We start from the raw sequence: 51,613 nt of genomic DNA, 5'->3' as shown, positions 1-51,613 counted from the left end.
ATGGACAGTTACATCTTGCCATCTTAGATGCCGTTAATATCCTTCCGTTACCGTTTTGTTCAAAATGAATTTACACGACCAATAATCGGATCAGACCCGAAATCCGATCTGATCAAATACCTTGGAGTTTGGATCAAGTATTTGGAGTCCAATAATGTTTCCATCCGATAAACTATCAGATCGGATCAGATCAAACATAACCCATTCCGATAAAATGTGAGAAAACATATAAATTATGTCATATATTTTAATTAAATATATGATTTTATATATTTAAACCGGATTTAATTCTGATACAATTGTTATTGGATTGGGTTTGAATCCTTTATTGAGATCAGATAAGAGTCCAGTTCATTATATATGAGATGTTTTGGATTCGATTCGATCAATTCATAGTCTTATTGTGCCCTGAAAGTACTTTTCATCCTCATTGGCCCACTAAATTAGGTTTTCTCTTTCGTGTTTTTTTTTAAATCACGTGCTCAAAAAATTTGAAGATGACATTGCGGCTTGAATTGGGTCTTTTTCTATAGACTAATTGAAAATGATCTAAATACTTTTTTCTTCAACCTCTCTACCAAAAACCTTCAAATTTCCTCACCAAATTCACTCATCTCCAAGTTTTTCAACCTTAGCACTAAGTATAGTTTGTCCCCACCAAACAAAAATCCTAGCTTGATCCTGCAATAAACATTAAATTAGCGAGTTCACCTAGATGAAGAAAATATAGTTATTTGCTTGTAGGAAAATTAATAGAAGGTATGTGTGATGTTAGAACAAAATATTAGAAGCTTCAATGATCTCTAATTATTTGATTGGAGTGCAAAACTCAATGTTGTCGATCAGATCAATGAACAAAGGCGCGAACGATGATGGTGGTGAAAAAAGAGTAGGGCATGATCAATCACCACGAGAAGCAAAGGATAACCATTTTACCAAAATGGTAAAAATGTTGTTATAGTATATATAAAAAAATTAAAGGGTATTTTAGTCAAAATGATTTTTTAGATTTTAATTTTGAATCATTTTTATAAATAAATAAAAAATAATTTTGAAAACAGTAAATTACCAGTTTTGGAATTAAAATGAATAATACACCAGTTTAATAATTTTAAATTTTGTGTGCATTGATTTCGTAACGCTCACTTTAAAATATTCATAGTTTTAAATGATAATTTTCTCCTTTATTTGAATGACTCAAGACTAAAATATATTTGGCATTGTATCCGTGACACGTCTCAATCGATCTCTTAGAAGAGAATTTCTTGGTCCTAGAGGTTTCCTAATTTTGATCATCAAAATTATTATTTCTTTTTTCTTCTCTATAACATATTTTTTAAACTTCTACAAATACTTTTCCTAAAACTATAAATTTTGTTACTCATATGAGTTGTAATTTACTAACTTCCTCCCCCCTCCCCCCCATTTTCCCCCATTTTCATGTATAGAACCGTAAATTTTTTTCTTCAAGATACAAAAAACACATATTTATGAAGATGTTTAATTGTGTATCTCAAGAAAATATATGGTTCTATACACCTACCACCTCAGGAGAGGTGAGGGAGAGTCATAAAATCATTATACTATTTATATTTCAATGATTCTTGAGTTGCAAGAGACCTTTGTGGTTTGAAAATTAATCATTAAGTCTAATTGTTATTTATTTTAAAATCAAGTGTATTTTTTTCTTTCTTTATGTATTTTTATATGCATATTTAAGGGTTTTTTTTTTTTCAATTGATTTCAGTCTTTAAGAAAACAAATGACATAAACAAGACAGGTGTGTAGATTTAATTAGTTGGAAAATAATATTATTAGAGCACGATGTGCATGCCGCATCTCAATGCTTGTTGGTACTTGCTTCAACGACATGACAGCTGTTAGGCACGTGAATGTGATGGTTGGTTGCGTCAGATACTTTCCCTCCAAAACAATGGATGACATGGAGTTTTAGTATATTCCATAGACCTTTACTGAAGAGTCCTTGGGTTCACTCTTGGCATCTGAAACATTATCCGAGTTGTAGAAAATAAAATTCTATGAATTTTGTGAAAAAAAAGTTATTTTTCATTTTTAAGTTTGGGAGTTATGTCGAAGTTCTATAGTCTATTTCCAAAACTTTGGATTCAAACAAAATTATTTTTTGAAAAAAAAAAATTATTTAAGATTTTTTATGAAACTTAGAGGGTTGTGATGTTGGATTTCTAATGTGATAATTCATTTGAGCAAAATGACTCTTAGTAAGATGCGAAATCTTACTATGTTATTAAAAGGGAAGGGTTTTGCCTAATAAAAATCTCTGAAACTATCCCTATTTTCAATCTCTTGTTAAGATAATTTTATTTATTTATTTTTAAAACAGAGATACCCAGACCTCTTTTGTGCACCCAATAAATCCTCTAAAGTGAAATCCCCTCCCCCAACACTCATCAGTAAATTTTTAAGATAAATCCGAAAGGTAGCCCTAAAAGGGGTTTCAAACTCAAAACCTTTCACTGGACATGGCTTTTTTTTTGGGTTATCTTTTCATAAAATCTTATTATTTTATGTGGCAAAAATAATTTAGAGTAAAGAATTCATTTATTTTCTTGTAAAGAAAATTAAGTAACCAAAATATGGGAAGAACAGGTGGAGATCTCACATTCTTTTCATTGAAACCTAATTAGCATAACATTTAGACAAAAAGATTTTGAGAAATAAATAAATGATTTTAGCTAGGATTTGATGATTATGGCATTTAATTTGATATCATTTCTTGAGTCTCTCACAGAGGACATGATCAAAAGGTATGTTAAAAAAACAAAGGCCTGTCATATGTTGTTCTAATTTCTAAATCATCATTTTACGTAGGGAAAAGATTGTGAGACTTAGACAGGATGTACATCTTTCCAATATTCATCTAAATCTTAAGATTATATATGTGACGAGTTCTCGTTGGGATATTTTAAGGTTTGAACATATAGTACAAGATAGAATTATAAAATAGAAATTCGTGAGGTCCATCCAAGTATTTGAATATTAATGAAAGTAGTTGGGATATAACAGCGCAGCCCTCTTGTAATCTGATTTCTTCAAAATGCAGAGCTACTGAACCCCCAATTTTTTAAGGTTGGGATGTTATTGTATCGTTGATGTGGCACTTTTTTAACCGTGAAATCCATGCAACAGGGAGATACAGATCTGCTTCCCACTGGACCCCCATTAGAAAGTAATGTTCCATCCCACTCATTCAAGACATGACATTGATGGGAGGTTGATGAGCCAATAAAAATATCTTTGAATCTACTATCAATGCTACCTATCTATCAGGAAAAGAATTTCTATTGTTAAATGATGACTGACCGATATCGGTCGCCATCCATCCATCTTATTATTGGATTAATCCTCCACATAAAAACAAGAAATTGTACATATTTCAATCAATTGAAGGTGAAAAATGGGATTGCAATCTCAGTGAAACTGAGATAAAGTCGAGCCAAAAGAACCTTATCCAACTTGAATTAAATGTGGTAGTTGTCTAGTGGATGACTTCAGGATTTGCTCCAGCATGTAGACATGGGGGACCTGGAATGAAAGATGTTTCCCCACTAACAATGGAGTAATCATTTTCTAGTTTCAACAAAGAATAATGATGAATGCAAGTGGTAGATGATACATGGTCTGTACGCGCTTGCCACAGAACCACAGATTTTTTTTTTCCTTGTGTATCCCGAAGAAAAAGATCTATGGTTCTATGTCCTTGTCACGTCAACGGTGTACAGACCGCGTATGATTTACCACGTGCATTCATCACGACTCTTCAACAAAAGACCCTTTTTAATCGGATGGGACGAGTAGGTGAAGATGGGATTTGAATCCATCCATGTGGCATTGCTCCAGACTTATCCATAATATGAGATTTTTGTCAGTTTTCCAAAAGGGAACTACCCACAGATAGCTCAGTGATCATGAGAAATACATTTACTTTGTGCTTGATATGTCCAAAATTGAATCTTCATGCAACTTGTTAGCCAATTTTAAGTGGCTCCATGCACATGTTTGAAGCTCTGGCTCTGTGTTCTTGAATGCCTCCCAAAAAAGTTAGCCTATCAGAAAGCTCACATTTGAACATGGGATAAGCTTGTCCATCCGAAATTGGAGTTATCTCTAGAAAGATTATACATGATGTAGTATGAAACAAAGAAAGGATATGACCAACGTTAATATTCAAATAAAACTGGAATCCACCAAAAAAATAGAGAACTCTCAAAGAGGAATTTTATCAATTAAAAGATAATTGGCCTTTCACTTTTACATCATTATTATATATAAAAAAAAGAAGAGTATTAAAACACGAACATAAGAAAATTAGCAAAATTGAGCCAAGAATGAACAATAATAATAATAACTCCTTTGGAGAATTGACGGTGAGTAATTCTAATTTCCATAATTAGAGTTATTAATTACCAAGTTGAAATTGCTAAGAAAGAAGTCTAAGCTAAGGAATTTGGCCCAAAAGTGGAAAGTCCATAATGAAGCATGGATTCTGATGATTCCATTTAGGAATGGACTTCATGATTTCCATTGGCGCATTTCGGTGTTCCACTTGGACTTCTGAGGATCCAATTACTCCACGAAGTCTTCTGCGACTTGTCGTACAATAATTCAGCTTTCCTTATGTTTTCGAAACACTATGGACATTGTGATCCATCCCCTCAAGATTGATAAGATCAGCTCCGCTATTATCATATTTCCTCCTCAACTTCAACAAACAATAATTACGATCATTATTGCAAATAGCTAGCACTTGAAAAGCTATGGTCTCAATGTTTTCTATGAACTTCAAACCAGGTCTGCCTTTTTGAACTTCAATGACAATTTATACTTCCCTTAAAGTTAAAGATGGATATTGGTCCCTAGAAGTACTACTCTGTAGCGCAAGATTGCAGGTCTAAACCCATCCATCTATCCATACGAAATGATGAAGCAGTTAGGTAACAACACTCACAGGGCATACAATCAAGACCACATGAACCTCATTCCCTATCTCCTTGAAGATGCTGATCATGTTTGCTTCCCTACAAGTCTTGGAAGCTATAACATTTGATTCTGCTTCAAACAGACAACCATTTTTTCATGCTAGATGTGATTCTTGTGGAGCATACAACTTCCTATCCAAATGATTATAAGAAGCCAGTCTTGTAAAACACATTTTCACTTGAACTCTTGGATTTTGAGTAACAAACAGAAAATAAAGTTCAATCCTTCCTTATGTTTTCATCACATAAGCCCCTTTACATCCCTTGAACAATGGTGAGAAAAGAGGAAAGTAAAATTGAAGTTCTATTACCATTACCATCACCAACAAGAAACACGAAATGAATCACCACTGACTTAAAAACCACATTTCAACGTCACATCTAGCCAACTTCATATAAACAAAATTACACCAAAATTGTTATTCTCATGAATTAAAACAATTAAAATCATAATTCATACGAGTGAGAAGGAATAGAAAAATCAGATAGAGCATTGATTATTGAAAATTTGAGCTTCCAAAACTTATCAGCCAGAAACAACTATCACAAAAGTAATTCTTTGGGTTATTTTGTAACCCAAAAAGGCTTTAGCAATGGATAAAATTTATTGATAGTATAAGAAAATAGGGTTTGACATTTTTATCCTCTATTTTAAACATCCCTCAAGATTCCTTCCAATGGTAATAAGTAAAACAGATACAGTCATTCGTTAGTGCAGGGTTATCAGAGTAACCCTCACAAGCAAGCTCACCTTAATTGTTAGAAATTTTTTGATATATGACTCCGATTTTTCATTTAACACCAACAATACAATTAAAGAACTCTCAAAAGATCGATTAAAAAAAATATAATTAGAATGCATATTAAATTTAGAACAAAGTATTTTCTCAAGCACAACTTGACAAAACGGCAAGGAAAAATTAAAATTGACTAATACAGTAAGGGACAATCCATATGGGTGGTGGATGTTTTAGCCTAAATTTCTCCATGTAGCGTCGAAATGGTTCAACACTAATGTCCACAAAGTTGAACATGCCCATATCATGATCCCTGTGATGTATAAGTCACTCTCAAAATAATCGTCAGTAAGGTAGATGCAATTTGCTTTACATCAAGGAAAATCCTTAGTATAGAGCGACAAGGAAGAGTTACGACCAAGGAACAACATGGAATCACCTAAGCTTTTCACCTTAACCCACTTTTGACTGTCATGATTCAGCCTAAAAACTTTGGAAAATAATGTTTGTAGAAATCACAGATACCTCGCCATTTTCATATTTAATCACAGATTCTTTTCCATGCTTAAAGACCAGCAAGAGCTCCCCGAATAAATCTACCAAATACATTTGCTCAAAATCATGACATATATTTATCGGCTGTTTAATATATCACGTTTATGGAGAATGTCCCGTGATGTCACAAACAACAACCCTTCCCAAGCAATTTAATGCATAGAATAATTGCCCCTTGAAATATGTGGTGTCAACATTAGATTCATTGCTCATAGCATCTTCTTCTATGACAGTCCACTTTTTATACCTTATGAACGCCTGACTTATTAAGATTTCAAATCTTACGGCAGATTGTGGGGCCCACATGGATTATCACTTTCATCGAAAAAACTTAAATTCAAAAAAAAAAAAAAATGGGGGGGGGGGGAGGGGGGAGGGGGGCTCGCTACAAGGTGTTATCAATAGACAGCTATCAAATCCCAAATTTAATGATGAATTTTATTATATTTTTATAATAAAAAAAAGTCCTAGAATATGTTCCCTTACAATCCTATGCCAAGAGATCATGTTTTTGGACGCCACATATTGATGCCATAAAGAAATCTTTTTTTACTTAGTATGGAAAGCATTTTTCTTACTTAACAAACCTTGGAGTGGCTTCCACATTGTTGTAAATGTTTAAATGCTTATAATACCATCAATTTTTTTAAAGAACCGTGGGTATTAACTTAAAAAACTAAGGGTGCATGGAAAGTGACTTTCCATGGAATTTGAAATCCTTGGAAAATAGGTAGGGTTGGAAAATCAAATTGCATTGTTTGATTTTACTTGGATAAAATCATGGAAAAAATAAGAGAAAAAAGAAGAAGAGGAAGGAGAGGAGGAGAAGGAGGAAGAAGATGAGAGGAGGGGGAGAGGAAGAAAAAGATGAGGAGGAAGAGGGAGGGAGGAGGATGTGGTGGTGGCAACAATGGTGGCGACGGTGGCAACAATGACGACGGAGGTAAGTGAGGAAGAAGGAGGGAGAACGTGGTGGCGATAGCGAAAGAGGTAAATGAGGAAGATGAGGGGAAAACGTCGTGATGGTGGCGGCGGAGGTGAGGGATAGAGAAGGAGAAGAAGAGAGAGAGAGAGAGAGAAGATGACCGGAGATGGTGATGATGGAGATAGCGACGACGATGGTGATGACGAAGAGGTTAGTGTGATGGTGGTAATGGTGGTGGTGGTAGGGAAGAATACAATATAAGTGAAATTCATGTTTTGGTGGACTTTTTGATTGGGATGGAAAATGAATTTTCATTTCCATATACAATCAAACACTTGAAAAATGTCATTTTCCATGAAAATTGATTTTCCACCCTATTTTCCATGTGCAATCAAACATACCCTAAAGATAATTATAGATATTTAATTTTTTGAAGATATGGGTCTCACTTTGATAAAAATAATGAAGTTTTGTAATATAAATGCAAAAGATTGGTTTGTAAGATAAATCTCACCTATAAAAATTAAAATAAGGAAAATAGTATTATACTATTTCATACCAAGTTCAAAATATTGTGAAGTCTCACTTTTTTAACATTCTGAAAAGATCCATCTATGTAATAAAACATGGTGATTGTCTTTCCCTTGTGTTAACAATTTAGCATGCATCTTAATCAATGTTATCTCCTTTTCTCTCCTCCCATTTTCCAACAATATTCCTTCAACTTTATTTTCTTTTGTCTTTTCATATTTTTTTAATGATACCCTCCAACTTTCTTACTTCTTTAAACAATACCCTAACAATTTTATTATCTTTCCTATTTCAAAGCCCTTAACACCAAAGAGGATGATCATGTTATAAACATGGGCAAACTCCAATGTATACATAGAACAAATAAAATTTTGATTTTGATTTTGATTTTGGTGAGATTCACACACATAAAGAGAGATGCACTTGAATCATCATAGTTGCCTCGAAGTTTTAAGGTAAGTCCCTTTTCGTCTTCTCACTCACACCCTCTTTTTTGCATTCTTCCTCACTCGTAGAGGCAATTTCTTCTCTCTCAAATATTCGAGATACCACCATCCATGTTTTCAAACCACTAATATGCCCTTGAGTTTGGTATTCTCTTGAATAATCACCCTTTAAGAGAAGCCCCTCCAAATTTTATGTAAATATTTGAAATACCTTGTATTTCCAAATTGGTGACATGCCCCTCACTTTGTTCTCTTTTGAAATATTATGTTTAGATGTTGATATGAAAACATCGGAAAGCATCGAATGTTTCAATCGTGTCTCAACAATATTTCGGTATAAATTTTTTAGAAAATCAAAACATTGAAATGAAACAAGCTTCTTAAAATATGGATATTTCCATATTTTCTACACCATCATATAGAGTATCACCACTGTATATAGGATAACTATATACCCAAACTTGTAATACCATTAGGGATCTTGTTAACGTGTCCCCAAGTGTGATGAATACACTTTGGAAAATAAAATTTGAGGGTATACTGGCTAAAAATAATTTTTTTAAGGCATTTTCAATACAAAATCCAATTTCCAAAGTGTATTTATTGCATTTTAACGTGTGCCTTAGGGCACACACTTACAAAATCCTATCATAAGTGAGATTATAATTGTTAATAGCTTCAATACCTATAGTTAGTAAATTCACGATTGATTCACGAATTAGATGTATATTACTCTTTCCAATCAAAACTGCCGTTGGATTCAAAGATTCAGATTAATTCGCAGATCTTTGAATTTCCCAACGACTAAATCATGATTTGTACGTATATTCCATAAGTATTTTATTAAAATAGGTTGTATTTCCCAATTCTCACTTCAAAACTACTCAAGAGAAGGGGAAAAAAATACTAAGTTGAAAATAGCCCCCACTGACCCACCGTGGAATTTACTCGTTAGCCATCTGTCGCCCAGTGAAATTTCGTCTACATCGCATTAATAACTTTTTAGAAACAACAATAAATTTTATTTTATTTTATTTAATAAAATCATGGGACATGATGATTTTAACATTAATTAGTATATCATATTTTATACTTTTTATTTACATTGATTATTAGATGGATTAAAACTAAATCTTTAATTGTGAATATATATTTTATTGGATGAATGTGATTGTAAATTGTTTATTTGTTTACTTAAGATATTTTTAATTTTAATATTGATAATTTGATTAGTAGATTAAAATTGTTAGGTCATATCATATGTTATATATATCCGAATTTTTAAAAATTTTAAAAATTGTTAGATCTGAATCATTCTCGAACTATTTCCGTATCATATTTTTACCTTCCTATGTTTTTTTCACCAAATTTTCGAACGAATCGATGCATCACTATTTCGAATAGTACCCAATTTATTTTTGTACCATTTTTTCCCCATCCACCGAATTGCTAATTATGTCTCTAACCACACCACTTGCCTAATTTCGAACAACCCTTCCCCATTTTAATGAAATTAGAGATACTCCTGTAATTTGTTTTGAATTTGACGACAGCTCCCTTGACTTTGGCTTGCGTTTTGGCACCCCAGAAAACCTAGAATATTATAGCAATTAACAAAGAACTAAAAGAGAAAAACGTTTAACTGCCCAAAATTACCTGGCCCGACTTAAGCAATTCAAGTAGGATCAGATCCGGTTTAAATGAATAAGAACTGATTCGGATATGATTTTATGTAAGTAGAATATGATTCAGATATTTGTTACAATGTGTTTTACAACACCGCTTGGATGTCGTCCCATCTTTTTAGTCAAAATATCATTTAATTGCGTGCAATTATATTACAGATTACCAATATTACAATTTTTTTCCATCAATATAATCACCAATCTAAAAATAACAAAAGAAGAAAAATAAATCTAAGATTCAAACATCACAGTGGTTTAACACCCATACCATTTAATTGAAGAGGCCTAGGTGGAGCCATGGTTCTTCTTTTCCACAAATTTACTTCTTTTCTTTGCTCCAAACCCATACCTCCCCCTACCATTAATGGTGCAGAATGAGGAATAAGGATCTCATCTTCTTCATCACTCTCTCCTCTCTCCTCATCTGAATAATAATTTCGATGATCCGTTGGACCATTGGCCTTCCAATCAAAGTCGGCAAATGAATCTCGATGGCTTGCAAATCTCTTCATCTGACCCAAAGATGGTGCTCGATCTGGGATTAATGGAGGTTTCTTAGCTAATGAATCAGATTTTCTGCCTGGTTTGGCACCACGAAACATGTTACGTATCGATGATGAACGTTTTGGTTTCTTTTCTTTTCGAGGAGGATGAATCTTATTCTTCTTGTGCTTAATTTGTCCCATGCAAGAAACTTTTGGTGAAGTGGGTTCTTGATCTTCTTCATCGGCAAATCTACTACTCTTTGAAATCCTTCTAACTTCTATTGGAACTATCGATATGATAGGACCTGAGAATCCTTTGCCAACATGGGTCTTGAATCTGTTTAAATTCTCTGATCTCTTATCTCTACCAGGGCTGAAGGGAGGATTTTGAAATGAAAAGCTAGCTGCTTTTGGTAGAAATGCCAAAATCTTATTTCTCAATCTTGCTGGTTTCTCCATTGATCACTAAATTCAATCCTTCTCTTCCTTCTGTACGATCTCTTTATACGTATATATATATATATATCAAACCAAACCGTCAAAACTTGGATTAAAAAGGATAAGAAAGAAATTGAAGATATCTAAGGGTTGTCTTGTAGACTTTGTCAACATTTTTTTTTTTGGTCAAAACTCAATAGTTTGACTGGCAAACTTTGTCAGCCCACCAAGATTTAATATTTGGCCGTTTTCTTAGATGCTAGTTTTCATCTTGTTGTTGTCATAATAACTTAATTTATTTTGTTGAGAAATTAAAATGATAAATGCATACGTACTAGTGGTATTTAATTTACTTGAGGACAGTACTATTTTCAAAATAATTACAAAACTAGTTTTTACAGACCTAACATACAACTAAATATTGGTATATATTAAGAGTTCATCATTAATTTAACCTTACAAAACTATGTAAGTGTATTTATTTCTTAATGGTAGTATATCTATAAGCAAACCTAATTAATTAACCTAAGAAAATTGAGTAAAAATATAATCTCATCTTACCCTTATGGACCGCCTTGTACGAAATGTGAATTGCAAACTGAAATTCGAAATGAAGGAACCGAAAAATCAGATATATTGATAAATTAATCTTATATTATATTAGAGCAACCATTAAAAAACAAGAAGAAAATTGGTAGAGCTGTTAGATATGACTTTAGTTGAATACATATTTCTTTGTTTTCTCACCTACGTATTATTGCAGCTGTATTTGCTGGTTTTTTCCTGGTGCAGTTGTTGTGGACTTATGTCAATATGACATGTAAACTTTATCATCACTAAATCTGATCCAAGGAAGCACTAAATGCATTCACTTTTTTATTTACTTAATTAAGAGGTTCCATTGTCACACCAACTCTTACTTAGAGCACCCAATACATATTACACCAGGAAATTGACCCATCTTAGGGCGCTTAAGTAGAAGTTAGTGTGGCAATATAGATTCTCTCTTTATTCATTTATTTATTTATATTGTTCTAATTGGATCGATCAACAAGACCCGATCTGCCCCAAATATGATTATGCAATACATGATCCATATCCAACCTGAATTTTGGCCAAAATATGATCCATTTCATAACTATTTTAGTACTGAACCGAACTGGTCATCCAACAAGTTGGGATCAAATTTTAAAATCAAATCGGTATAGTTTGTAAATGGCAATTTTGGATCGATAAGCGGTAATGCCCGTAGGTCATGACTCGTGAGTTCGATACCCAGTATGAGTATTAATTCCTAGGGGTCACATGCGAGGGCGCACCCTCACTTACCTAGTGCATGTTATGTGCAACCGTTGAACGTGCCCTAGGACTGGTCCTTGGACAAGACCATGAACTATAATAGATATGGTTATCAAAAATTAAAAATAAATGAGCTAATATAAGAAATATATATATATTTTTTAACTTTTCAATAACAGCACCAATGGGATGAATTTTCGGTTCAATCATCCACCTAATAACCATGGTGGGACCAATTTGACAAATTTTTGGTCCAATTAAATCATTGGTTTGATTTTTAAAACATTGCTTTTCTCAGAATTCCGCATCCAACTAAGCTTAATAGGGGTAAGTTTGTCATCCCAAAATCTAGCAGAATTTTGATTTAGACATAACCCCCCTCTTTTTAGGTGAATATTTGAATACCCTTATGTTTTTAAATGATGACATGACCCTAAACCTCGCTCGGTCTCCTCTGGTAGACTAGAGGAAAAATTGGCCTAAGAATGTCATCATTTTCAACTTCAAGCCAAAATCCCATGGTATTTTTTATTTCTTTTTCCAAAATCAATTGATTCTTAACTCCCTAGGTAAATTTTTTATACTCACCTATATTGTTAAGGTTTTATCTACTTCAACCTTCAAGCCCTAAGAAAAAGGATAATTTTTAGAGAAATATCTAACCACGTAATTTTGGGTAGAAAAATCAAGGGTTTTCAAGGGGTTAAGGCAAAGATGAGGTTGAAAAGAATAAAAACAATTAACTATAAAGGTTAAAGAACTTAAAGATGACTAATTTTAGGAAGAAAAATCATAGGATTTTTTGCTAAAGATTAAATATAAGACATCTATCCATATAATGAAATACAACAATGGAACTCAATCCCTTTATCCCGCATATAAAGAGAGATTAGGATTTAATCTTTCTATGAATCTCAATGATAACATTTAATTGTTGTCTTTAATTTCCTCTTTTCTTCTTTTCAAAATGTCCTTTCAATTTTATTGTCTATTCTCTTTCTCTCCTTTTTTCGAGAATACCTCTTCAAATTTATTGTCTTTCGTTTACTACCTTTCTTTTAATAATACATCTTCAACTTTATCATCTTTCTTCTTCTAGTCCATTAACAAGAATGATTGTATCGACAAACATAAGAAAACTCTGTTAGTGTATACTAAAAGGTGGCATGTATGTCCAAATGCACAAATATCAAAATGATTTATTTGTAATTTAAAATAGTAATTAAAGGGGGTTTTGAAGATTAAATGGTATAAAGGATATTTTTCATAATTTTGAGAACTAACCTAGTCATTATAACATCATGGAATTTTTATTTTCTTATTTTTTTATCAAATTGAGCTTAATTACATTAAGTTAAAGGTTAATGTAGAGGCATTCCTAACCACTCAAATTTTGGGGTCAAACCATTCTACTCTATCTTTTCTCATTATATAAAAATTAAGAAAAGAGAGTGAGATAAAAGTAATTATAAGGGCATCTCAAATATATGGAGGGGTACAACTAACTCACCGACTAGAATTTTGGTGTCGCCATCGAAATCAATAAATGTCAGATCTGATGCATAGAATGCATTCCATGTGCTAATTCGTGGATAGAATTCAGTTGCATAAACAAACAAAAAGTCTACAATAACGGCCCTGTCATGTTATTACTAAAAATTCAAACATCATTAACTGCAACCTTTCAACTAATAATAATCATTTTAATTCATTATTGGGTTTTATTAACACGTGCCCAATGGATTTAACGATGTTTGAAAAAAATTGTTTTTGGCATAACATGACAGGGTTGAAAATGCATTTTCCTACCCAAAATGCTCTCCAAAGAATTTTTTTTTTTTTTTTTTTTTCAAATGCTTATTTTCTAAGTGTATTTAATGCCCTTAATCATGCCACCTTAAGTCAAAGATTAATACAATTCTTCATTATTTTATGAGGAAATTATTTAGAGGACCTTAATGAAAGAATTTCTTTCTAACTAGTCCCTGAGTTTTGCATAATAAACTTTTCTTTTGTTTAATCTCCCTCAACCTCATCTCACGTTATACTATTTTTGAAATATCTAAATTATCTTTTTCCATCTTCTTCACATATTTAGGTTTTTTAATTGGGATTGAGATTAATTCCGATGAGCTTTGATCGTGAATAACGAATGATTCACTTCTAATTTTGAATGTTTAGATGTATTTTATTTATTTATTTAAATAATTTATAATAAGATTCTAAAATTTTTGAAGATTTCATTGTAATTTTTTTTATCTGATTGGTCATTTCACAACTATACTATATGCATTTTAGATATTTTAGGAAGATCCATCCAGTATCAAAATTGAAAAAAAAAAAAAAAAAAAAATTGGATCACATTTACAATGTCAAGTTCAATATTTTTTTTAAATTGTAAAATTCAACAATAAAAAATGTCGAACTAGATGATAAAAAGTGGTGAGCTCGATACCATATGAAAATTTTAGAATCTCAAAGTTGTTCTTCATTTTTTGTTATAAATTGTAAAAGTAAATTGAAAAATATATTTAAATGCTAAAAATTAAAAGTATATCATTCTCATTCGTCATTCACGATAAAAAATCGTAGTAAATGTTTATAATCGGCGTTGAAAAACCTAAGTATGTGAAGAAGATAAAAAATAAGGTAGTTTTGGTATTTCAAAAATATTATAACCTAGGATGTGGTTGAGGGGCCATTAAGAAATAAAAAGTTTACTATTAGGGTTGTTTGATTGTATAGAAAGTAATTTTTCATGGAATTTGAAATCTAGGAAAAAATAGTGATGAAAAATGGGTACGGTTGAAAAATCAAATTTCATTATTTGATTTCATCTAAATAAAAGCAAGAGAAAAATATGACGAAGTAAAAAAAGAAGAGGAGAGTGCGGGTTTTGGGGCAGAGGGAGGTGGGAGTTGGGAAGTGGAGGAAAAAGAAGAATAAGAAGAAGAGTAAAAAATAAGAAAGGGAGAGGGTTGGAGAAAAGGGAGGAGAAGAAGAAGAAGAGAGAGGTGGCCCAGCAACGAAGATAGGGAGGGTGAACGGCTATGATGGTAGTAGTGGTGGGGAAGAAGAAGAGATGAAGTTAGGGTCTTGATTTGGAGATGGAAAATAGGGGTGGATTTCAATATTTTTCAGGGCTTTTGGAGGAGGGTGAAAAATCATTTTTCATGTAAAATTACAATCAAACACATGAAAATTTTCATTTTCCTTAGAAAATGATTTTCCACGCTGTTTTTCATGTGCAATCAAACATACCCTAAGGGAACGGATTAGTTGCACATCAACCTTGAAAATAAATTTTTTTTTATAACTTCTATTTTAACCTAATAATGGCACTTCATTATTGATAACATTTATATTTAGGATTATTCACCTTCTCGTGACTTCATCTTATTTGTTCATGTAAATTGTAAATATGCTTGTTATACGATTAAGTATTTATTACAAAAGTTATTGCACCAAAAATAATTTATTTGAACATGATTGAAGAAGAACAAAGAATAATACTCCCGTCATTAACAAAAAAAAAATATAAATAAATAAATAAAAACAAAACATAGGAGTGCAATTTTTTTATTTTAAGTGCAATCATCCAAATAGACTACAAAGGGAAATTTTTAAGTAATGGAGCACAATTGATAGTGGGTGGTGTGCAACTAGTCGATCCCTACCCTAAATGGACTGTCAAGCCACCACCCAATACTTACTTAGGGACTACTTAAAAAGAAACCACTCTAATCAGGGTCCTTTAAGTAATTTGTCCATATTACATTGACTTTTTGATCGTGTAAATGTGTGGGAGAAAGAGGATTGCCCCATTAATTCAATTGTTGGAACAGTCCTCGGACATCAAAATTCAATTTAATTGTTGAATTCAAACCATTTGATTTAATTTTTATCTTTTTTACGAACATCATTATCAATTTGGAAGTGTATCAATTCCAGTACGTTGAGAATTAGTAATTGAAAAGAGACCTTGACTTTTGCAATAAGAAAAGAAGAGCTAGTGGATGATAGCCGCCTCTATCATGATTTTAAAATTCGTCCGAGACCAAGATGACTAATCCGATTCATATCATTCGTGAACGAAATCAGACAATAAAATCACAATTTTTGTCATTAATCTCCATTATTTTTCTTCTTCTTTGTGATTCACACATTTGAATAAAATTTAAATATATGATTCCCCAAAGGAACTTGATATCGTCCATGAACAAAACCATGGGATAACATAAAGTGAAAATGAGATTCAATCGAAACAATAGGTAGGGCAAAGGGAGTGTCTTTTGATGAGGCGTCAACAAGCATCAATTTTCAAGTCTAATGGGCTGAGCTTTAGTTTCTTCCATGAATTTAAAAAATAAAGTTTGAAATTTCACTCTCGCGAAACACTTGAAGAACCATGCAATCTAGCCAATCTGTTAATGATTAACTCCTTAGTTCCTACTTCCTACTGCATATGCTCTCACTAGGAGTCTTCCACAACTGAAAAAGTCAATGCTACATATATGGTTGGTAATCATGCATGTTTTTCAGGTTCAAACAAAATGTATCAAAATTAATTCTAATTTTTATGATGAACACGTTGGAAGAGGAGCATTTTTTATTTTTTTTTAATTTCATTTTTTTGATAACCAGGTATCCCTATAGGCAGTGGACTTATCTGGGCTTTGCTTAGTCCATAGACCATGGTCTTGTCCAAGGACTAGTCCTACGGCACATGCAACGCCCCCACATCACATTTTATCCTTTTGAATTGTCTTTTTCTTTATTACTACCAACTTGTTTATTCATTTGTTCACTTATGGATTAATTATTTCAGGTGGCTACACGCTTTTGCAATGGTCTGATATCTAGATAATTCAGCTTGAGATGTGCTTAACAAGGAATTAAATAATATTTGGCTAAGATGTTTCTATATGATTGGGCCCATGTAATAAGACTTTCATGGTATAATTGTATCAATTTCCACATTTAACCTTGATCATAATTACATGTCGAAAGAGTAGTATATCAAATAGATGGTATGGATTAACTATTCTAAATTCAAGACAATACTTGAGTTGAAGAAATTTAGGCTGTGTTTGGATTGAGAGAAGTGGAGAGCAGAAAAGAGAAGAGAAATTTAATTTCTCTCCACCATGTTTGGATTGACAAGAGAGAATTTACGACAAATTTGAAATATTAAAATATCTTAAAAGAGATCTATGGACAGAGTTGACATTATAAAATAATTTAAAAAGATTTCTTTCCTCTTCTCTCCAATTATTTTCTCTTCTCTCCCCATTTAACAATTTAAACAGGAGAAATGGAGAGAAACTCGTTTTTTTTCTCTCTCTCCATTTCTCTCAATCCAAACAGTGTCAAGAGGACAAAAAACACAAAAAGGACACATGATTTTTTGAGAACAAATGCTTATTAGATGTGGGAAAAAGAATACATTTGATATGACCATCACACTCACAATTTTCATGACCTTTTATTATATATACATATATCTAAAGAATTTGAAGTGGTGAAGTTTTTTTTTTATTCGTTAATACAATATCCTCAAAATTATTCATTACTTTATTCTAATTAAAATTTTGAGATATTGGAGAAAATTGACTATCAACAAAAATGTAAAATATTGTTGATCAGTATATTTATTAGTCATCGTTTATAAAATTTAGTGGTGTCAATGGACAGTTCGGCCGGGCTTGGTTGAGCCCTAAACCAGCCCAGCCCTAAAGTGACTCGTTCTACCTAGACTAGCCCTATGCTAATATCGGGCCTAACTCAACAAAGCAGTAGGCCAGTACTAACGGACTTGATTTAGCGTGTTGTGGCCGAATAAAATGACTAAAATTTAATATTTTAATGAAAAATATTTTTTTCAAATAATTTTTTGTGCATGCTTAAGACTATCCAATTGAACTTGAAAATAATGCCTTATTAATCTCTAAAAGTAATTGATAGAATTAAATGGTAATCAGAAAATATATTTTACTTTTATTAGAAAAATATTTTTTCTAATTAAATATATTATGAATATTTTTATGAGTTGTGCAACTATAAGGCCCTAGCCAAACCCGGATTTAAGCCTGGCCCTACCTTTGCTGGTTCAATATGGTTCAATGTGAAGTCCTTTGCTGGTTCAATATGAAGTCCCTAACCCTTGTTTTGTGAGGCTAGCCGGACTGGGCTGAATTCACACCCCAAATAAATAAATTTGAAGCCTTATATTTCTAATCTTTATATATTTATTATATTACTAATTAAATTTTATTATTATATTTTACTGAGTGAATACAAAATTTTTAATTTATCAATATAAATGGTACTGTTATTTACTTGTAAACAGTTGGGTTCTTCAATTTTTTAATAATAATAATTTTTCGTTTTCAAATTTGCATTTCTAAAATTTATGACATTCAAGACTTATTTTAAAAATTATTTTAAACTAATTTAAAATAATAACAACACTGATAATTTTAAAATAAAATAGAATCTTATTTTTTCACTAAATCAATGTATTTAATACGTTAAATCTATTTGTAACTTAATTATAAAGAATAATTAAAAAAAAAAAATAGTTCTTTTGACAATATAATTTTGTTTGCATTTGTTTACCTAAGAAACAATCTTGAAAACAATTTTGATTCCCCAATTTATGACATGTTGAATACTGGCAATTCAATAATTAACTAATTAATTTATAATAATAATAATAATAATAATAATATGATTACAATTGTTATTAACCGTGTGATGGTATCTTTTCTTGTGAGGATGTAAAGTAAATTAATTTGAGGTTAATGTCTGATTTGGGCTATAGCTTACACTATTTAAGCCCTAGTTTGAATAGAACCATGTTTTACCAATTTGAGCAAAGATATGCTTATTTAACTAGGGCAATGACTTTATTATATGGTAAGATTTTTCAATAAAATCACTTATAATGTTTATTCATAACACCGGTAATTATTGATTTTTTTTTTTCCTTTCTTTCTGTTTTTCTAGTAATTAGGTTTAGAGTTGTGTAGGGTTAAATTCACACAGTTCGAGCTCATACATAATTTTCTCCATTTTTAATTAGAAATCATTATGTTCTCTTATTTTTCTTGTTATCAAGTAAGTTATTTTTTCTTATTAATCTTTATTAATTAACTCGTGGTTTGTAACTCATTTTTGCTGTGTTTGGAACAGCCATGTGAAGTCTAAATTTAGTCGAACACGTTTCTATTGATCGAACTTCAGTGTTTGGTAACATTAATAAGTCTTTTTACTTGCCGATTCATTCAACAAAATCAGCCGAATCTCTCGACTAGAGCCACTTCAACGAGCCTCTCCCAAGTCACACGGTTCTGGAAAAAAAAAACAAAATAGAAAGTTGACACATCTTTTGTTTTCATTGTTACAACGAATTTCCAAATAACCTACTCAAAAAAGACAACGCTGTTAGATGTTTCTGACTTCTACATATATGTAAGAAGTGTAATAATGTTTTTAATACTATCTTTGATTTAGAATTTCACAGTTATATAACACAAGGAAATGTAGATAATTTCCACTATCATTAACAAGCACCATCCCTCTATTAAAATATAGTACTATTTTACATTTCATGTATCCACTTCTACAAACTGCTGATAAGACTCGATCTTTTCAGATAAAACTAATGAAGACTTATTACTAGACATTAACATGCACCATTCCTCTATTAAAATATAGTACTATTTTACATTTTATGCATCCACTGCTACAAACTGCTGATAAGACTCAAGCTTTTGGGATAAATTAATGAAGACTCTTTACTAGACATAGCCTCTCACATATATAGATTCAAAGCATGCAGAGAACAAGAGCATCATGACTGAAAATGTGAGTTTTGAGAACAAACAATTCGATGCTCAATCAGGCCTCCTTGAGGAAAAATAAAGTCAGCGGGTGCTTCCCTCATCCTTGTTACTGAGTTGTGGGGTGTACTGGCTGGTAGATGAAGGTGAATACCCTGGTGCACTTGGACTGAATGGAGGGAAGAGACAAGTTGGTATCAAATACCACATTAGTATCAAATACCACATTTTTACCAGGAAATATTAAATGTAGAAAAACCACACCTGTATTGTGGAGAGCTTGGGCTGTAGTTCTGGCTTGCATCAGAATTGAAAGGGCTGCAAAGGAGGGGGGAAAATACACAAGAAATCAGTACAAATAAAATAAAATAATTATTTTTACCCTCTTCAGAATGTAGTTTTCAAAAAGATAATTATTTTTTGACGAGGCAAAGGAATACATGATAATTTTCTCTAATTTATCTTTTCAACTTCCTCTAATAATATTATGTTATGCACTAAATAAAAAATTCTGCCTTGATATATATTCAAAAAATGAAAAAGAAAATCGTAATATATTGTAAGACATAACCTGCGAAGCAAGCACAAGCAAACTATCACAAATATACAAAAACTCACTCCACATATTTTGGGACAAGTACTCTACACATTGTTACAACATAAGTTTTCTAATCTGGGTAGTAAGAAAACATGTATGACATGGAACATATTGAAGCTCAAGTCAGTCATAATTAAATTTGAAATATTAAATCTGTAGCATGAAGAATTCTACAATGACAGTAATGGTTTACTTTCCAACATGTCAGAGCTTTTTAGCATGTAAAGAGCATATTTCACTTCTATTCCCACAGGTCCACAACACATAAAATCAGAGAAATTAAAAAATCTTCTGCAGTAGAGGCATAATGACATGCATATCATAACACAAACACAAACAAAAACCAAAACCAAAATAATGCCACCAGAGTGATAAATATGAAGTAAATGGAGTATAAGCTACACTTAAAGTAGTGAAGATCACCTGCTTGGGCTGTAAGTAGGGCTGGGAGGGGAATAATATGGAGATGTTGGTGAATATGATGGAGACGTTGGGCTGTAATAGAAGACGTTAAACAAATGCATCTTAGATATTGTGAATATTAAGAAACAAATAAATAGTCCATAGTAATGTTTTAAGAATAAAACACAGTCCAACTCACACGTATGTAAATTCAGAGCAACCTACAACACATTTTTTTTTCTTTGCCAAGAAGCAACCTAGCAACATGAATATTAAATAAAGCAACCAAAGGAAATTATCATACAACACTCAGCAACTGCAAGCCAGCTCAGCTGGATGTGTTCCGAGTCCAGTCAAGGAGGTGATTATACTCAGAACAAAGGCGAGTCAACAACAAGACCAGCCTCAGACACTAGTTTTTACACCATAAAAGATAGCATATCAATAACTCAAAATTTACCTGTAATTTGGAGACGATGGACTGTAAAGACTGGATGGTGATATTCTTGGACTGCTTGGTGAATATGCAAAAGATGGGCTGTATTTTCCTGAAGGAGGATTATAACTTGGAGATGTTGGGCTGTAGCTCGGAGAGGTTGGGCTGTAACCAGGAGAGGTTGGGCTATAGGCAGGTGACATTGGACTGTATGACGGAGAGGTGGGACTGTATGAAGGAGAGGTGGGGCTATAGGAGGGTGAAGTTGGGCTATAGGAGGGTGAGGTTGGGCCGTACGAAGGCGAAGTGGGGCAGTATGCAGGAGAAGTGGGGCTATAGACTGGAGAATTAGGGTTGTCAACTGGAGAAGTAGGACTATAGCTTGGCGAAGTAGGACTGTAACTGAGAGAAGTCGGGCTATAACTTGGAGAAGTAGGACTGTAACTTGGAGAGGTAGGGCTGTAACTGGGTGAGGTCGGGGAATAAGATGGACTAGTAGGAGAATATGTGGGACTTGTTGGATTATAGCCCAGAGAGCTGGGACTGTATGTTGGGGAAGTTGGACTGTAACCAGGGGAAGTAGGACTGTATCCAGGAGACGTGGGGCTATAACCCGGAGAGGTTGGACTGTAACTGGGAGATGATGGACTGTAACCAGGAGATGAGGTAGGAGAGAAAGCCATACCACCAACATAGGGAGAAAACTGAGCATCTGTTATGGGCGATGAACGGACATTTGGGCTCAGCAAATAACTTGGTGACACCATGCCGTCATGATATGGAGTTCCTGTAATTGGCAAGCGTGAAGGAGTCATGCCAAAATCCAGACCTTCCATGTAACTTGGAAGCTGGAGTTCAATGGCTTGTTGTAGCATCTGATCGTTCAAATACAAAGCACAATCTCCCGTGCCAATGGAGGCAAGCTGACCAAGCATAATATTTTCGGAAACACCCCTAAGATAATCTGTTTCAGCGTACACTGCAGCATCCAAAAGAATGTCAACGGTTTCCTCGAATGAGCATCTCATCATTGGTCCAGTATCATTCCGATTAATACCATAGCGAGTGATGGACATCAAATGACCCCTATAGGTCATGGTGTCACATAGGATAGCCAAGTGCCTATAATTCACATAGGATCCATCAAAAGATATAACCACTCGTAATTCATCCAGTAAGGATCGACGAACAGCTTCAATTCCAAGAACTTCGATAACTTCAATCAAGTGGTTACTTGTGGTCCTCTTGGCATCAACATCTTCATGACACATAACAGCTAATAGATTGACACCTTCAGTATCTAGCATCCACTCAACTTCTGGCTTAAATCCTTCATTTTCTTCAAACTTATTTACTTTTCCAGACTTGATAAACACTTTGTTGATATCAGGAATGCCTCGAAGAGCCATTTGTGTCAACATGTTACCCTCAATCTTCTTAAGGAAAACATCATCTTCCGCAGATTCATCCTCCAACACTCCCTTGGGAGCCTCATCATTCATGATTCGGATACGGAGTATCAATTTTTCAGCATTGTCATCGTTAAATATACAAGTTAAATCATCATCAAATACCAGATTGATCTTCTCTGCAATGTCAGCCATGCTCAACTTTTTATCCACCATCATGTCACGATTTAACTCTATCCGTAGCAGCCAAGGAGAAATTTTCTCTGGAGCAACATCTTCATCAGGCATTTCATAGTAGGACTTGACAAAATCAACATCCTCTTCAATTATGGTGCTCATTGGATCTGGATCATACCATACTTCAGTAGCATGTGTTACACTCCGTAGAGTAGTGTACTCTAAAGCACACTGAACATTCTTAGCTTTTTCCTTTGTCTTGCTAACTTCGGGCTTCAGGTAGACAGACAATGAAGGTGTTTTGATTTTCTTAGCCACATTAATGATTTCCCGTAACCTGGGAACACCCAGAGTCACATTTTTGGCACTCACACCAGCATAATGGAAGGTATTCAGAGTCATCTGTGTTGCAGGCTCACCAATAGATTGGGCAGCAACACATCCAATCATTTCCCCGGGTGCCACTATTGACTGTAAGAAACGAGATTCTATCTCACCAATAACCCAGTCAAATGCTTCACGGGTCAGTCTGTATTCTTTCAAAACCCTCTTACTGGCAAAAGTGCTACGAAGCAAGATGTTGAAAAATAGTGTGGCATTTTTCTGAGCTTCCATGCTCATTAAATCATCACCAGGAACAACTTTCAGCCTCTCCTGAAGTTTATCAACAGCTTCCACAATTTCCATTGGGTGCATATCAGACGGCCTTCTCAAGTCAACCTTAAATGTCTTCTGTGCATTCCAGATAATCCTCTTTAGGTTCACAGGCATGGGCCACGAGTTATCACCTGTTGTAGCAATCTCTGTACCAAGCTGGTACCGGTCATCTTCCAACTTCTTAACTTCAGCATCAAACACATTACGGAACTCCCGGATGGTTTTTAGATCCTCCACATGTTCCGGTAACATGTAACTTGGATTCCAATTTTCATTGTCAATGTCATATCTGAAAACCTTGTCAAACTCTGTTTTCTTCATTTTCAAGGAATCCAGCTTCTGTGATTCAATCCAAACAGAATCCATACCATCTTCCCCATAAAGAAATTGAATAACATCCCCTAAAGAGTTCCTAACAGTCCCATCGTATTTGACCATAATATCCTCCATAGCCTTCACAAGACGCCTCTGTATATATCCAGTCTCAGAAGTTTTCACAGCAGTATCAATAAGACCTTCCCTACCACCCATAGCATGAAAGAAGAACTCTTGCGGAGTCAACCCACGTAGATATGAGTTCTCCACAAAACCACGACTTTCGGGCCCATAGTCATCTTTAGTAAAATGTGGCAATGTTCGATCAATGAAACCATAGGGGATTCGTTTACCCTCAACATTCTGTTGTCCAACACAAGCAGTCATCTGAGAAATGTTGATAAAACTACCTTTTGAACCTGCTGTCACCATTGCTTTGAGATTGTTACTTTCAGATAAACTCTTCTGGGCACTACTTCCAGCATCATCACGAGCCTTATTTAACACCTGGATGTGGTTCCTAAGTTAGAAAAATTAACACATACAAGCTAAAAGTCAAGGTAGGTCTAAAACAATCAGAATATAGTAATTGCATACCTGGTTCACTCTGTTCTCAAATGACTCCATCATAGTTCGTCCAGGTTCAGCCTCTAAATTCTTTTCTTGAGCAGCCCTAATAAGTCCTTTCACTTCATTCTTTGCTTTAGAAATTGTTTCATTAATTTTTTCCATGGTTGCCACATCAGCAATCATGTCCTCAATTCCAATACTAAAACCATTCTGTAAAAGCCAATAATTAACAAGCCACTGTGTGTGACCTAAAAACTTACGGGCTGCATCTGGACCAACCTCTTCCCTGTGCATATGAACATGCATTTTAGCAATAACAAGCGAATCTGAAAATCAGTGTGTTCATACAATGCATACCAGATGACATGAATAAGACTGCCATTAGATGTTCCAAGGGTCTTCTTGCACAGAGTGCCTGAAAGGACCTCCCCTCTCTCTATTCGAACTTGTGTATCTCCCGGGGTTAGAAAACCTGTTTCAGATTCCAAGTGCCATGCTGAGGTTCTAATGAGATTTATCTGCTTAGGAATGATAAGATTAAACACTTGTTTTCCCGTCCAAACAGGTCTAGGCTTCAAAATTGCTGGAGCAGGTATTTTCCCGTCAAAATCTTCCCACCACATCAAAATATTCATAAAGACATCCTATGACAATTCAAGAGTAAATTAGAATCTCAAAATTCCTAGAAGGAAACAACTATATTACGATGATACAACAAAGGAAAACAAAGTAGTAAGATTATGGATGACATCACCTTCTCAATGAATGTATCTCTTTTGGTGATTTTACGACATCCTAACAGTGTATCCTGCACAATACCCATAACAGGCCGATTTGATTGAGGTGAAACTATGCATTTTGGTACCATCATGAGCTCCAAGACTTCCGCTCTGGTTTCAAATGACTGAGGAACATGCATGTTCATTTCATCTCCGTCAAAATCAGCATTGTATGGGGAAGTGACAGACAAATTCAAACGGAAAGTTGAGTACGGCATAATTTTGATTCTATGCCCCATAATAGACATCTTATGAAGACTAGGTTGCCGGTTAAAGAGGACATAGTCCCCATCATTCAAGTGTCGCTCCACCTGCAACCAATATGGAAAAAGTTCAGACATAGTAAATGTGTGAAGACTGAATCAAGAGCTGCAAACTTGAGGGAAACCAGCCTTGTATCCGAACTCCAAATGGTGATCACTGCTTTTCTTCAAGTACCGAAGATCAAGCCTCTGACCATCTTCCCTTATGATGTACTTGGCACCAGTTTTTCCAGGGGGAGGATGAGGCCCATATTCAACAAGCTCCTTCAACCTGACAGATACGGAGAATCAATTAAGAAGAGCTAAAAATAAAAATAAATAAATCAAATGTAATACCTTTCAATGTTATATGGTGTCACAGTTTCTGGGTAAGTTAAGTTTAAAGCAATACTCCATGGCACTCCAAGTTCGTCAATGTTTATAGTTGGATCTGGTGTGATCACGGTTCGAGCTGAAAAATCCACCCGCTTCCCCATCAAGTTACCTCTAATCCGACCTTCCTTAGCCTTAAGCCTACTGCATATGGATTTGATGGGTCGCCCTGAACGTTGAGTAGCCTGCACGGTAGAAACCCCTCTTAGTTGACCTCCAAGGGCAAACATCAAGATTTTATTGGATGCTCTTAGTCATGCACACTTACCCTTGGCTGACCCGGCAACTCATTATCAAAATAAGTAGCTATATGGAACTGCAGTAACTGAACGAATTCTGAAATAATATGTGCAGGAGCTCCATTTCTCTCCTGTTTCTTAAGGTTCTCATTGTGTCTGATGATCATTGCCAACTGATGGGTTAAATCATCCTGAACAACAAAGGAATATCATTAAGATGGTACATTACATATGCCAGTGTGCGCAGGCATGCATGGGTGTGTGTAAATGTGTGCAACTGAGAGGCCAGTAACATCTTTGTTGAATCCACTAAAATAAGATGACTGTCTAAACTTTTTCAGACGTAATACTACTATAATGGAATGTGAATTATAGAACAAGAGCAAGAAAAGTCCTTGAAAGAAAAATTCTTAATTATAAGATAATACTTTTCCTCCTAAAAAATCTCTCAAAAAACTTGCCTCACTTCTGGCTGATGTATCCATCATCACAGAAGGTCTTACAGGTGGTGGAGGGATGGGAAGGACTTGTAAAATCATCCAATCTGGACGTGCATACTTAGGGTTCAAACCTAATAGAATACAGTCTTCATCACTTATTTGCTTCAGAATGCTGAGAACCTGGAAAACAAGCAAAAATCAGTTTACCTTACAGGATAAGGAAGAAAGGTAAGAAGTTTTTGCTGAGTGAGAAACCTTTTCAGCAGAGAGCTGTTGTTTTCTTTCAACTGGTTCAGGAAGTTGTTCCAGGTCATCATTTTTCTTCCTTTGAACCTTGTATTCTGCAATCATTTTCATGCCATCAATGATGATCTTCGGCTGTTGGGCACCACAGCCTCCTCGACTCTTCTTCATTGGTTCTTCCAAATCTTGATCCTGGGCCTCAATTTCATCACCACCTTCACATTTAGTTTTGTTCTTACAGGCATCCAAAACTTTCTTCAGTCTATTTTTTGGATTTTTAATCCTCTGAACTTGCTCTAATTTTTGGTCCTCCTGAAGGAATTAAAGATAAAATAAAGTGCAAAATGTCATGCTGCAACCTATTGAAAATACAAACAGAAGAAAATAAACAAAAACAAACAAGTACAAATAGCAGAGAGATTGTAAAAAAAAGGAGAGTAGCAGGCATTTGCTTTATTAAGACTCATAACTTCAGATACATCCAATAACAGATATAAAAACCAACAGAAAGAAACACATGCATTCACACGTACATGCACACACACATATCAAAGATCTTTTACAACATCTACACAAATTACAAACATATCTGAAAGCAGATATAGCATAGAAAGAAGTTGAATTCCCATGTCAGAGTGCGGCGATGGAAAGATGTTATCCTTTCCTGGGATTAATACATGGTACATATTAGGGATATCTCAGGACCCATCACATTTGAAGACCACATAAGTAATATATTTTCAATTTCCTGAATTGAATGGAGTAGTTCAAAGTTGTCAGGGTCCCAATAGAGATGTTCTTTTTAATATATTTTTGTATTTTGACCAGACCCAAGGGTCTCTCATTTGGATAAACCACCTTGATCCATTGAACAATGAGAATATTCCTCAAGGGTACTTCAGGAAAAAAGGGAAGAATTCATTTATATCAAAACACAAACATTTGTTTCAAGCACTGATTGCCTAACTAGCACAATAACTTTGGATATGAAGTACAATAATAAAATCCCTTCATCTCATCCAAAATGCAAGTAAGGCATCACAACAGAACCTAGTAAGAAATATCTAACAAAATATACTAATTCTCTTTATGTAGAGATTTTTCCTCAAATGCCACGATATCCCAATGGTACAACTCAATGCTTTATGGAAAATGTCAACATGAGTGCGATTGATAACAATTGAACAATCTGCCACAACAACTCCCACAAGATGAGTTCACAGACATGATGCAGATAAGTTCCATATACTCCTTGAGAAAAATATCCCCATATGAAATTAGAGAGTCAGAGGAACGAGGAGAGATAAAAAAAACCTGCAAATTTCACCATTGAGGGAAACCCATTTGACAAAGCATCTTCAACACACTTGGAACTGCACAAAAGCTACATTCAAACAATAAGCCATGCTACCCCTTTAATTTACAAAGCTCCAATGATATTTCCATTGTCTTATTACTCGTTTTCCCCCAAATATGTAGAATAGAAGGCAAGTGTCAAGTGTACAAAAGCAAGGACAAGATTCAATCATTGCTTTAACAAATGAGTCAATCATCTATCAAGTTCTTATCTCCAACAATATGGTTGAAATGATGCCTCTCCATAGTCTGCAAAATCTTTCCATATATCTGCACCTAATTTTTTATCTGATTTTGTTTTAAGTATGTCCATATCCAACTATTTAGAGGATATTCGTACCCAAATTTCAAACAGATACCCAAGTCTTAATGAAATGATATTTTACCTATCAAAAAACAAAGGGAAAATTATTAAAAAATATTAATATATTATTTTATAATTATTAAAAAAAAGGGAAAATTACTAAAAGAGGGTTAAATATTTGAATATTTACAAAAAAGAATCTATTTTTTCGAAAATTACCAAAAACAAATTAAGTCGCTGGACAGTCCAGCGTTTTAATTTGTTAAAATACATTGCTTTACCAAAAATGCCCTCCGAATGATTAAAACACTGGACTGTCCAGCTTTTTAATAGCTTACTTCAACACCCCAACAATTTAGCCTCCATTTAAATCGCTGGACAGTCTAGCGAGTTAATGCTGGACTGTCCAGCGACTTAATTCATTGTTGGTAATCTTTGAAAAAACAGATTCTTTTCTTAAATATTAAAATATTTAACCGTCCTTTAGTAATTTACCCTTAAACAAATATTTTTTAGGAATTTTTCAAAAATGTAATAAATCGGCGCTCCGACCGCCGGTTTTCAAGTTGGCAAAAATACCCTCTTGAAAACCAGCGGTCCAACCGCCGGCTTTTGCGCAAATTTAAAATATCTAAATTTTTATATTAATTTTTTATTTTTAATAATTATAAAATTATTATTATTATATTAACATTTTAATAATTATTATATTCAACTTTTAACAATATTACTATAATATCTATATTTTATATTATTTTAAAATAATAATTCTAAATTTTTAATATTTTTATATTTTTATATTATAATAATAATAATTTATATTATAATGGCTTTATTTCTATATTTTGTGAATCATGATTAATTATGAGACCACTTATTGCACCCCCAAATTTTACAAAGGTTCTTACCCAAACAAAGCTGCTATTGGCACCCCAAGTTTACCTATCACACCCCAATTAAAAATAAAGAAAATGAGAATAAATCAAAGTTGGAGTGCCCTCGTTTTTGTTTTTTGTTTTTGGCTAGATTTCTATTTTTTGAGTTTAGGATTTTATGTATGATTCTAATCATAAATGTAAACGACTACTGAAATTGTTTGAACATGTGTTATAAATACAAATTATTTTATAAAAACAAATGATAATAACTTAGAATTACAAAATATTCTAATAATATTTTTATAAAAATTTATTTTATAATTACAAATTATAAAATCATTTATGATTGCAAATTATTTTTATTTGAAATATTTTTATAAAAATTTGTTATTAATTGTAATTATTGTGTAATTATAAGATAAAATATTTTAGATACTATGATTTTTATAAAATACTAGAGTTCGTCCGTGCCTACGGCATGGACGTCCTCTCTCGGGTTAAGAGGGTAAAAGCGTAAAAAATAAAGTTAGAGGGGTATTATTGAAATATTTTAAGGTTAAAGGGGTAAAAGATGGAAAACAATAAAGTAGGTTAAAGGATTAAAAGAGGAAATGGAGAAAAAAAATAAGCAAGTTCCAGGGCATGGAGTATAAAAGAAATAAAGTGGGTCCTACAAAACTATAGCTTGAGAGAATGAAGAGGAAAGAGTTAAAAAAGTGTGATGTAAGTCGATGGGACATTTGTCCAACCACAAAATTGTAAATGAGAGGACATTTCTCCCCAACTCAAAAAACACAAAACTATAACAACTCAGTTACGTTCAATTATATAGATTACAATAAAAATAAATAATAATTCCTAAAAAATATTTTTTTAATAATTATAAAATAATAATTCCTAAAAAATATTTTTTTAATAATTATAAAATAATAATTCCTAAAAATTATTTATTAGAGACACATTATTTTATTTAATAAAAGTTTAAATAACTTATAATGAAACAACATTATTTTATTTTATTTATATGTAACAACATTATAATGAAACAAAATAAAAAATTTAATTTCTAACAATATTGCAAAGTTTAAAATAAAAAAAATAAAAACATAACTTTGTTACCAGATTGAAAATATGTAGGAATTGGCGAATGAAAGTGATTGAGAGTGAGTGAGTGGGGAGGGACTTTGCCCTAAGAGTGAGTGAGTGGGGGAGGGACTTTGCCGAGTATGTATAGAACGAAAACAGGCGGTCAAACCGCTAGGATTGGTCAAAAGGGTATTTTAGTCAAACCGCAAATTTCACACTGAAAATCAGCATTCCAACAACCAATTTATTAATTTTTTGATAATTTCATAAAAAAAAATTATTTTTTAAAATAATTATAAAATAATATATTATTTTTTTAATAATTTTCCCAAAGAAAATGAATTTCAAACAGATATCCAAGTCGGATATATATACACCTCATTGTGATGATGACGGAGAAAACCTAATTTTGGGTTATATGCATACTTCATTGCGAATTACTGTTTTAAACTCGGATAAACCGATATTTGGGTAAGATATTATGCATAATCAGGTCGGATTAGTTGGGTAATCGGATATTGTTTGACTCACCACCATCCCTACTCAATATCTATGAAGGTAAAAGTCTAGAACTAGGAATGCTATGAACTGGATTGCCAGGTACAAAATCTTTGTCTCTTCTAACCTAAACTATGTGAAAGACAAAACTAATTCGATTGTCGAACTATTTCCTAGCATTCCAAGTTCTATATTTTTACCCGCACAATGCCAATATAATTACACTAGGTAACACTTCTTCTTATACGTAGCAGACTAAGCAACAATTCATAAGCCCCTCCAACCATGATTTTAAATCTTGTCCAACATCGAGACAACTCGGACGAGTTGTCTCGATATTGTCCACCAATGACACGAGTTGACAAGTCATTTCAAAGACATGGTTTGTTCTAATTATAAGTAGGGGTGGCAATAGGTCAGGTCAGGTTGAGGTAAGGGTATTACAAAAATTTACCAACCCGACATTTAATAATCGTGTCAAAAACTTAAACCCAAACCCAACTCATAGGTATACCAGGTTAATAAAATTCTAATCTTTATTGGAAAAAAATAAGTTCTATTTCCACCACAAAAAATAAAATATCATTACTAAAAATAAAATCACACAACCATACACCAATATCTACCAACATAAATTAAGTACCACAAAACATAAACTAAATTGTCACCAAAAATGGGTAATTTAAAAAAATTCTTAAATAATTGTTGATACATTTCAAACTACACGTTTGAATGACTAAATGTGTCAAAACAGGTTAAGCAGGTCGATGCCCCTGATCCAAAACCGACCCAATTAATAATTGTGCTAGACGGGTTGACACTATTATGACCCAAACTCATTAATTTTGTGTCGTTTGTGGGTCGTGTTAAGATTACCACCCCTAATTATAAGACATTTTTTTTAAATCTCGTGTCCGAGACAACTCAAATAAATCAGATGTCCTATCCAAGACGACTCGGTCTCATTCATGGATGAGACCTCAAAACGAGTTTTAAAACCATCCCTCCAACAGCACTACTTGATTCCAGTTTTCATCTTGATATACCCTTCACTTTTCTTTTAAAAAATTAAAACAACCAACTTAACAAACAATTGTCAAGTCCAGTAATCAGTTCAGTCAAAAGACCACTGAAAATGATAGGTACCTCATAAGCGAGGATTTTAGAGCAATTGAAGCAGACACAACGCATGATACTGAGTACAGTCTTCATGAAGCCAATGTGGAACATCGGCTTCGCAAGCTCGAGGTGCCCAAAATGCCCAGGACACTCAGCCATGTTCGCTGTACAAGTCTCGCACTTCGTCTTCCGGTCAATTGTGCCAAGTCGAGGGTCGCTCAAACCACCAGGTTTAGGTTTCCCCCTCTCTGTCGTCTCGCTGTGCTCAATCTGCACCACTGACATTTGCCTCTGCAGAGAAATCACCACAAACCAAACCAAACCCTAAGCAATTGATTTCAAATGAAACCCTAGAGAAAACGAAGATCAAGAAGTGATAAAAGATTACGATCTCGTCAGGGCTGAGTATGCCGAACTGAACCATTCGGACTTTGGCGACTTCGGCTGGGGAGTAAGGAAATCGCATATCCATGGCGACGGATTGATCGAGAGAAGTCGCAGAATATTAGGGTTTTAGAAAATTATCTAGATCAAATATTGTATTCGATTCAACAAAGTTTATGTTTCAATGTGTTCTTTTATTTGAAGAATTTGCGCGATTTTACTGTTATAAAGACGAACTTACCCATCGCAGGAACAGTCACTTGTGGAAGAGGGGTTCTTGCAAAGAGTACAACTGACATCCTTCGATGGGTATTTATAGAGAAAATAGCGGCCCTGGACTCGTATGTGGAACCCTAACGTGCGCTGGGTGCGCAAAGTCGAATTCCAAAAATGCCCACGTTGTTAATAAGCTCTGTTTGTTAACAATAACGGGTTTATTCTGCTTCCAATTAAAACAGGCTTAGGATTAGTTCACATCCAATTTTCTTCTCCTTACTTTATTTTGGCTTTAAAATAAAAAAAACAGAGAAAGTATGTGGACATTCCAAATATTATACAATTCAAGGACATACATCATGTTAATATAATTGTTTGGTATATACATATGGATAGACCCATTACAACCCTAGAGAAAGTCTTAGAAATGGGATATCTTTTTCTAAAAAATTAGGGTTATTAGCGTAAAATAGGTTGGACTTGACCCAAAATCCAAGTGATCAGTGAATCAAATTTAGTGTGTTTGGATAAAAGTTTCAGCATGAGTTGATTTAAATTCGTATAAGACAAAAAAAAAAAAAAACAAATTAACTATGGTGTTGGGCACCCTTAATAACAATTGGGGTGCCTTTAACCTTACCCCTTAATATTCCTATCAAAAGCATATTTGTATTAAGTCTTTTTATTTTAAAATATTTAGGATTTCAAATCCAATTTTTCTTATGGTCTTGGTATTCACAGACATGGAGATGCTTCCTACAAAGTAAATCTTTTTTAAAAAGATTTAAAATAAATTTAATATATATAATGACTATTTTCTATTATATAAATTAGATTAAAAAATGTTCAATCACTGAATCTCATCCCATGTTGATGACAAGCATTTAAAGTTACAAAATCAAATTGATTTACTATGGTTAAAAAATCATCCTTACTATTATAGTAAGAGAAGGCAGATAAGAAGTGATTCGACATCAAAATTTGAATCTCACAAATGCCTCTACTTTTACATTTAAATTTAATATAATTAAAGACATTTTGATCAAAAAAACCAAGAAAATTGCATTTTCACAACTCTATAATTGTGTTGAATAATTTTCAAAATTATGCAAAAATAAATAAATAAATATTTTTTCCTAAGTAAAATTCAAAAACCCTTTGATTGATATATTAAATTTCAAATAAGCCCTTCTAATGAAACGAGAAGAGTAAATATAAACAAGAAAAACAAATATTTAAACCTGTAAAAATCAACTAAATTTCCAAAAATCAATACAGATTTTGAAATGTCCCTTGAGATGATTTTAAATCTTGTATTAGTGATTGAAAATCTTAGATGACAGAGTTACAACGACAATATCCCCCAAACTTGCAAGTTTGAGATTTAAAGTCCTACTCCAAACTCATGAAAAAGTAAAATGACCCATGTCAAAAGCACCATCTAGCACGTAAAGGATCAAGATATTTAGACCCCTAAGAATACTCATAAAAATAAATATATAATTTCAATTCTTTAAATGCAAAGTTCAATAATTGAGATTTATACTCAGGATAAATATCTTTAAGATATGTATTATTAAGATTTTCACAAATCTCAATCATTAGATTTTATGTTTAAAATGTTGGGACCATGTGTTTTCTCACGGGTCATACTTAGCCGTCAAGGGATCCCATCTCATACATAAAATCATAGATTTTTTATTTTTATTTATTTTTAAGAGAGATTCAATGTTACGTACCAGAGCAGGGGCAGAAGTGGAACTACGAAGAGACAAGGGGTCCATAGCCCACACAAATTTTAAGACATATATTTTTTTTAATATATACCTAACAGTCAACTCATTTTACAAACGAGAGCTGAAATACACGTGGATGGTGTAGAACCCACAAAATAAATTTAGAGAGATTTACTCGGTAGGACCAACTGTTGCATTGTTTTCCGAAAAGTCTTTTTCAAATTCTGACAACTCGTAGGAATCTTATTTTATCAAGGTTGTTACCCACAAAAGCCTGGAGTGAGATCCACGTCATAAAATTTAAATCTATGGGATTAATTGTAACTTAACATACAAAAACATTAATTAATTTTTACTATTATAAAGAACCAAAGTATAAAAAATTCAATAGGAAATTAAAAGAAATTAATTAACTTTCACTATTAAATTTTAATTTTAAATTTGAGAGGTCGTAGCCATTCTTTTTCAACAACTACGATTAAGAACAAAAAGATTTTTTATTTTGATTATTTTCTTTTAAATCTGAATTTTTTCATGAAATATACAAGTCCCCGTCTTTGGATTGCTAATTTGATGCTCAATGTGCTCTAAAAAATTCTTAATAAGATTTTAAATATTATTAAATTAGTTATGGTAGCGTGATTCATAAAGTAAGGTTTGTTCACGTAACAAACTTAATAAAATTAGGGAGTTTTTGTAATAAATTTGCAACAAACAGGTCTGTCCCGTAAATCTCTCATACATCTATATATGAAATCTTCAGAAAATAAATTGACTTGCAGTTTCAACTCTCATTGACTCAATTACATGGACGGTACATGGGCCCACAATATTTTTATATAAAAAATCTTGGAAAAAAGAAAGTCTTTCACAATTGAGTAAGGATAACCTTACTAATTTAGTAAGATCTCAAATCTTACTGAATTTTGTGAGCTCACCTTGTGGCATCTAAAAAATGATCCGATGACACATGGATGTAGAAGACAAAATTCTATGAATTTTCAAAGGAAAAAAAATAAAATAAATTACAAAGAGTTATTTTCTACCCAATGTGAGATTTTCTCTTTATAAATATGAAGATGATACTTTCATGTGGTGGGTTCTCCTATAACAATCTCTTTATGTAATTATTGGGTGAAAAAAGGAGTTTATATTTATTTGTTTTTTTTTTTCACTAGGAGTCTATTTGAGAACACTAATTTCAAATATAATTTCATCTTCAAACTATTAGTTCGGCCCACCAAGTAAAATTCTTTGGGTCCACCCTTGGTCTTGGCCTTGGCCTTGTCATTGTACTAGAGCAAAATCAATGGAACCTGAACACAAAATGCTACTTCTAATTTATTTAAAGTCGTTCTTGAAAGGCTCAACCTGAAAATATGACTAGTTTACTCTTTTATTTTGTATTTATTTCATAAGAAAACTCCCAAACAACATAAACGAACAAAACCTGATTACCACAAAACTATTTTGCATCAAGCAGTTATCAAGCAAATATCACCATAGAATGCAGAGAGAGGATGGACATTTAATCTAATCACCTTGACTGCTTGATGAGATCTCGAAACCTAACTCATAGTCTCAACTCTCAACACAAATGTCAAGAGTTCATGCATAATAATACAATATAACTAAAATGATGTAGTTACAACCCTTGTTAGTAATTCGGAATATATCAAAAATTCGATTCATGAAAATTTTGAGTTCTATTCGATTTTTGGATTACAAATCCGGTCTAAAATTTGGTCAAAATTTCAATAAATGAGAAATATGCGGTATATGCTTTGTACGTGTATTATCTATCTCATTTAAAAAATTCGAAAATAAAAAATTCAGCCATATTATAGTGATGGTGATGATGTTAATGGTGATGGTGGTGATAGTGAGGAGATTGAGGTTATTGTTCCATTGATATTTAAAAGAAAATCAAAGTCAAGGGACAAATCATCAATTTGAAAAATTAATGTATAATCTCAAATAAATGTAGAAGGTTATGTCATTAGATTTTTAAAGATAAAATGGATATTTGTCACGTAAAAATGTGGATTCCTCCAAAATTTTAAAGCATAAACGTCTTAAAGTCAACTTGTGTTACATGTCACAACTTACAGGTTTACACTTTGCAACAGGCAACAAGTTATAGTGGTATTTTTTTCCACTGACTTTTATAAAAATTCGTAAAAATCATGTTATATTATTTTCAAACTTAAAATCCGTGAATTATTCAGAATAGTTCAATAATCCGAAGAATAATATTATCATTGAAAAAAATAAAAAATTTGTAAATTTTTCAAGAATAAAATGGGAGATTGCTAACAAGGGTTACAACCATCATGCTTTTATATTTTAGAATAACTTTTTCAAAAATAAAAATGAGAAAGGTGCAACAAGATTATATTTTATCCCACTATTTTATCCTTAGATTATTAATAATTGTAAAATTGTTGACTTTTATTTTTCTATGTTGTTTTGAGCCTATAAATAATAAAAAATGAAAAAAAAAAAGAGAGTGAGCGAGAAAGAGAAGATAACATGTCTTGATTTATAGTTTTCAATATACAAATGACTCAACCTTAGTGGTGAGGATGCTTTTTGTGTTCAACATTTTTGGAAACTATAATTATCTTGATGTACTATTTGAATAGTTTGGCATCCCAACTTTTACTTATTAAACCCCAACTAAGTTAAGAAAATCTAAAAAAATTAGTATGATGAAAATGACATTCTATTGCTTTAGGAGTGAACATTCGACCTAGAAATTTCCTTCTCTTTGGTAGAGAGTAATCAAAGAGTGGAAATCATACATGACATCGATGTCAAGAGGTTGAATAGATGACTATTGACATGTGTCCTTCTAATGGATTGTTGTGCATAATGGTGTTTTGTGGCTTTCTCATCTTGTGCAATTTTTATTATTGTATTATGAGAAAATTTTGATGAAAATGTAACTTCTCATTCTGAATGGCATGTGTAAATCTTTTAATTGAGTACGATAAATAATTACAATGTAATAAGTAGAAATTGGGTATCAACATAAACTGTCATTATTTATCAAATAAACCTCTTCGGATTTTGTATGAGGTGCATTTTATTTTAACGACATTAAAAATGGTGTTAGACATTATGTGACTTTATTCATTTAAAAATCAATGATTTTGTGAATAATGAAAATTGAAAGAAAAAAAAAATGGAAATAATTAGGGTTGGTAAGAGTTTTCTCAAATTAAAGGTGGAGAACTGAGTAAAGAATAATGCTGAAGTGACCTTAATGCACACTTTGCCAATGTGAAGGTGTGTAAAGAATCATAGATACTTTTCATCGAGATATGAGTAAAAAAACATATATGATTGTGTGCACACAACCACACTAGCAAAGTGTGAGTAAATGAGTCATTCTGGAGTGACCTCAAGAATGTATAGATATGAGTTACAGTCCTGAGGCTACCTTAACATGATTCTAAGTAAATAGCATTTGGGTTTTACACACTTCGGCATCAGTAAAATGTAACTTGAGGTCAATCTCAAAGTCACTCCGATATGACTCTTAAGTAAATAACACTTGGGACTTGGGTGATTCTTTATTTCGTGAGCAATGTAAAACGGAATTCTAATTTTAGTACACTAGTCCTTTTATTTTTCAAAACATGATTTTAAAGTGACTTCGTCATTTTTATAATCTACTAATTAGTTGATAAATTATTAGTGAAATCATTGATAATTTATGACGTCATTTACAATACAAATCACCATCACAGGATCATAGATCATTTGCCTTGAGATGCATAAAATTTTTTTTTTGATTATACGTATCCTGAGGTAAGTATTTATGATTTTGTGACAAGTACGTGTGTCAGAAAATCATTGCACAATTAACAATTTCCGAAACTGGATTTTTGACACACGTTGCGCACGTTTTGAGAAAAGTCTCTTTGGGGTGTGCCGAGTAAAAGATTCTTTGTAATATTAAAACGCCTCCAATGTCCCCCCTCTTTTGCTGCTGTTCTCCTCCATGACCCCATCATCGATTTTTGTGAATTAAAAGTTTCCATTTTAGAGCCAAAGCTTCCGTATCCGTTCTAATTATACCTTCTATTTTTTGGTCTGATTAGGCAAAATTTTAGCGAATTCCACTGTTTAATTCATTTTTTAAACCCTAAAATACTACAAGCCCTCTCTAATGGTTGCACAAGTAACCATGGAAATTAACGGAGCTCCGTATTCTTTCCAACGGAGAAATGCAACATCATCTTCTATGCTCATATCTACCGTCGAATTATCTCCGTTATCTAACGGTCAACTCGAACTTGTCTGTTTTGAGACTATGACTTACACAAGCTTAAGGGATCTCTTGCCGCCGCCATCGTCGTCAAATCCTAATACCCTCGAGATTCCAATAAAAAATCGATTGGTCAAAGAGGCTGCAAGGGCATATTTGCAGCCGATGTCGATATCGCCAAGATCTAAAGACGAGTGTTTATTTGAACGGTTAAGGGTCAGATATTCCGGCGAGTGTGTCAGGAATCAGATCGATGGATGCCTCGGGTTCATCAATCAACATATTTTTCCGACAATAATTCGAGCGATTGAAGGAGTATTTGGAGCATTTTCCGGTGAAAGAATCAAAGAATCGTGACGTTGAATTTAACGGTGACGGTAACGGCGATTGTTAGAATTTATATTTGACTCTTAGGTACGATTTAGGATTTTGTACATAGTTGTTTGGTGATTGATTTCGAGTTTCTTTTTTATTTTGTTTATTTATTTGTTGTCTTTTTTGTGTCCGAAAACCGGAAAACAGAGATTATATGAAGTTAACTGTCGATTGAGCTTAGTGGGACAGAAGAACGTGGGACGGTGGGAGGCCCTCCATCTAACAAAGGGTCGAGATTGGATGAAATTGTTAGAGATTCCAAAATATTTAAAAAAGAAAAAGAAAATCGTACTAAGAAATACTGCTGATGATCCCAAAAGACACAGCTTTCTCCTCTCTGATCATAACGCTAACGCTATGGTTAAAGCAGGTAGAGGTACTGAATTATTGGTTCAAAATAATATTTGAGATTTGAATTTGAACTTGACTAATGCTAATATCTTGTATTAATTATATTAAAAAATATAGTTAGGTAATGAGAGTGCTCTGCTCAATAGATAGTGGATGGAAATCTCCATGAGAACCCTATGACTCACTGTTTGGGCTTTATCTGTACCTAATTACTTTTTTGTCTCCCTAGAACGCCTCTAGTCTCTACATACCTATCACTCACTCCAAACCAACGTGTGTGTGTGTGTTTTTTTTTTTTTTTAATAATGCTGAGTGACCTCAAAGATTGAACTCATTTTGCAGTTTCTCTACACGAAGGTGTGTATCAAGTATAGATGTTTTCATCGAGATACGAGTGAAAATATCTAAAGTATGTACACACCTCTATGTCAGAAAAGTGTGAAATGAGGTCACTCCAACACGACTCTTTTTTGTTTGTGTAATGATTTTCTCCCTCCCCTCCCCTCCCCTCCCCTCCCGACACATGCCCCCATCACAAAATCGTAGATGAGGCAATTGATCTATGATTCTATGTTGGGGGTGTGTGTCAAAGAGAGTGTCATATTATAACAACTCTTTTTTGTTTACTCTTTGCAACCACCATCCCTACTGGGTGGACCTCCATGTAAGGTAAGTGTGAAATGATGACATCAATCTTGAGGTCATTCCAACACGGCTATTTTTTTGTTTACTCTTTGCATCCACCATCCCTACTAAATCACATTCGTTTCTCTCTCCCTCTCTCTTCTTTTCCTCCTTTCGCTTCATTCTCTCTCATCTTCTTATTTTTATTTGCATAAGGTTTTATTAATGAAGGATTTTGTGATATAAGAAGTAACACCTCTAGATCTTACAAAGTAGACTATAAATAATTGTAAAAAACTCAACTATCGCTCAGAGATTATTAGAAAATCTCAAAATAATAATAATAATAATGAAGAAACTTCATTTGGTAGGTAAGTATCAAACACTGTAATGGAGATTCGATAGTTTTTTTTTGAACTAGTTTAAAAAGATTCGATTTGTAACAGATTTGGTAGATGGTAATGACGACATTAAGGTTACTTTTAATTAGTATACAAGAGAAGACAAGGGTCAAGGGGGTATATCACCAATTTGAAAAATAAGGAGACATCTAAAAAGTTCAAAAAGAACCAAAGTACATTTACATTTTTAAATATATAAAGACTACCAGGTAATAGGAGGAATTCCTCCAAGATTTTGGATGGAACAAATCCTTTGTAGTTCATTTTTCTTGCAATTCACTGCAATGATTTTTCTACAAAATTAATTGGGTCACTTTGAAATTAATAACACTCAAATCATCTAGATTTGGAGCATAAATCAATTTAAAAAAAAAAAATTCCACGAAAAACTTATTTAAATTAAGATCAGAGGTTTTGAAGTGGTCAGGCCACATGAAGTCGGACTTAAATTTAATCATGTTTAGAGCAACTCCAACACTCTCTTAATCGTACTGCCCATCCCGTCTCTACTATTATTTTAATGAGTCAAATCCAAAATGTGTCTCCAACACATTATTTATCCCACTCTCCAAAATGAACAGTCACAATGGAAAATTTCAATATCTTTCTACCAATTAAATAATTAAACTTATCTAAAGTTGGAATATAATTTTTGTTTTGTTATGATCAATTTTGTCATTTCACCAATTATTTAAGAGAGTTACTATTACCACACCAACTTTACTAATGCCACCACAATTCCTAGATAAAATCCCCAAAAAATTGCACACGGTTGGTGTGGTAATAGCAACTCTCTTATTTAATTGTCTTTTTTAACTTGGTACATAGACTTGAAACTTGTGCTATAAGAAATTTGTGCATGTAAATTTCCAACTAAAATTAGGGGCAGCTAATAAGACAAAAGAGAGATTTACAGGGCAGACCTATTTGGTGCAATTTTATTAGAAAAACTCAATTTTATCAAGCTTGTTACTTGAACAAACATTACTTTATGAACCAGCCTATCATGACTATCTTAGTAAGATTTGAAATCTTACTAAGGGTCCTTGGGCTCACATGGATTATCAAATTAGCAATCCAACAACAATGTCTTCCAGATTTTAAGGAAAAACTCGTATTTCAAAAAAAAGAAAAAAGAAACCTTTTTGAGCTTGATCTTATGTGTTGAAAATGGATGGCCATTGAACTCCCAAATTTAAAACTAAAATTCAACAAATGAAAATTATTATTCTTTTTTTCTTGAGTTCTTAGAATTTTGTCTTTGCGATACTTGACTTCAAATCATAACAAGTAATTCTCATAAATTTGAATTTTATGATGTGGATAGCCACTCCATGACAAACTTGATAAAGTGAGGTGTGGTGGGTAACAAATTTCATAACATAAGGGTCCCTTGGAGTTGTCAGAACTCTAAAGGAGCATTTGTAATAAAAATGTAACAATTAGGTCTGACAGGTAAATTTTTCATAAGTAGGGCTGTCAATGGACCGGGCTGGGTCGGATCTTTTTAGGCAAAAAAAAATTAGGCCCTAACCCAACCATCTAAACATCGGGCCAAGTCGAGATTAATAAATAAAACCTTAGTTCAAGTCCGTTCCACCTACACCTACATTCAGTCCATTAGAGGGTCGGGCCGGGCTAGACCCATTTTCAAAGACACTACAAGGTAAGGGCATCGTTATTAATTTATAATAAAACTTATATATTATGTTTAATATGGCCGTACCGCCCAACGGGCCTATATTTAACATCCAAATTTATTATTAAACGGGCTTAGTTAAATGGACTTAATAATAAAACCCAAACACTGTCCATAGTGGGCTGGATCGGTTCAAAATCTAGCCCATTGATATCTCTACTCATGAGAAAACCTAATTTTCTTTTTTTCCTTCTCCAAAGAAATATGTTGTTGAGTGACACTCGGAAGTGAACCGAGGGGTGTACTTGAGTTGAAGAAAACAACTGATGTTTTTTTTTAGATATGCGTTGCGTAGTTCATCGAGGAAAATCGATGGTTGTCTACACACAGTGCTACTTCGAGTGTTATTTTGAGTACTAGATATCATACCCCCACATTTTCGACTCTCAGTAACCACTGTTGCAGAGACGCCATGGCCTTCTTCAAATCAAAGGTACGACTATCCCTCTCTCTGCAGTCTCTCTCCCCTCTCTCTCGACGTAGCTTCAAGCCCTACTCTTGTCCTTCTTCATCTTCAGTTTCTGATCTCGATCTTCAAGAAGACGAAAATGAGAACAATAACACTAGTGTTGACATCAAAATATCCCCAACAGAAGCCCTAATTGCTGAAAAATGCTTCAAGACCTACTCTTGTCCTTCTTCTTCTTCTTCAACTTCTGATTTCGATCTTCAAGAAGACGAAAATGAGAACAATAACACTAGTGATGAAATCAAAATATCCCCAACAGAAGCCCTAATTGCTGAAAAATTCCATGCCTTAATCAAAGATCACCACCGCAAAAGCCCTAACCCTAATCTTAACCCTGCACCTCGAAGCCCTAATTTCACCATCCCCAATCTCAACTTCGACTTCTCCCGAATCTCCACCAAAGAAACCATATCCCCTGCAATCGTACAACACGTAATCGAGAAATGCGGCGCTGTCCGCCATGGAATTCCCTTCCTGCAAGCCCTAGCTTTCTTCAATTGGGCCTCTGACCTTCCTGAATTCCAACAATCTCCCGAACCCTACAACGAGATGATTAGTCTTGCTGGAAAGGTGCGACATTTCGATGTTGCTTGGCATTTAATCGATTCGATGAAGAGCCGAAACGTAGAAATTCCACTTGAGACGTTCTCAATTTTGGTTCGTAGATATGTGCGGGCAGGATTGGCCACGGAGGCTGTTCATGCATTTAATCGAATGGAGGATTATGGGTGCAAGCCTGATAGGGTTGCATTTTCTGTTGTGATTAGTATTCTCTGTAAGAAGAGAAGAGCAACTGAAGCTCAATCTTTCTTTGATAGCTTGAAGCATAAATTCGAACCCGATGTGGTTGTCCTCACTAGCTTGGTCCATGGGTGGTGCCGAGCTGGTAATATTTTGGAGGCTGAGAGGGTCTTCAGGGAAATGAAGGAAGCTGGAATTCAACCCAATGTTTATACTTTCAGTATTGTGATCGACGCCTTGTGTAGAAGTGGACAGATAAATCGAGCCCATGATGTATTTTCTGAGATGATTGATGTGGGATGCACACCAAACTCGATTACTTTTAATAACCTGATGAGGGTCCATGTGAAGGCTGGGAGGACGGAGAAGGTCATGCAGGTTTTTAACCAGATGAAGATGCTTTCTTGCCCCCCAGACACAATCACCTACAACTTCCTTATTGAGTGTCACTGTCGAGACAAGAATCTTGATGGAGCTGTTAAGGTCCTCAATCAGATGGGGAAGAAAGGGTGTAACCCGAATGCATCCACGTTCAACCCAATCTTTAAGTGCATTTTGAACCTCCAGGACGTTAATGGTGCTCATAGGATGTATGCTAGGATGAAGGAGATGAATTGCAAGCCAAACACAGTGACATACAATGTGTTGATGCGGATGTTTGCTGAATCGAAGTCGGCGGACATGGTTCTTAAGCTGAAGAAGGAAATGGATGAGACTGAGGTTGAGCCAAATGTGAACACTTATCGGGTTTTGATTTCAATGTTTTGTGGGATTGGGCATTGGAGCCAAGCCTATAAGTTATTTAGGGAAATGATTGAAGAGAAGTGTTTAAAGCCGACTTTGCCAGTCTATGAGATGGTTTTACAACAGCTGAGAAAGGCAGGGCAGTTAAAGAAGCACGAGGAACTCGTAGAAAAGATGGTGGATAGGGGATTTGTCGCTCGCCCTTTATAGTATGGAGTTTGCTTGCTTTGCAGCAATGAATTGGACGAGGAAATCTTTTCATTTTCACTATCGTTGGTATTGTGTTAGATTGAATCATCACAATTTTGTTTATGATATAATGTTAAAACCCAGAATTGCAAATTGTATCTTGAGAAATGCATCATTTACTTGTTCTACTTAGCACATCAATTTTGGAAATAGATACGCTTGATAAGCTTCAGTTAATGTCTTATAGTTACTTTTATGTTACTGTTCTTTTTAATGTCTTATAATTATATCCCTCTTCATGCATTCCGAGCAATTTAGGTACTCATAATATTGGCATACTGTTTCAAATTATTGTGGAGCTAGCATCTTTGCATTCATGATTGCTAATTAACAAGTTTGATTGTTTTCTCAGTTTTTTATTTTTATTTTTGAACTTCCCAACCTAAATTAGTCTAAGAGTGAAGATTGAAGGAGGTTTTTTGTGATTGTTACAAATAGAGATCGAGGCAAACCTTCGGGGAGAAATTAACCCTCTCTTTTAAATACATTGGGATCCGGGCCTCTTAGAGCACCTGACTAATCCCACGGGGCACACATGTCACCCTTCTCACGTGTCAGGTGTATTGGAGGTGATGGAGGGGTCATACAAAATTTGATCTTATTTCTTTAACCTTGATCCTAACGCAGTTCCTGGAGGTCTGTAATAAGTGGTTGCCTATGCCTGTATTCTGTAGAATCCCTAATTTCTCTCTCTGTTTTATATTTATTTGAAGAGTATTAGCTAGGAAAAATTGGGGAACTCCATTAGACTTTCCACTTCAAGTATTCTGCATCATATTCATCCTGAACTCGTCCATCTAGGTGGAATATCAATCTTCCGAAAGTAGTAGTGAACTAAGATAAATTGGTAGGGTTACTAGAGAATCTTGTTGATAATCAATTTGAACTTGCTGATCCATGAAAGCTGTGATATGATGGTTTGTCTTTGCCATTGAATTGTATTCCTTTTATTTCTAATGGCTTCAAATCCTGGCTTATCCAGGGTCTGAGACTTTCTTCAAATCTTTTGAGTCCATTTCTAACGTGATGATTAGATGCTGCAATGGAAAACAATGAAGAGGATCAACCGTGGCTTTGTATCAACTCTTTCTGGGTTACTAGGCACCTGGCTGTGAAATCCGGTTTGATTAGATAATTTTACTTATGGATCGGGGTTTTAGAATACAATAATATTCAATGCGATAATAAATCAGAACAGATCAAGCGTTGGGGTTGTAAATTTTAATGTTAGACCAGAACTGTTTGAATTGGGCTCGGATTAAAGGCATAGGTGACCACATGATTGAATTATCCATCTCTCTTTTTCCACCTATGAGAAGCATTGGTAAAATCTTAATAATTAGAACCAGCTTAGGCATCTATGATACCGAGTCTAAAGCCTGCACCTATTAATCACTTGGGCAATTTCTCCAAAAATAATTACAATCACACTACCAGAAAATTTGTGTTGTGCATTGGACAAGAAATTTTTAGTGGAATTCTTGGGGGAGCTCTTGCTGATCTATAGGCAAAAGGTAGATCCTATTGTTAAATATGAGGATGGTGATTTCTATGAAACATTAGTCTTCAAAGTTTTCAAGCTATACCATGAGACTTAGAAATGGGTCAAGATGAAAAGCTTAGGAGACTACATGTTGTTCTCGGGTGATAATTGTTCATTGTCTCTCTATGCGAAGGAGTTTCCCGGATGTAAAGCTAATTGCATCTACTTTACTGACGATTATTTGGAGTTTATCGGGTGACTTATATACACAAATGGCAAAGCAGGTGGTCATGATCTAGGCATGCTTGACTTGGAGGGCGAAAGTGTACAACAATTTCCATGCCAGATGAAGAAGTCTAGGATAATTGTTGAACAACCCATGTGGGTCACCCCATCACTGTATTGAGTAATTTTTATTTTTATTTGTATCTCCACCAAAAACTCCTGCCATTCTAAATTTTATGACGAATTATGATGCAGATCCATTTAATTATTTGTTATATATAAGGAAACACTGCCTTAGAATTTTGGGTGATGGTTCGGTTCATCAAAAGAATTAGAGGCATCGTTTGATTTGTACTGTCTCTGGACCTCCTAAAAGAGTTATAGTGAAAAAAACACATAAAAAAACGCAAAGAAGTTTATTCTATAAACTGATGAAAATCAATTATATATACATAATTAAATGAATCATAGAATTTCTTTTGTTATATTATTACCATGGCTTACCATGTGTTTGGAAGCCCTTGCTTAGTGTTTATATACAACTAGAAAGTGGCATGTGCAAATGCACATGCATTCATGGAAAGGGTTCATACATAATTAAAATTCGAGTAATTTAGTAAATCCCCCATGTAGGGGTGCTACCCCTGCGAAATGCAAGATGAGATCTAACCCTTGACTTTTGTTGACCTGGTCAAACCATTAATTAAAACTATTGTAAAAAAAAATATGGGTAATTTAATAAAACAGCTCTGCGTGATGATGTGTTGGAGAACTCTCGGTGGAGTCCAATACTGGAGTTAAGCTGGACATTTTAATCCAAAGAGAATGCCATTCCAATCCAATATAGGCATGAAAAATAAGCCCCAATATGTTACTAACGAGTTGGACAAGATTAAAGCCCATTCATTACCAATATTGGGCTTGGTACGAGTGTTGTAAGCCCGATGTCTAGCCCTCTTGCCCAATCCATGTGCTAAATTGCGCCAAGATAGGAAATAAAAACGGAATTGTATCTATTGAGGGCAGCGGATCCTTTGTGATGCTTTTTATCTTGAATATCCTGCAGTAGTTTTGGACGGCTGATATATCGCCACATCAATAAAATATTAAATCCACACTATTTATATTTAAGAGTTCAGTGACCATTTATTTTCAAAACCTTTTTGTGAATTTAAAAAATAAAAAAAATCTGATCTATGCTCTCAAACGTAGAAGAAATGGGTGTTATTTTATGGTTTTGTGCACTTGCCATGTTTAGCCAAATAAAAAAAACCGAGTCCAAAAATCACGACTCATTTTATATAGTCCTGGCTTAAGATTTGGCCCGATATAATTGGTATCTATAACGGTGTAACCCAGCTTCATCCCTCTTAATCCAGTCAAATACACAGTCTTAGACTTGACTAGGGCTGGCAACAGATCAGTTCGGTATCGGATCAGTACCAATCCAATATTGATCCAATTTTTTTTCAACGTGTACCCGATCCGATCCAAAATGGATTAATGAATATGTGAACCGAATCCGATCCATTTCATTTCATCCTTAATCCAAAACTGATCAGATTTGAACATGTGCCTTATTTTCAAATGTTCAATGTTCACAAAATTAAAAAAAATATATAAAATCATATAAAATTTAAAATATTCTTCTTTCCAACCACAAATATAAACGAAAATAAAAAAGACTAAAACATTTAATCTATATGTATTCATATGAAATTAAGAATAATAAAATATGTTCGGATAGGATTTTTTTTCAGATCGGATTGGGGTAAGATTGAATCCAGTCCGAAATTGTTTTGGATCTAAGATTCCAATTCGAACCCGAACCAAAAATACGATGTTTCATATTTTTTTAGATTGGATCGGTTAGGACATCGGGTATATTTCGGATCTTTGCCGGCCCTAGACTTGACACAAAATTTATTCAAAATAATTTTCTTCTTCATAGAAATTCCACAAGTCATAAGTAGATTCTTCTAATTTAATATAATATTCAATATTGCTCTGGAAGTGAAACAAGGTATAGGAGCTTCAATACTTTCATAAATAATGGGTTTAGAAAAATTGGAATTCACACAATGTATAGTCCAAAATAATGATTTACAAAACGTGAAAAGAATGACCAGATAACTGTGTGAGGAGTATTAAGAGTAATTAGGTCTTTCATGGAACCTTTATGCATGTAAGGGGGGAGTGGATCTTTTGTACTACTTATTTTCTGTAGTAACGTACGTATAGTATATTTTGGACGGTTGAGATAGTGTCACATTGGGAATATATATATATATATATATATATATATTAGGCCTCTAAGATTGATTTTCTAGATCAGATTCGGAAAAAAAAAAGGTTTTGGACTTGATCGGAGGCTTGGTGAATGGAACTTTCAAATTTAATTATTATTATTATTTTTCCCTGATTTGTTGATTTGCTCTATGTAAACAGTTGTACTACAGAGGATCACAATCCTGGTTACGATAGTTCTGGATTTGGGATGATAATACGGCTTAGGGGCAACCATATCTCAAGACCATCTCTAATAATAAATAGACCCCAAAACAAATTCAAATAAATTGCAATCATAACCATAGTAACAATTTTTTTTTTTTTTTTAAGTCTCGTTTAAAATGTGTTTTGCACCTCCAACGATTAAAACAATGAGAAAAACTTGACTTTGTTATAAAGAATCGTTTTTACGTTTTTTAAATGCATTTTTTTGAAAAAACAAATTAAATAAATAATAAAAACCCATTTTTTGTAGGCCTATGGTAATTTTTATAACCTTACGGTTGTGTGTGATTTAGTTCAGGAAAATTATTTAATGTGGATTTTATGATAGTATGTTGATGTTATGGTTTTTATTTTTTCTTTTCTTTTCAATATTGTGTCCTTTTGCTCCAACGATTTTTTTTCTTTTTTTATAATTAAATTATAATTATTTAATACACCCCAATAAAATAAAATAAAATAAATGACTAGGGTGATGGTAGAATTCTCACTTTAGAAGAGAATATTTGGTATGATATTTTTATCTTCAGTAGAAAGAAATTTAGAAGAGTATGGCAAAGCATCAACATTAAGTTGTCATTAGATGATTCTCTTTGATTGATGGTATTTTTTTTATCTTGTACTATATGATTTTTATTAGTGTATTATGAGAAAATTCTTAGGTACGAAAATGTTAGTTTTGATTTTAAATAGCGTGTGTTAATCTATGTACCGGGCAAAGCATAGATATGGGAAAAAAGTTTATATAAGACTTATGTAATTTGTCACATGTGAATTCATGTCCATAGCACGTGCATTTTTTCTAGTACCATGGTTTTAAAACTCGTTTTAACGTCTCATCCATGAACGAGACCAAGTCGTCTCGGACGAGATTTAAAATCATGTTTAATACATATTTCTAAGAATAATGATTTTCTCACTCCCCCCTCTGATATACTCTCTAACGTGGCATGTGACAGAATAATAGATTTTCTTTCTTGAGATACACGACTGCATATATTTATGAGGATGTGCAGTTGTGCATCCCGAGAAAAGAAAATCTACGATTCTATCACATGCTATGAAGGGAGAGTAGAGGGAGTATGTTAGACAGGAGAGTCAGAAAATCACGATTTTATTTCTCATACATAGCTTTTGAAGATGTTTCAGTAATTTGTCATTATTGGTTCACTGGTCGACATGCACATCAAGTAAAAGCCTTGACTGTCTCATCGAACATTTCAATTCCCCTACCACCCACATACGAAACCCATAGTTATTGTTAGTGAAATTAGGAGTTAAGCTGTTAAATGAACAGCTATCCAAAACAACGGATATACATTATGAAAAGTTCACAATCATTAATGCAATTAAATCCGTAAAATTTAATATATCTTATTTTAAATTGCTTGCTGAAATATATATATATATATTACAATTACAGGCCTCCCAAGATAGGCTTGTCACATTAATTTGAACGCTTTAAGCTGTGGAGATTTGTACAAAATGAGACTATATATAACACAAGCAGCGCCCCAATTGTAGTACAAATATAGAGTATGACCGTTTAGGTCAAGTAGGAGAACACGCACCCATATGTGTCTGTCAATGAATATCATTAAATCTCGAGACATTAATTTTGGATCTCAAGGATTTCTATAAAATAATAAGGAAATAGGCCAAGAATGCACCACTTTAATTTCTTCTCCTTCATAATAATAATGTCTACAATCTTCAATCTCATAGCACGTGGGAAGAGATGAAGAACTAAAAGAACACATTGAGAAAGGCATTCCTTAGTTCTAGGGTGGCATGAAGCCCAAACTAATCCAGTTCTATATATTTTGAATTTTGAAAAGAAAAATAAATTAAAATATTTGTTCATTTCAGCTAATGACTTCAAGCTACAGCTTTCCACCAAGTGATAACGAACTTGCCTCAGAAATTTGAAATGCTAGGAACAACGATTTAGATTTACATAGACAAGTGAAACCGCATCTTGAACCCAAAATAACAAGAAATGACTAACATATTGAAGAGAGATGAACAAAGTCCTCCCTGATACAATGCTTGATGTTACAACCCTAGGAGTGGGGTGGTTTGTATGGAAAAATTTTACCATTAAATTTTAAGACAAGAAATATGATACATTAATTTCAATGGATTTCGTACCTTGTCATATCTTTTTTTATTATTAATGCCTATTTTATTTTGTTTGTATCATACATTGAAACAAATATATGAGATTCAAAAAGTTTCCATTTTTATGTTCTCCACAAATGATAAAAAGGCACATAACTAATATGACACCTTAATTTTAAAAGATTTTGCAACTTGTTGAATTATTTTCTACTGGTAATCAGTTTTCTTTTCTTTGTATCATACTCAGAACAAAACATGAAAGAGTAGATAACTTTCCTCTTTTGTTCTCTACAACATATCATACAAGAGGTATGATAAATCAACGAGAAAAAACATTTGCGATCTGTACGTGACTGATGTGGCAAGGACACAAAATCATAGATGTTTTATTTGGGATACACAAGGAAAAGGATCGGTTCTGTGCCCTTACCACGTTAGCCGCGTATAGACCATGTATGTTTTGCCGCATCGATTTATCATTAGTCATCATACAATTATGCATAATATATATGGTAATTAATTTTAAAATATTTTAAAATGTATTAAATCATTTTCCATTTATCTATTTTTATTATTTGTATGATACACTAAACCAAACAAATAACCTTTAGCAAGTTTCTCTTTTTTTTGTTCTTACACATCATGCAAGGCACATAATATGACACATTAATTTCAAAACATTTTACATTTCTACAAATCTTTTCTGTTAGTAATTCTTTTTCTGTTGTTTATATCATACATTGAATCAATAGATACATTGAACCCCATGGGGTTGGCCTAGTGGCGAGCTGACTCATGAGGAAGAGTCGGTCAAGTGTTCGAAACCTTATGAAATTATGAATTTTTTGAGATCACCCTACAAGTTCAGTTGACCCTTGACTCAACCTGTTGCACGTAGGACTTT

At 33.6% G+C, this 51,613-nt stretch overlaps 3 protein-coding genes across 4 annotated transcripts; 1 reads left to right on the top strand and 2 right to left on the bottom strand.

Annotated features, from left to right (window-relative positions):
- Window positions 1–9,978: 9,978 nt before the first annotated feature.
- LOC147407596 (uncharacterized protein At1g76070-like) lies at window positions 9,979–10,914 on the bottom strand. The gene has a single exon (XM_086436238.1). It carries the CDS (start codon window positions 10,839–10,841, stop codon window positions 10,143–10,145), a length of 699 nt encoding a protein of 232 aa, XP_086292364.1. The 5' UTR covers window positions 10,842–10,914; the 3' UTR covers window positions 9,979–10,142.
- An 8,750-nt stretch (window positions 10,915–19,664) lies between these two features.
- LOC147407595 (DNA-directed RNA polymerase II subunit RPB1-like) lies at window positions 19,665–32,761 on the bottom strand. 2 transcript variants are annotated; one of them, XM_086436236.1, is made up of 14 exons: window positions 32,493–32,761; window positions 32,132–32,395; window positions 26,876–27,175; window positions 26,642–26,800; window positions 26,210–26,371; window positions 25,906–26,126; window positions 25,699–25,840; window positions 25,282–25,617; window positions 24,885–25,171; window positions 24,555–24,813; window positions 21,424–24,464; window positions 20,985–21,056; window positions 20,228–20,281; window positions 19,665–20,132 (listed from the first exon to the last, which is right to left on the bottom strand). In XM_086436236.1, the coding sequence occupies exons 1-14, from the start codon at window positions 32,574–32,576 to the stop codon at window positions 20,048–20,050; spliced, it is 5,466 nt and encodes a 1,821-aa protein (XP_086292362.1). In that variant the 5' UTR covers window positions 32,577–32,761; the 3' UTR covers window positions 19,665–20,047. The 2 variants fall into 2 exon arrangements, with proteins under 2 accessions (XP_086292362.1, XP_086292363.1); XM_086436237.1 differs by lacking the exon at window positions 20,985–21,056.
- Window positions 32,762–42,360: 9,599 nt separating this feature from the next.
- On the top strand, window positions 42,361–44,546 carry LOC147407594 (Pentatricopeptide repeat (PPR) superfamily protein). Its single transcript, XM_086436235.1, has one exon. The coding sequence runs from the start codon at window positions 42,579–42,581 to the stop codon at window positions 44,328–44,330; it is 1,752 nt and encodes a 583-aa protein (XP_086292361.1). The 5' UTR covers window positions 42,361–42,578; the 3' UTR covers window positions 44,331–44,546.
- Window positions 44,547–51,613: the final 7,067 nt, after the last annotated feature.

This window comes from Akebia trifoliata, chromosome 3 (assembly GCF_017979445.1).
Source record: "Akebia trifoliata isolate Shusen 1 chromosome 3, ASM1797944v1, whole genome shotgun sequence".
In the NCBI taxonomy this organism is placed as follows: domain Eukaryota; kingdom Viridiplantae; phylum Streptophyta; class Magnoliopsida; order Ranunculales; family Lardizabalaceae; genus Akebia; species Akebia trifoliata.
Note: the sequence above shows the minus strand (reverse complement) of the source record. Positions and strands in the feature narration are given on the sequence as shown.

Coding starts and splice junctions, on each gene's coding strand:
- LOC147407596 (XM_086436238.1), bottom strand. CDS start 10,841: ATGGAGAAACCAGCAAGATTGAGAAATAAGATTTTGGCATTTCTACCA.
- LOC147407595 (XM_086436236.1), bottom strand. CDS start 32,576: ATGGATATGCGATTTCCTTACTCCCCAGCCGAAGTCGCCAAAGTCCGA. Junction 25,841..25,905: donor ACACCATATAACATTGAAAG/GTATTACATTTG, acceptor CGTATCTGTCAG/GTTGAAGGAGCTTGTTGAAT. Junction 25,172..25,281: donor GAGATACATTCATTGAGAAG/GTGATGTCATCC, acceptor GAATTGTCATAG/GATGTCTTTATGAATATTTT.
- LOC147407594 (XM_086436235.1), top strand. CDS start 42,579: ATGGCCTTCTTCAAATCAAAGGTACGACTATCCCTCTCTCTGCAGTCT.